This window comes from Helianthus annuus, chromosome 11, assembly GCF_002127325.2.
Source record: "Helianthus annuus cultivar XRQ/B chromosome 11, HanXRQr2.0-SUNRISE, whole genome shotgun sequence".
NCBI classification, from domain to species: domain Eukaryota; kingdom Viridiplantae; phylum Streptophyta; class Magnoliopsida; order Asterales; family Asteraceae; genus Helianthus; species Helianthus annuus.
The window spans coordinates 132517534-132589622 of NC_035443.2; the positions used below are offsets into that span (position 1 = coordinate 132517534).

The 72089-nt window shown below is 39.1% G+C and overlaps 3 protein-coding genes and 1 long non-coding RNA gene across 5 annotated transcripts; 3 read left to right on the plus strand and 1 right to left on the minus strand.

Annotated features, from left to right (window-relative positions):
- Window positions 1-2856: 2856 nt before the first annotated feature.
- Window positions 2857-4775, plus strand: LOC110890275 (stemmadenine O-acetyltransferase). Its single transcript, XM_022137875.2, has 3 exons — window positions 2857-3122; window positions 3223-3682; window positions 3769-4775. Exons 1-3 carry the CDS (start codon window positions 2929-2931, stop codon window positions 4681-4683), a joined length of 1569 nt encoding a protein of 522 aa, XP_021993567.1. The 5' UTR covers window positions 2857-2928; the 3' UTR covers window positions 4684-4775.
- Window positions 4776-27260: 22485 nt separating this feature from the next.
- On the plus strand, window positions 27261-27950 carry LOC110873911. Its single transcript, XM_022122941.1, has one exon. The coding sequence runs from the start codon at window positions 27261-27263 to the stop codon at window positions 27948-27950; it is 690 nt and encodes a 229-aa protein (XP_021978633.1).
- A 14954-nt stretch (window positions 27951-42904) lies between these two features.
- LOC118484286 (30S ribosomal protein S11, chloroplastic) lies at window positions 42905-43613 on the minus strand. Its single transcript, XM_035980295.1, has one exon. It carries the CDS (start codon window positions 43529-43531, stop codon window positions 43121-43123), a length of 411 nt encoding a protein of 136 aa, XP_035836188.1. The 5' UTR covers window positions 43532-43613; the 3' UTR covers window positions 42905-43120.
- Window positions 43614-60427: 16814 nt separating this feature from the next.
- Window positions 60428-62083, plus strand: LOC110870718. Of its 2 annotated transcripts, none has more exons than XR_004873187.1 (3): window positions 60428-61098; window positions 61180-61240; window positions 61829-62083. It is a non-coding gene; the product is annotated as an uncharacterized LOC110870718 (long non-coding RNA). The 2 variants fall into 2 exon arrangements; XR_004873188.1 differs by having other exon boundaries at window positions 60428-61008.
- Window positions 62084-72089: the final 10006 nt, after the last annotated feature.

The following is a 72089-nucleotide window of genomic DNA, read 5'->3' on the forward strand; positions in this document are numbered from 1 at the left end:
TATAATCACTTTGTGGGGAGCTACCCCATCTGTAAGCTCACTAAACTGTAGATACCGAAACTGTTGACGGAAAGTTGTTGTGCCCCGAGTCAATGTCTATCGTCATTGACCAAGATGCAAGGTCTACTAGTTCACGCCCGATCTCCCCCGGTCACGGTGTGAGGTTGTCAAACCTAATAGCGCTATCAACTAATAACCCGTTCGCCCCTGGCGATTAATCAGTACTGTAAGCAGGGACTTAAGGTGATAGAGTTTCGTTTAGCTTGGCTAGTTGTGATTTATAAATAATATCCAAACGTATCTCCCCCGGAGATAGTAAATACCCATTCGGATTTACCCCGGAAATAATAGTTCAAAAGTATTTTTCCCAAAGTTGGCAGTTTGTCCGTGTCCCTCCTTGGGACACATGCTTTTAGTGTGTGAACTCACCTTGGGTTGCTCGGCAGATTAGGTTACTTGTCAAACACGCTGGTCACCACGTCCTAACATGGTTACCAGTATAGGTCAGGTTTGGGTACAGAGAATGTCACGTATAATTTACACATATTCTAACACATAGCATGCATACATACAGTTACATGTTGAGTTATTGGGCCTGTCCTACTATTGGATCAGTCAACAGTATCAACTAACACATAGTTCAGTTAAACAGGCAGCCCAAGCAAATAACGTTATGACCCAATAACGAAAGTGGACAGCCCAGTCGAGACAAGGTGGTCTCGACTCGAGAACATGCGGTCTCGAGTCGCAACCAGGAGGTTTCGGCTTGTAATGGTTGGTCTCGAGTGGTGCAGGCATGACTCGTAACCCCGGAGATCTCGAGTCCCGTCTCGAGTTGTCACGATGTGGTCTCAAGTCGAGACCTTGATGGTCTCGAGTCCCTGAAGTCCGTTTTGAACAGGTCTCGAGTCGCAACCGTTGCGGTCTCGAGTTGCAGCTTCATGGTCTCGAGTCGCAACCGTTGGTCTCGAGTCGTTTACCTGCTGATTCTGATGCATCTGCCCGAATTGTACTATGCAACAGAATTCTGATTTCCTGAGGTTATGTACTATCCAATGATATCACACAAACATGTTTCCTTGTCTAAAACTTAACCAAAACATATCAAAACTAGCATTTTCAAATGTTTACAACAAATTCATACACATTCAACACATATTCATCATATGTTCATCATTTTAGGGTTTTCATAACTTGATTATTCAACCACACCTTCACTATGAACCACCGATTTATTCACGTAGACATAGAAGCGAAGCAATTCAATAACCTTCAACACATTCAAACATGCATTTCACAAGCAACAATCATGTAAGTTTTAAACACTATGACCTATACTTACAACATAAATCGGATGATCATAAACACTCTACCCTATCAATCATTCATTGTTCAACTATCAAGAGCTCACACATATCATCCATCATTTTAATCATTTAAAGCAAATAGCACTATTATACACATAAACATCTAGTGAAAGTCAAAGATGCTAACCGGTTGATGAAAGGGTACCGAGTCAAGAAAGGAGGTGAGAAAATGAGGTGTCCGAGTGATGATGACGAGCTTGACCGAGGCTCCTTGTTGTCGCCGATTGGATCCGAGAGGGAGAGAGAGAGATGAGCTTGCTTGTTGTGGTTTAAGTGAGAGAGAGTGAAGGAGTGTGTGTGTGGGAGAATGATGGAAGTGAGGGAGAGTTGGCTTGGACATGGATTTTATACCCGGTTTGGGTGGTGCACCCTACAAGGGTTTCGAGTGGGCTCAAAGGGGGTTTGCATCCCAACCGGCCCAACTGTTTCCTGTTCACTCGAGACCGGGTGGTCTCGAGTCGGGTTCGTTGGTCTCGGTTCACTATTATAACCGTGTGTATATATATATATATATATATATATATATATATATATATATATATATATATATATATATATATATTACATGCACATAGTTTAATACAAGGATCACATAGCACACCCATATAATTTACAAAATTTACAAATTTCCATTTAATAATATAAGTACACCAAGGGTTAATACAAGGAGGTTGCTCGGGAAAACCCGAAGGTGTCACAATTTTGACTGAGAATTAAAGTGCATTGAAGACGTTTAATGCAATTTAATTCCTCAATTTAATTCGTTTTTTCTGTTTCATCCAAACCTGCACTATGGAGGCCAACCTGCTGCAGAAGACACACCGAACAATTCACCAACATATGCAACTTCTTCTTTGCAGAATCTTTATCTTGTTTCTTCTTCCTTCGAGGTACACCTTCGGGTTTTAGTCAACTCCGTCAGTACAACTGCTTGGGCTATTGTATTCTGGAAATAAACGAGTCCTCTTGGGAGACTCGAAATATGTTTTAAGGGAACCGTGTCTAACACGATCCTCAGCCAAGGATTTCTTTCAATTTTGTAATTTGTTCTTGTTTTTCCTTTAATTTCAGTTGTAACAACATTGTAATTTACTGCTTTCCTTATTTTAGTATTGTAAATCAAGTTAATAAAAGATTTTTATTTACTCTATACCAACGGGTTTCCTACACCACTTTGTAGAAAACCACAATCATACGCTTGTGTCTGAATTCATTGAATACAATACAACTTGGCACATGTTCATGTTATTTTTTATATAGATATAAAAGCAGCTCATAATTACTGTATAGATCATGCTTTTGTCCACCCTGTTTAGTATTTTTATAAATACGACTTCGAGGACATGACGATGAAGTGGATGTGATTCGGGCGACCAAATCACCTCAACCGTATTTTTATATTTAAGTATAGGTGCATGAGTAATTTTATACCAGTACAATATATTCCATATCTTTGCTTTAAGTCTCTAACTTCAATTGTATATTGTAGAAATCCAATATAATCAACTTTGTATCCTATAAAATGGGAAGTGTATTGTGAAGCTGATCATCATCCAAGATAATGAAGTGGTTATTCGCAGCCCATAAAGCAACCTTACGTGTCCTTAATTCGCAGCGATTTCATCTTCATGGAGGTTCTTATCCTCGGTTTTTCTTCGACACTTTGAACCCCATCAAATCCTATCATCTACAGTGCTCATTCTTGTCATCAGGTCGATATTATAGCACCTCGGGAATTACTGAATCCGCATACAGGTTAGCAATGGCCACCTTGATCTTTTTGTGTTGTCTACATATTAACTTGATTCAAACATATAACTCATGCATAGGTTGTGGTTTATTACTATTTCTGCAGGTTGCGGGATGTTAACAAGATTGAAAAGGGTGCTAAGAATGTTGATCTTGAAATAATTTCAAGAGAAACCATCAAACCAACTTCTCCTACTCCAAATAATCTAAGAACCTTCAAACTATCCATTCTAGACCAATATATGTTCGACATATACACCCCTATGATCGTATTTTTTCCTAACACCGACAACACTAGTGTTAAGGATGTAGTAACCAAAAGATCAAAACATCTTAAGGAGACTTTAGCTAAGATTCTTACTCGATTCTACCCTTTTGCTGGAAAAGTTAAGGACAACTTGCAAATCGAGTGCAACGATGAAGGAATCTATTACATAGAGGCTAGAGTCAATCAGAAGCTCAACGATTTTATATGTCATCCGGATGATGAAAAAGTGAGAGAGTTGATACCTGAAAGCCCTTGCACCGTAGAATCCTCAATTGGAAATTATGTAATTGGTATTCAGGTAACTATTAATCATATCATTCTATCATAGCGCGTTATTGTATACTTATATATGTAGTTAACTAACATTCGCGTAATATTTGCTAGGTGAACTTTTTCCTTTGTGGTGGGATTGGGATTTCCACAACCTTGTCACACAAGATTTTTGATGGACAAACATATTACATGTTTATGAAAGCATGGGCTGCGGCTGCTAGAGGTTCCGTAGAAACAATTTCGCCAAGTTTTGTCGCTTCGGAGATGTTTCCTAACAATCCTTGTTTGGAATACTCAGCGCCTTCCAAGTTACTAGCAACCGAAAGGCTTTGTACGAAAAGATTTGTATTTGATTCAAAGGCTTTGGCATTGCTCAAGAACCAACCGGTTGTCAGCAAGAGCTCAATACATCCACCAACTCGCATGGAGGCCACAAGTGCTTTAGTATGGAAAAGTGTTGCAAAAGCAGCATCCCAAGTAAGACCATTTGGTCTAGAGTCACCTCATTTTTTGCTCACATCGGTTAACTTTCGAAAAAGGGCATCGCCCCCTTTGCCTAACGACACAATTGGAAACCTTCTTGATGGAGCTGTTGCGGTATGCTTCCCCGAGAGGCATCTGGAGTTACCAACCCTGATGGGTGATTTAAGAGAATCAGTAGCAAAAATCAACTCGCATCACATCGAGTCCATGAAAGGGGAAAAGGGACATGAGACATTCAAGGAGATATCGAGAATATCAAATCAGTTGATGGATGTGATAAGGGAAGGTGATTGCATTGTGGCTTCGAGCCTGTTGAATAGTGGAATTTATGACTTAAATTTTGGATGGGGAAAGCCGATATGGTTTTATGCTATGAATGCAGGACTTGCTAGGTTAGTGCATTTGAATGAAACACTAAAAGGTGATGGTGTTGAAGCTATAGTCACACTGAGTCCAAATGAAATGGAGATATTCGAGCATGATCCTGAGGTCCTGTCTTATGCTACTGTCAACCCAAGTCCTCTTCGTTTTCTAAACCACTGAATCATATTGATTTCAGTTTTAATAAGAACTAAATTCAATTTCTGTACTTCAAAAGTTTGTTTTATATTCAATAATATTTAGTTTTTATTTTATATCATTATTATATATACACATATCACATGATATAAGATTGCTAGATGCACTCTAAAAAGGATAACGTGAATATGTGAATTCCTCAATATAACCGTGAAAAGAAATACAAACATGAAGCAATTATTTTTCCATGAACAACAACTAGACGAACAAATAGGGAAAAGCGAATGCTTGTGATAAAAGCTTCGTATTATATATCAATTTATTTGTGAAACAAAAGAGTGCGTTTGGTTCGCAGGAATTCAATGGACTTTAAGAAACTTAAGAAACTGAAATCAAAATTCCACCTCTTGAAATGTTTGGTTCACATAATTTGTTGAAATTGCATCTCAATTCTAGTCTTTACGTGTTTGGTTGATAATATAATTGGAATTAGAATTAACATCAATTCATTCAAATTCCTTTAACTAAAGAAACTCAAAATCCTTCTTGTATGTAAAAGAATTAAAGTAAATTTATTGTAATCCTCAACCATTTTGACCCGTAACGTTTCTACCCGAACCATTTCGACGCGAACCATTTTGACCCGTACCATTTCCACCCGAACCGTTTCGATGTGAACCATTTCGATGCGAATCTTTTCGATGCGCACGTTTTCCACCCGAACCGTTACGATGCGAACTGTTTCGACCCGTACCGTTTCCACGCAAACCGTTTCGACGTGAATCCTTTCGACCCGTACCATTTCCACCCAAACCGTTTCGACCCAAACTGTTTCGACGCGAACCGTTTCGACCAATACCGTTTCCACCTGAACCGTTTCAGCACGAATCATTTGAACCGAACTGTGTAGACGCAAACCGATTCGACACACGCCGTTTCCACCCGTACCGTTTCGACCCCAACTGGGGGTGGTGGGTGCCGTGGTGATGAATTCCAATTCATTTGACTACCAGACACATCAAAAATGGAAAAATGGAATTAAGATTCCAATTCCAATTGAAATGTCTAAATTCCAAATCCAATTCCTTTAAATTCTAATTTCTATACAAATTCCAATCCAATTCCAAAACATTTTGCGAACCAAACACACCCTGAGATTTGATGGAGTTATCTGAAGGATGAAAAGATTATAATTTTTAGAGATAAAGTCTTCTCAGGGGATTAGTTGCAAATCGGTTGTGGGAGTCTATGGCCACTCGGAAACACAAGCGGGCATAAGAGCCCTGATTGTGGAATGAGCATGCATAAAATAAGGCAAAAGACTAGAAATGGTATTTTTAGGGAGTTCCTAAAATGCAATGATTAAGGGCATTCACATCATATCGAATGGGGACGGACTGTAAATTCGTTGACAATATGTCTACGCTGGTTTAAGTCCAGCTCGGCCCAACAATTTGTCAATTAACTATTGATGATAGAACACTCTTGTTCTTAATAAATACCTGATACGAGAGAATAAAAAGGAATCCAAAATTTCTGCTAGATCTCTTCTTATTTCCCTAGGATCATAGTTCAATAGGCAAGAGCACCGCCCTGTCAAGGCAGACCTTGCGGGTTCGAGCCCCGTCAGTCCCGACGGATCCAATAAGTACATCAATTCGCTTCCCCATTTTTTGTGAAGAAGGGACAAAGAGCATAATTGAATTCCGAAAGGGTTTCCCTTCTTTTTTTCAAGATTTTGTCTAAGAAAGAACAAACCATCATTTTCTACCATATAATTACACTAAAAACAACTACATTTTCTCTCTTTTTTCAATTAAATAATATCTTCTTATACCTTTATCATTACCTTTTGAGTAAAGTACAGTTTCAGTCCCCAAGGCTTACACCCAATCACAGGTTCAACCCTTATTTGAAAAAATTCAACAATCCAATCCTTGTGGTTGTCGATTGCTAGTAATCAACTCTATGGGGGCAAACGTCTATTAGTGGAACATTGGGATTTATGTTAAAAGACCTTAATGCCCCTTAGGGAGTGAAAGTGCAAGTCGAAATTTGGGGTCTTCTTTTATAAGCTCTGCAACTGAGAGATCCCACCATCATCCTCAATTTGAGTTCCCCTGAAATGGCTGACATTTCTTCGTGGAGTAAGAATACAATAGGTTGCTCTAATGTGTAACACCTCGGAAATTTGGTGTCAAATTATATGATTACACGTGTCCATTTATCTCTCAATTATGCCACTTTGTTGGACGATGGACTAACTATGTTAATTTATGGAAGAATGTTGTGGAGGGACCATTTATGTCAACATGCCAATTAAGTTGGCCTCTGAGTGGCCGCTTACAAACCGTATGGCATAAATTATATTGTCACTGGCAGTCGGTTGCGGACCATATGCCTTATGTGCTTACGGTCCGCAAGCCAATTCAAAACTATGTGCGCTAAGGTCCTTACGGACCATAAGACTTGATCCCTTACGGTCCATAAGGGACCTGCAGATGGTAGAATGTGTGCTGGCCAAGGCAGTCTGTCCTTTTGCCACATTTCTCATAATTTGCCACCATGTAGCAGCTCTTGACACATCAAAGGCACCTGGAGTCATCCTAGATCAGTTCATAACACCTGGAACAGCCCTATAATCCATATCCAACTGTAATAGCATTGCATTGTGACTTGAATCCTTGCTCATTTCTCATAATCTCCTCTCTACACTCTTGGAGTGGCTTCTGATCTATAGAGGCCCCGATACTGAGTTCTAACTTTCTTCTGGAATACAAGTAAGTATTCCTCCCTAGCTATTTCATTTTATAGGCTAAGTATTTAGCCGAAATTCAAGCGAATTGACTTTTGCTTTGCCTTTCGGTTAAGACCATGATGGTCCAGCCATTGTTCGAATCAAACATGGCTACTATAACACCCCAACCGATGGGGGAATCATCGGGGCGTGGCACTGGGCGAATCATATTGCTTAAGAGAATCCATAACAACTATTTAGTGACAATATTTAATGTGTTCATTATCCCATACTAATAAACAATATTTCAACAAACAGTCATACAGATTTTCTGTCTCTCAAACAATACAAATCCGACAACCTAGATTTTAGGTGAGTTTTCTAGACTTCCTAATCTTGATTCATGACAACCTGCGATTAACCTGCAACATACGTTAAAATAATGTCAATAGAAAAATGTATTGGCGAGTATACAGATTTGATATAGTAATAAAGTAGATAAAAGCATTGCGAATTTCCACATACATACACGAGATACACAACATACATACTACAAGACAAAAACTACCAGCTAAGTTCTGAGATGACTGCGAGTTGTGTTTGCGAAGGTGCGAGTTAGTCTTAACTAGACCCCGTCGGGTGTGAGTCGAACTATAGCACTATACTAGTTAAGGTGGAACGTCACGAGTAAGAGTCCTAGAACATATGTATCAAGCATCACGTGTAAATATGTACGTCACTCATTCGCATGTGATAATAGTTTAGAGTATGTACTGCATTTTGATAAGTGTGTTTTAGATATGAACGTATGTTACACCCCAAAGTGTGTTTTAAAGCATAAAAAAAGGTCAAGTATACTCACAGTGTGTGTTTAACAGCTTGAACACGGTTTGGTTGGATTGAAGGGAGTTTTAAAGCGTAAAAAGGGGGTCAAGTATACTCACAGTGTGTGATTAACAGCTTGAACACGGTCTGGTTGGATTGAAGGGAGCACCGGGTCAACCTGCGTACGGGAATAGTAGCTCAAGTTTTCCAAGTGCTGACACGGTCGAAATCAGAGTGTCGAGTGGGGTAAAAAGCGAGTTAAGTGTCCCACAGCCTATCCGGACGGACGAGTCTGGTCCATCCGGATGGGTGGGGTCCATCATGACGGGTGGGGTCCATCCGGACGGGTGGGCTCCATCTAGACGGATGGCCCATTCGGGCGGATGGTCGGTGGTTGTTTGTGAACCGTTAAAATTTTGAAGTCTTGATTGAAAACGTTTTAACTGTCGTGATAACAGGAATCAAACAACGTCAATCATCATGGTCAGTTCATCCGGACGAATGGACATCGTCCATTTGGATGGATGGGCTGAGCTAAAGTTTTGTAAAAGTTTTCTTGAACGATGGTTTTGTTTAACGGAGACGGACGTGTTGACGGATTCAAACAACGGAAAACACCAAGTCCAGCCCATTTGGATGGATGGGCTTTGTCCAATCGACCAGATGTTCTGTCCTTGACGAAGATTCATGTTCGGTCCGTTAGTCGGTCCATCTCTTTGATGGAAATCAGTTTTCGAGTCGGCTCTTGACTATGGGATGAATCGAGAGTCCGATTGAGTCCCGATTCCACCATTGTTTTATAAAAATCACAGAGAAGTTTCGTAAATAAGTTGAAAATGTGAAAATTCTTTAGATCTTGAACCAATCTCGGTTGAATGATGCTCCACAACAGTTTGCCTAGGCAAAACGAGTGGAAACCACCTTCGAGAGGTCTGAAATCAGTGATTTCGAGAAACAGTTAAGGTGTGTGTGTGATTGTGAGGAAGAGGACGAAGTAGAAGTGGGTTAGAGATGAATATCGGAAGAGAAAAGCTTACAAAATGGTCATGATCACAATCCAGAACCTTGAGAGCGCTTGAGAGTGTTTGGAGAAACAAGAGTGTTGAAATGAGACACAAGGCCTCTATTTATAGTTGAGAGCAAGGTCTGCGATTTCCGGATGGATGATGTTCAGATGGCGGGGTTCGGATGGCTGTGTCCGGATAGGCGAACTCCATCCGGACAGATGGTCATACTCCATCCGGGCGGATGGGCTCCATCCGAGCGGATGGCCCATTCGGGCGGCCTAGTGTATTTGTTGTTAGTTTCCAACTTGGTTCGCTTGACACGATTTGTTGTGTTAAGCATTGTGGGTACTTTAAGCGTTTTAGCGAGATAAGTAGCATCGTGTTATGCTGCGTTTCAGTGCGATAAATTGAGTTGCGCGTGCCAGCGTGTGCGCGTTTAAACAAGTTTTAATACTTAGATATTTATATCTATCTAATAATATAATATAATAGGTCATAGAATGAGTAACTGCGTTTCGAGTTTGCGTTGAGTTTGCGTTGTGATGAGCGAGAGCGAGTAGTTTAGATACTCACATGATGTCATCTGTAAGCGTTAGCGTTATAAGCGTATGCGTTGTGTTATGCGATATAGCGTGTGTAGTAAGCGATATAGCGCGAAAATATGCGATGTAGCGCAGTAAGCGATATAGTTTACATTATGCTCCGAATCTCTGGTGCTAGGCGTAACGAGAGTAACGAGCGCGAAAGTGCGAGTTGTTACAGCTACACGATCGTAAAAAGGTAGGTGTTAAACCCTCAAAAGGGCACCTCTTGGAAATCACGTTAAGTTGGTCAAATGGCGGGTCAAAGTTATGTTTAATAAAAAGTAAAAAACGCAGTTTTTGAAAACTTATCAAATGAACTTGTAAACGTTTTAACTCATTTTTTTGACACTATATCAGTTGGTAAATAATATTAGAACATGTCTAAACATGTTCAGCCCGTCATTTCCAGTTTATACCTCGGTTCGCAACCGAAAGTTAAGCAGTTTGACTTCTACTTTGACTTTCGATTCTGACCCGAATTAGTCAACTTAGCTACTGAATTAGAGTTGCATTATAATCATATTTATGTGTAGGATAATCCTCTGTGGTTATAATACATGATCATAATCAGTTGTCGAGTTTTTACACAAGTTCACATATTATGCCATATTTTACCGAAAATGCCCTTTTGGTGCATAACTTGATTTTAAACTATGATGAACATATAATTTGCATAACCTACTGACTTGGTAATATAATTATAATGTTTTGGCATAATGAACTTGTTTATGACTCATCTGAGCACCTGATACTGTCTATGCGCATACGGTTAGCTTATGTAACTTAGTTTACGTAAGTTAACCGACTTGGGTCAAACTCCTTCAATTTCCTTTATATTCCAGAATGTAATCATGTTTCCCCATATTATATAAGTCATAGTACTTATGAGGGTTTAAACTAAATTCTATCCGGTCACCGCTTAATCTAGTGTATCGTACTGTTTTCATTATGTATAAGTTAACCGGTCCAAGTCTATGACTTGAATAGGACCTGTTAACATTCTAATTGGTTATTATACCATTCATTCTAGACCAGGGCTTCTAGTAGATTGCAGCCGTGCTAAGTTATTTGTTATATCGGTTGTGCTTATATTTTTGTCTTGGATTGTAAGACTTTTAAGCCAGGTAAATACTCTTAACCTATTTTCCCTATACAGGCTTGGGATACGGTAAATTATTGCCGCTTGGTCGGGTATGGGATCATATGTCGGATTGTGACTAGAATGTCCGCATAACCCGTTTTAATATGTTATTCTTGATAACTTAAACATTGGGGGTTAATGCGACCGTGTCCTAGATATCATCGGCTCATTTAATTGCAAATGGCCACGACTTAAGCATGGGGTGTAGGCATACACCCGACATATGCTAATTGTTTTTGGTCAAAAATTTCTAAAGCAATTAAGTGATCAAATTTAGTTTGTGAGGTAGTGTGCTACAGAGATTCACAAAAATGTATTAAGTTGATTAATAAAGAAAACAGTTTCAGGATATAGTTTCAAGATATCAAACTATATCAATTATCAAATAATGAATAATAAATGTAAAGATTAATGCGGGATGTACGAGGAAAGCCCTTGATCTATCTAGATCGCCGGCACAAAACCTCGGGAGCTGACAACTGCCAGCTGCCTTTGTTCTTCTTCTTGATTGAAATATCGTGATACAGCTTCAGGATAATGCACGGATTAGCTCTAAGTGTTACAGTGATTGTGAGATATGAGTGAATGATTGTGAATGTAGCAAGTAATCAATGTGTTTACGAGATTACATGAGTTTTTCTAATGATCTGGCATCCCCTTATATAGTTTTTAAATTCTAACTGAATATCCTACAATTCTGGGATACAGAGAATATCCCCTTGTGACCGTTGTAGACCTCTTCATCCGCTATCAACGTTCACCTTTCAACCAACCACTATGAGCGAGTCTTCGGGTAGACCTACTCATTGTTAACGTTGGTCCCTTGCAACTAAAGTATACAAACAAACCATTAGTAACGAACAAGATACTTCTGCAGGATGTCACCAATATCCTGGTTCGGTATCCTGGTCGCAGATTAGAAACATAAAGTCAGGATATATTATCGGGATATAGGTTCAAAATTCCATCCATAACAATTGTCCCTGAAAATATAGCTGTTGGATATCCTGATTCCAACGGATATATTTTTAGTTGTTCGAAATTTCTAATGGGATAGAGATGTTGATGTGACTTGGTGCAACTTCCGACGCAATATTTTCTCATAATTAGCTAGTCATTTCCTTATATCTTCTCCCCAAATCCTTCTTTTATCTTATTGCATCAGAACTTCAGTTATTGTTCTCTCTTTCCTTCAAACCTTTTCCTCTGCATTTCGTCTTCTTCACCATTATTTCTCCATGGCCAAACACACACAATCTTGTACCGGCTATTCCACTCCAACATCGTTGCATAGAACCTGCTCAGAAATCTTGAGCAGGAGGTTTGTAGCTTCGATAATGCTGATATAGCTGATCTCCGATCCTCCAGCGCTTTCCTGGATGACGCCGTTATCCGACCGTACGATCAGAATCGACGAGTGGATGTGTCTTCAACTGAGTGGCTTTGTTTCTTGGCGTACCCTTTTTCCATAGGTCTTAGGTTCCCATTCCCAGAGTTTATCATGGAGTTCTTCCGTGTCACCGGTCTGAGCTTTTCCCAAACCATGCCCATGGTTTGGAGGATATTACTTATGCTTGACCGAATTAAAACCAACCACATCCCTGATCTTAGTATCGAGGATTTACCCATGGCCTACCGTTTGAGGTCCCATGGATCTAGTCGATTCTTGTTGTTTTCCACCTCCAACAGTCCTCTTATTCTCCGAGCTACTAAGAATGAGGATGAGCGGAAGTGCAAGTTCTTCTTTGTTAAGAGTGACTCCATCATCAATGGCGGTGATTTCCCGGAGGAGTGGTTGACCAAGGTTAGGATTTAGGGTTTTAGGAATATCCCCAAATATATCCTGCTTTGACATCCCGAACTTAAATCCTTGTTTTTTTGTGCAGCAGATTTCAGGAAACTAGCTCCCCGAGCTCCAGAGTCAGAGACACGGATTAAGGCTGTTAGGGCTGGATTTTTATTATACGTGATCCTTACACGTGATCCTAACCAGTGATCCTTGTTTCTTTGGCAGACAGTGATCCTCAGCAGGACTTCAGGATCAGGATCATGGACCATCAAAGGATCCTCATGCTAACAGTTGCCTTCGTTTAAAACAATGTTATTTTGCAGGAACATCTAGCAGGATACGCTCTTAGCATCATAATCAAGGGACGCGTCTTCACAATTATAGCATGAGCTTAATCAAAGATAGACGTTGCAAAGGATATGGAAACTTAGCTTGATTTATGGGCGGCAATTTAGGCTAGATTGTTTTTGTTTCTAAAGGGGTAATGAGCTGATTATTAGTCTTTTTACCTAAAATAGGTCACCTACACTTGTATAAATACCACTCTTCCTCATTTGGAAGAACACACGACAACACACAACACAATTCTCACACGCTTAGACACTCGAAACTATAGTGATCCTTGTACTCAGCTCATTATCATCTGAAGTTGTAATTATATTTTTCTTATATTGAAGTTGGTGATCGGTAGTTGCCATCACCCGAGGTTTTTTATGCCGGAGATCATACATTGATCAAGGGCTTTTTCCTCGTATAAATCATTGTGTCTTTGCATATTTCTCATAAAAGTGATCCTTTACTTTCATAATTTACCAAGCATCATACCCCGTTTACATAAAGTTTGGTTACATTATCCTTGTGTGATTTTTGACCAAAACAGTTTGGCGCCCACCGTGGGGCAATTGGTGCTTCATTCATAAGAAAACCTTTTGTTCGAAATCATTTCAAAGAATTACATGGCTTCATCATTGAAAAACATGTCCACCGCAATGTCTGCAATCACCTCGTCCCAGAACATTCTGCCACCACCACCGGCAGGATCCCAGAAGAATGCTGAGAAGAGACAAACTCCTACTAATTCTAAAACTCCATCTCCTTCTGCTATGAATTCTTATATTCCCAGTACTAGTGATGTATTTACTTTGATTTTGCAGATGAAGGATCGTATGCAGCGGCAGGATGAAACTAATGAAAGGATCCTCAGGGAAATTGGAGATCTCAAAAGACAGAAGAAAACGGCGGAGGATCATTCCCCACTGATGCCCAAGTCTTTGATCTTTGATACTCCAATGATTACTTCTCAGCCATCAGGAATTCCAGACGTGCAAATTATGGGAGAATCAAGGGGATTGCACCTCGGATCGACAGCAATGACTCAGGCATCAGGCTCACACTTTCAGCCGGCAGGATCCTATCCCCAGCATATAGGATCCTTCATGAATTCGGGAGCCTATCCGGGAGCACAGCAGTTTCAAGGATCCTACTTTATTCCAGGATCATCCCAGGGTCAAGGATCCTCCTTCGTTCCAGGATCATCCCAGGTTCAAGGATCCTCCTTCGTTCCAGGATCCTTCCAAATACCGGGATCCTTCCAGATGCCAGGATCCCTGAAAAGTTCGCAAACAGGAAGTCTAGATATCCATCAAGGGGACTTCATTCCAATGCAGACCATTGCTTCCACTGGTCCCTCCGTTATCCCTGAATCCCAGCAATATGGATTCACTAACTTGAACTCAATGGGAGGTAACACTTTAAATAATCATCTTACTACTAACCATGGATTCATGCAGGATACAGGTGTCAATCATGCTATGGCCAAGGAATTGCAGAAGCTAAAAGATATGATCTCAAGTGTTCCAGGGGTAGTCAAGCCTATCCCAGAGATTGCAGATGGAAGCCACAAGGTATCTCGCTTTGCACCACCAATTTGTGATGCAGAGGTACCCAAAAGGTTCCATATCCCTACTACGAAGCTGTATGATGGTACAACGGATCCAGAGGAGCACATAGCACAATACAGGGAGAGGATGGAGATCAATCCTATCCCAGAAAAGCTGAAGGAAGCATGCCTATGTAAAGGATTTGGATCCACTCTTACTGGATCAGCTCTTAAGTGGCTGCTAAGTCTTCCCCCTTACTCTATTACTTCATTTGCTAATTTAGTTAATTTATTCAATAACCAATTCTCTTGTAGTAGAAAATTTGAAATATTAACCAGTGATTTATATAGGGTAACTCAAAGTCATAATGAATCGTTAAGGGATTACATAACTAAATTTAGTAAAGAATCCTTGGACATTCCCAACTTGGATATGGCTACGGCTGTTGAAGCCTTCAAAATGGGACTGCTTAAGGATTCATTATTCTATGATGATCTTGTTATGACACCATGCAGGAACCTAGATGAAGTAAGAACTCGGGCACTCGGGTTCATCCGGCTAGAGGATGACAAGAGGATCCAGGAGAGACAAGTAGGATCCTCAAAACAGGAGAAGCAAGGATCCTCCTTCAAGAACAACAAATTCAAATCCTACCATAGAAATGAGAACCAGAATGTGCATGCTGTTGACCAAGAACAGGATGATGAAGATTATCCTCCAATCTCAGAATATTGTTTTTCCGTTGATCATCAAGAACTAATCCTTGCAATGCAGAATCTAGGTGAAAAAGCTAGGTGGCCCAGGAAGAATGATAAACCATCCGGGACTAAAGACAAGTCAAAATGGTGTGCATACCATGAGGATTTCGGGCATCTAACTGAAGAATGCATAGCTTTAAGAAAAGAGATTGGATATCTGTTAAGCAAGGGACACCTAAAAGAATTGTTGGGAAGAAAAAAGCAAAGGACTCAGGATCCTGAAAGGATCCCTGAAAAGGCTCCAGCACCTCCGGTAAATGCACAAGTGATCAACTTTATTTCCGGAGGATCAGACATCTGTGGTACATCCTTCTCGGCAGCTAAAAGGCATGCAAAGGAAGCTAAAATGGATAATGGAGAGAGACCTATTCGAACGTCAAGTGTCTCAGAAGGAAAAATGATAACGTTTGATGAGGATGATCGTGTTAACATCCAGGATCCTCACCATGATAGTTTAGTTATTACCCTCTTTATCTCTAACCATTTTGTCCGCAGGATCCTTATCGATGGAGGAAGCTCAGTCAACATTATCCAGCTTGATGTTCTGAAGAAAATGGGTATCCCAGAATCAGATATCACACCAAGATCTTCCGTGCTTGTAGGATTCAGTGGAGAAACGAAGAAAACTCTGGGGGACATCAAACTCCCAATCTACGTAGAAGGATTACATAATTATCAGAAATTTTGTGTTATTGACTGTTTATCTTGTTGCAATGTAATCGTTGGCAGACCTTGGATACACGATATGAAAGCAGTCCCATCCACCTACCATCAATGTGTGAAGCTCCCTAGCCCATGGGGAATAATCAAGATCGACAGTGATCAGCAGGAGGCTAAGGATTGTTATACCTCATCCATGAAACCAACCTCGAAGCCAAGGGAGCAATAGCAATTACAGTATCCTCCGAGGAATGTCTTGGAGGCAAAGGAACAAGATGTGGACGAAATCCTTTTGGATCCTAGTGATCCTGAATCAAAAATCTATATCGGATCAGGGATCCTTGGCAAGATGAAAGAAGACTTAATATCCTTCCTCAAAAGGAGAAAATCTACCTTTGCTTGGAAACATGAAGATATGACAGGTATATCTAAGGATATTATTACTCACAAACTTGGCATTGACAGATCTATCAAACCAATCCATCAAAAAAGGAGGAAGTTTGCACCGGAAAGGAATGCCATTATCCAAGAAGAAGTAGAGAGACTACTTCGAGCAGGTATGATCAGAGAGGTAAAATATCCAAAATGGTTAGCCAATGTGGTCGTTGTCCAAAAGAAAAACGGAAAGTGGAGGGTATGTGTCGATTTCACTGATTTAAATAAGGCATGTCCCAAGGATCCCTTCCCATTACCCCACATTGACTCCATGGTGGATGCAACAGCGGGGCATGAACTGTTAACCTTTATGGATGCATCATCTGGGTTCCAACAAATTCAGATGGAGCCATCTGACCAAGAGGATACAGCCTTTATGACCCCAACAGGTTTGTATTGTTATATTGCCATGCCTTTTGGATTAAGAAATGCAGGTGCAACATATCAAAGGCTGGTGAATATGATGTTCAAAGATCAAATTGGACAAACTATGGAAGTATACATAGATGATATGGTAGTCAAATCAAAGAAAGCTGAGGATCACCTAAGGGATTTGGAGGAAGCATTTGATATCCTTGATAATTATAACATGAAGCTTAATCCTTCAAAGTGCCACTTTGGTGTTAAGGCAGGTAAATTCCTAGGATATATGGTAACTCAGAGGGGCATTGAGGCAAGTCCGGAGCAAATTAAAGCACTAGTAAACATCAAGTCTCCTGCCAATGCTAAGGATGTGCAAAGGCTAACAGGCAGGATAGCAGCTCTGAACAGGTTCATATCAAAATCCTCAGAAAAATGTAAAGAATTTTACGATATCCTAAGGAAGAACAAGAAGTTTGAATGGACTGAGAAACATGAGAATGCTTTACAAGCCCTTAAAGAATATATGTCCTCAGCACCAGCATTATCAAAACCCGAAAAAGGAGATGTGTTATCCTTATATTTGGCGGTATCCTCAACCGCTGTAAGCGCTGTCCTTGTTAAGGATCATGAAGGTACACAATATCCTATCTACTATGTAAGTAAGAGTTTACTTGATGCTGAATCCAGGTACTCACACCTCAAAAAACTTATTCTTGCATTAATCATGGCATCAACTAAGTTAAGGCAATATTTTGAAACCCATACTATTGTTGTTAAAACTAACTTTCCAATTAAGAATGTCCTCAGGAAACCAGAGATGTCAGGAAGAATGGCTAAGTGGGCAGTAAAGCTTAGTGCCCATGATATAAGATATGAGCCAAGAACAGCCATTAAATCCCAAGCACTAGCTGACTTTGTGGCTGATTTCAGTAGTGATCTACAAAAAGAAGCAGAATTGGAAGTCCAACAGCTGGATGAGACCAAGGATCCCTGGATACTACACACTAATGGATCCTCAAACGTCAAGGGCACAGGGCTCGGGATACTACTAAAATCGCCACAGGGGGACATAATACCCCACTCCATAGCCTGTGAGTTCCAAGCAACTAACAATGAGGCTGAATATGAAGCCTTAATTGCTGGCTTGCAAATTGCTAAGGATATGGGGGTAAAATATCTTAAAGTATATGTAGACTCATTATTGATCACCAATCACTTTAATGGATCCTATGCTGTTAAAGGTGAAAAACTAACCAAATATTTAGAGATAGTCAAAGAATTGGCACTCTCTTTTGTTTCTTTCAGCTTAACACAGGTACCAAGGGAGGATAACACGGAAGCTGATGCATTGGCCAACTTAGGATCATCCTTAAAAATTCCAGAAGACATAAGTATCCCTATCATCCATATCCTGGCTCCTGCTATTGAAAATCAAGTGGCCATGGAAATAGAAGAGGATACTGCAGTAATCCCTAGTGAAGAAGCTCAATCTTATGCAGGATCATGGGTCTCACCAATCATGAAATACTTGCAACACGGAGAGATTCCGATGGGAGAAAATCCTAGAGCTTTCAGGATCAAGGTATCTCAATTTACAATCTTAAATAATGTGCTATATAAACGATCCCTTGCAGGACCATATTTAAGATGTATTGAGGATCCTGAAATTGAAGAAGGGTTGAGAGACTTCCATGAAGGAGATTGTGGAAACCACACTGGGGGCAGGGCATTATTCTCAAGGATCCTTAGAACAGGATACTACTGGCCAACCATGAAAAGGGATGTTGTAGAATATGCTAGGAAATGTGATCCTTGTCAAAGACACAGCAATATCCTTCATCAACCAGCTGAATTGCTACACCCCATACCATCCTCTTGGCCATTCATGAGATGGGGAATGGATATAGTTGGCAAGCTCCCTAAAGCACCTGGTGGAAAAGTATTTATGCTTGCCATGACTGACTACTTCTCTAAGTGGATAGAGGCTGAAGCTTTTGCTCAAGTCAGGGAAAAAGAAGTTATATCCTTTATCAAAAGAAACATTATAACTAGATTTGGCATTCCCTCTGAAATTGTATGTGATAATGGTTCCCAATTCATTGGAAGCAGAACTACTAACTTTTGTGACAGTTGGGGAATCAAGATGATAACATCAACACCAGTTCATCCACAGGCCAATGGCCAAGCAGAATCATCCAACAAGATCATCATAAACAATCTGAAGAAGAAGCTGGGATCCAAGAAAGGAAAATGGGCAGAGGAGTTACCTTATGTGCTATGGGCTGATAGAACAACTCCCAAGAATGCCACTGGTCAAACACCTTTCTCTTTAGTATTTGGGGCAGAAGCAGTGATCCCAACAGAGATGGTGATCCCAACTGCTAGAACAAGTGCTCGTGATCCTGAAGAGAATGCGACAATCCTGGCTCAGGATTTGGATACTATTGAGGAAATCAGGGATCTGGCTAGGATAAGGATGGCAAGCTACCAACAAAGAATGGCTGGTGCTTACAACAAAAATGTTAGGATAAGGAAGTTCCAAGTCGGAGATATGGTGTTGAGAAAAACATTCCAAAACACTATTAATCCTGCTGACGGAAAGTTAGCACCAAAGTGGGAAGGCCCTTACTTGATTGAGGCTGAAGCAGGAAAGGGGGCATACAGATTGCTAACCATGGAAGGAAACTTATTACCAAGAGCCTGGAATGCTGTTCACTTAAAGAGATACTTTATGTGAACGTGATCCTTCAAGCATGTGATCCTTACATTGAAGTATCCTCAAAGGATCCCGGTGATGCCAGTGATCCTTACTCTGGTAATGTCCTTATCTTAAAACTATTACATTTCCTTACTTTTTACCAAAGGATAAGGATCCTGTATCCTTCATCCTCTTCTCACGAACCATTTGAGTTATGATAGTTCAGGTATCTACAGCATATCGTCAAAGATCCTCAAAAGCAACGCAGATCCTTGGGTCCAACCCCAGTTATCCTTGGGATTATCCCCAGTTTCCGCCAGCAGCGCACGATGATCCTGATATAGTTCACGTCTTTGGGACCAGTACCCACTTCCGGGGCTGACAACCTCATCGTACTGGCTATACCCAGGATCCTACGTATAATGGTAGACGTACCATACATCCGTTCATAAGGTTTCTAACGTTTTCACGTTAGCTAAGGTTTTGACATTTTCATGTCACTAAGTTTGGATAGTCGCCAGTAAGGGCCATACTCCAGTTTACATACGATCCTTTGGGCTTGTCCCCAGTTATCCTTTGGGCTTGTCCCCAGTGATCCTTTGGGATCATCCCCAGTTATCCTTTGGGCTTGTCCCCAGTTACTAACTTATCTTTTATATTGGCTTAGTCCCAAGTTATATTCCATTTTTTCAGGTTTTCGAAGTTAAACAATTAAGGATCCTTAATCCTTATTGTCCATTAAAGTTTTACTTATGGTTATCCCGATTAAAGGTTAGGATCCTAACTTGGATCCTCAGGTATGATCCTTAACTATTTTTAATTTTATTATTCATTTGAATAACCTTTGGACCTTGACAACTGAACCTATGATCCTTAAAATAAACTACCTTGAAAATTTTCGATTATAGGATATTTGATCCAGGATCATATCCTAAATTTCTTAAACATAATTTGCTCAACTTTTCTTACTCAAACAAACATGTGTCAAAACAATTGAAAATAAAAAGGATAATAACACAAGATAACGAAAAAAGTTTAAGATTTTATTTATTAACGAAAGGATTAACCCTTCAAAAGTTGTCAAAATTGCCAACCCACATTTCTACCAGCAAAACGTGGCCCGTCCACATGGGTTGGCAAAGGGTGTCCATTGTCTATGCGGTCTTAGCAGGTGCAGGAAATTAAAGGAGGCAGGATCACAAAGGCTTCATCCCCCAAACAGAGGATCCCTCCACCTTTTGCGATCCTACCTATTGTTCAAACGTTCCAGGATCCTTAACCCTAAAAACTATTGTTCAAAGATTACAAACCATAATTGTCTCAAACCACAAACAAACCACTACCAAACTCAAAAAAAAATTGGGCTCCGGCCTAGTCTCGAAATATCCATCATCGCCCAATCCAGCAGCTCACACCTTTGCTGCTCCATCACCACCAGCTTCTCCACGCTGATCCTTGTCAGCATCACCGCCCTCCAGCATTGGGATCTCCTCTGCTTCGTCCTCATCCTCCAGCTCTGCCAATCTTGTCTTCCAACCCTCCACGTCCCATGAGCTCTTGTCAAAGGCAGGATCCTGAGCCTCCGCAGCCATTTGTAGTTGTATCTTGTACATAGCAGTTGCGGCAGAGACCTTGGCATCCTGGATGATCTCCTGCTTCTCGCCATCCATGTCAATTAGCCTTTGAGCAGCCTCATCCTTTGTAGCCCGGAGCTCCTTCTCAAGATCGGCTATCTTGAGATCCTTTAACACGCCCATTTGTTGGAGGTCGGCGATTTGGCTCTCCTGATCCTCGACGTGGCCAAGGTAGGTCTCAATCTCAGCAAGTTTCTGCAAAAGAGAAAAAAGGTAAGTTCAGGATCAGGTGATCCTCAAAAAAGCAGGATATACAGGCAGAATATACAAGCAGGATATTCGAGAAGGATAACCAACAGGGGCAATGATCCTTACCTCATTGACATAGTCAAGGAACTGTTGGCGGATCAGGGGAAATCCTTGGAGATCCTCAGAAGTCTTCCTCTTCTTCCCCTTACCTCTAACAGGTGCTTTAGGAGCCGAAGCAGAGGGACTGGCAACAGAAGCTTTCTTTCGTGAAGACTTGACGTTGGCAAGTTCATCAATCCCGAACTTGGATGCAGACTTGGCAGACTTAGCAGGTTTCCCAGCGCCTACACAACCAAAACAAGATAAGTTCCCTTACTAACTAAACAGTCTTACATATAACTTACTTTTTAATAAGGATACTTACTTGACATAGTGGCAGATGCGGAGGATACTTCTTGAGAATCTTGGACGGTGACTTGAAAACTTCTGATTTCAGGATCAAGATTCTTGAAAGCAAGGACCCTCTCTCTGGCAGCAGGGGTTAACTTGAGATGAGCAATGGAGACAGCTGCACAATAAACAAAAAACAAGACATTAGTGATCCTCATCATAAGAGATCAGTCTGATGGTGATCCTTCCAGGATCCTCTATCCTACCATGGGTGGCCCACTCCTTGGGCAGATCATTCCCATCAGGGAGGGAATCCCTTCTCACAAAGAAGAAACGACGCTTCCAGTTTGTGTCATTTTTGGTAACTTTCAAAACAGGGTGATCCTCCCCAGCTTTCCGTTTTAACAGATATCGGTAAGAACCAAACGTGGTAAGATCATAAAGTTCGGCCAGCTCTGCCATCCCCAAATCAATTCCCTCCTGCTCGATGATCCTCTCGAAGGTATACAAGACCCTCCAGATCATCGGCATAGCCTGGATATAAGATATGCCGGTTAAAGAGAAGAAGGATTGGGTGAAGGCTGGAAAAGGATACGAATATCCTATAGTGAACGGGGTTGCAGGAAAAGCCATCCAGACGTCTGAAACAAAGTCACTCAAAGCAGTGGGTGTGAAGGATTTGAAAACAGCATTCGCCGGAAAGCAATGACGAATCCTATCTACATGAGCATCGGTAAAGCAACATCTCTCCGTAGGAGAGTCCTTAATGATCCCTTGGCTTTTCAGGGGACTGCTCTTCTCGTGATCCTTATGGGGAGAGTTTCGGAGCAACATCCTCACAGCAGAATAAAAACAGGGGAGCAGAAAAACAGAGCAAGAGAAGGAAGAATGAAAAGAGAAGAAAAGAGAATACCTGATCGATCTTCGGTAGCGATTATAAAGGGAAGATATCTCGAATTTAAATGCAGAGTGATCCCAACCCTATCTCCTATTTATAATCATGATTTGCAGGGATTGTCACATCTATGACGTAATGATCGCAACGGCTAGTCCGGTTGTAACAGCTAGTTGTTCGGAGTTGCCCGTTGGAGATAAGATCAAAACAAAATACAACTCGTTAATTTAAAATAAACTCCTTATATTTTGGGGGCAATTGTTAGGGCTGGATTTTTATTATACGTGATCCTTACACGTGATCCTAACCAGTGATCCTTGTTTCTTTGGCAGACAGTGATCCTCAGCAGGACTTCAGGATCAGGATCATGGACCATCAAAGGATCCTCATGCTAACAGTTGCCTTCGTTTAAAACAATGTTATTTTGCAGGAACATCTAGCAGGATACGCTCTTAGCATCATAATCAAGGGACGCGTCTTCACAATTATAGCATGAGCTTAATCAAAGATAGACGTTGCAAAGGATATGGAAACTTAGCTTGATTTATGGGCGGCAATTTAGGCTAGATTGTTTTTGTTTCTAAAGGGGTAATGAGCTGATTATTAGTCTTTTTACCTAAAATAGGTCACCTACACTTGTATAAATACCACTCTTCCTCATTTGGAAGAACACACGACAACACACAACACAATTCTCACACGCTTAGACACTCGAAACTATAGTGATCCTTGTACTCAGCTCATTATCATCCGAAGTTGTAATTATATTTTTCTTATATTGAAGTTGGTGATCGGTAGTTGCCATCACCCGAGGTTTTTTATGCCGGAGATCATACATTGATCAAGGGCTTTTTCCTCGTATAAATCATTGTGTCTTTGCATATTTCTCATAAAAGTGATCCTTTACTTTCATAATTTTCCAAGCATCATACCCCGTTTACATAAAGTTTGGTTACATTATCCTTGTGTGATTTTTGACCAAAACAAAGGCCATTTTCAATTTGCCAAAGATCGAAAGAACCTTTCTGCTTAGCCATCCAAGTTCCAGCCAACATTCTTATTCCATCATGTTTGGTAAGGATATCTGCTTTGAATATTCCTGCATATGTTTGGTTAATCAGGATATTATTATATGATAAGATTGGAATTACTCTCTTTTATGTAGATTCCACCAAGGTCCCCGCCACTTTCGATCTTGAGGAGCTTGATAGCTTCTCCAAGCCTGTCTTGGTGAAAAAGGAGCCCTCTGTTGCCACCAGCTCTAAACCCTCTGCTGCTCCTAAGCCTTCCCCGCTGACAAGGTCTCGGGCCTCAAGATCCAAGAAGAGGAAGGGTTCTGACCCCCCTGCTACTGTTGCCGAAGCTTTTTCCTATGATGGTCTTGCCTTTATGGAATCCATAGGTCCCATGAGCACATTCCTCAACCAGGTAAATATCCATATCCCGTATCCCGTATCTTACACATGTATGCTGAACCTGTATCCTGGGTAGGTTATATTTGTTGATACCTGCATTTTCTTTTGTAGGGTTAGGACCTCCTGGTGCTTCTTCACAACAAGGCTTGTGAAGCGGTCAAAGTTCTAGAGGCCAAGTTGAAGAAAGCCGAGATCACCATTGAGGATTAGGTGAAGATCGTTACCGCCAAGACCCAGCACTACGAGGACAAGCTGAAGAAGGTGACTTTGGATGCTAAGGTCGAGTTAGCCACCGTCCAGGTTAACCACGAGTAGGAAATGGTCTCCTTCAGGGATGGCCTCAAAAAATCGGTAGTGGTTTCGCTCCTCCAGGCCGGGATCAAGATGACTTATAAAGCGAAAGAAGCGGAGTTTGAATGCCCATCCTGGACTGTGGATGCTTGGGAGGCCAAGCTGAAGGATCTGGGAGGCAGCCCCGTGGAGTATCCTGCGAAATCTGGGGCTGGCGAGTCCTCTAAGGCGGCTGAGGCAGCGGCGGAGGAAGGTGGTAAGACTCGTAAAGATGATGGAGCAGGTGCCGGTGGAGATGATGCCGTAGTTGGTGCTGCCCCGTGAGTGGGCAGCAAAGTGGGTAATGATGGATGTTATTGCTTAGGCAGTAGCCCACTTTTTTAATTCCGGGGGTTAATGTCTGTTGAACAATTTACTTTTTCTGCATGCTGAACAATTTACTTCTCCTGCGCTTTAGATTTTAGAACAATATAATGATTGGAGGTGGAGGGATCCTGGTGTTTCAGGACGAAGCCTTCAATCATTAATTTTAATATGCTTTTGAACAGCTTACACCATTGGTGGATGGGTTTAATTTGAAACGAAGCTAAAGGTGTAACATTTTGACTTGTTAATATGAATCTAATCTTTTGGCCTTATCCTTGTGTTATATGTTGTTTGCAAAAAGTTAGACTAAGTATCCTGGTCAGGATATTAGTGGCATCTATAATGCTTTCCATTTATGTTTTGAAAAAATGCTTTATAAAAATTCCGTAGGATACAAATTTTTATGGTTTATAAATCTCATTTTTTGGATAGGGCCTTTAAACTTAGAAAAAATAAGAATCCATACATGAGACGTTTAAGTAGAAAGTTTGTGATAAACTTTAGGATCTTCTGTAATGTCCCAAACAGGAAATATTGTCAGCATTTGTTACATTCAGCCCTAGCATATATGTCCCTTGTCTGCGCAGGATCAGCATGTTGCATCAGGATATATTTTGCTTATATGATCCTTCACTTGGTAATTGAGCTTTATAATTTTCTTCCATCAAGAGAAATATATTTGAACATAATTGTGTTTTAAGATACTCTTGGGATTATCCAAAATCTTGTGTTTCACTGGGGATAAACCCATTTTTCATGCGCTACAGGCGGGAGTGTATAAACTCCAAGACTTAGAAAGGTGAACACCTTTAAACCTAAGAGAATATGAAAATACCTTTCACATAAGAGAGGGTGATCAGTCCTCATATACCCTAAGAATCCAGGATATAGCCAATAATGATGCAATTGTCAGCCACTGTTACATGAACTGGTCCTGCCATCGTGAACTATATCCGGATAACGTACGCTCCAGGCGGAGTGTTTAAACATAATTCGAGAGAAATGTGAATACCTTTAAACCTTAGAAGGGATGTGACGGGTGGTCCGTAGGACAACCCTTAAGTGCTTTAAAACATTGAAAATCCCACGCTTAATTTGGTTAAATGGTGGAACATGGTAACTATTGTGTGTTCATAATTGCAGGTGATAAAAAGCATAAAAGAATGGATTTGCGATGCTTAGATAGGAGTTTGGAACTTGCAGAAAAGAAATGAAGCATGAAAGATTTCATAAGGAAACAAAGGAAACAACTCCAGCGATCACCATAGTCTACGGCTTTTGCCGTAGGTTACGGCACTTATTTTGTCCTTTTCAAAACCGTAGTCCAGTTCATCCATTCCGTAAGGAAATTCTGGGTGCCGTAGCCTACGGCTGGCGCCGGCGATGTCTTGACTGCCCCTTGACCCATTGACCGCCGTAAGCTACGGCCAGGGGCATAGCTTACGGCGCCGTATGATTCCAAGTTCGAAACTGCCCATTTAATGACCATTTTAAGGTGTCTTTTGGTTGTTAATCATTCAAGTCGGTTACTATGGTTCAAGGAGACGAATTTGGCTTATTCTTGGTGCTTGAGACTATTTCCAATCATTGGGTTTGTGTTTTGAATTGTTATGAACATTAAGACTTTTGTGATGATGATTGTCCAAGCCATATGCGGCTAAACTTATGGTGATCATCTTTAGTTGAAGGTTTGTCTGAGACATTTATGCTTTGATTTGTATTTCTAGAATAATAGACTAGCTCCTGAGGTTTGTTTATTATGGTGTGTGTTTACTTGTTTGTAAATTGTTGATTTATATGTTAATCTTAGTTGAAACCATACGTTCTTAGTGCCGTTGGCAATTGAGATATCATGGGTAGAATTAGGATTGGGTATTGATTAATTGGTCATCGGGTAACAACCTCGCGTTCTAGGAATCCGAGTACTTAGTTCCCTTTCATCACAACAAGTAATCACGCATGAACCATGTCTATGAGGTTCTTTCTAGTTGAATATTAGCATGAATGTCAAAACAAACCGGAAACTTAAGATGGTCATTTTCTCTAAATTGTTTAGAAAACCCACTCTAAATTTGCAATTAAATTAGTACTTTTAGTTTTAAAATCAAACAATCCAACTCTTGAATTTACTTTTCTTGCAATTAGTCTAAATTTTAGTAAACTTAGATATACACTTATATAACACACTTTCCACAAACTCCCTGTGTTCGATACCCACTTACCGCTAGCTAATTAGTTGTATTTGGTTTAAATTTGATTGAGACTTCGACCTCACGTCAAACTTTGGCGTCGTTGCCGGGGAGTAGTGCGCAACGTGTGTTATTTTTTATCTTTTTAAGTTTGTTATTTTTCTGGTTTACGTGGGTGTGTTAGTGTGCAGGTATTTACAGGTGCATGCGTACTAGGAGCTCTCACAAGCTATCATCATTGGCATTTGATCCGGAAATTGAACGAACTTTGAGAAGAAACAGAATTTTGCTACGTGAGAACAAAATCAGTGGTTCACCAACAACACCTACAATACTAGTTACACTGATCAGATACATGGATCAATCACAATTACCACCCACTACGGGTCAACCTACATCATCCTTTATACCTACATCATCCATGCCTTCACCAAATACTACCATTCCTACATCCACACCAGAAATCAAACCAACCAACACTACATTACCCGAGAATACTCAACCTGAATACTCTTTTAGCTATCATCCTACATCATCCGTTGTTCCAGCTTTCTCAACATTTTTTCCAACATCCGATCAACCCTCATCATCACAACAAATACCATCACCCAATTTATTCCAAACCAGTCCATCTATCATCCATTCCACTCCATTTCAACCACCTTTGCAACCGGGAGTACAATATCAACAACCACATTTTCAACACACTTCGGGTGCAAGACAAGATGGGTTTGATGATGGGTATGATGAAGAATTTGGGGGATATGATGAAGAAGGGTATATGTATGGAGGAGATGGGGAGAAAGGAGAGTACACTTATGTTCAAGGTAGAAATCAAGGGATGCAAGATGTTGGTAGAATTCCTCAACAACAAATCATACCGCAACAATTGCCACCACAAGGTCCACCGGTTCGAAGGCAAGTTCAACAACCATATGTGGGGCCGAGATTTCAGCCACCTTTACAACAATTTGGGCCCCCACGACTACAAGCTCAAAGGCCGATGGGTCCCGTACGCCCAAGAGTTCGATTGGGTGTACCGTGAAGACATATTCGAGAGCCCGTGAGAGGCATAGAAGCACATTTTAGACCGGTGATCACTCAAAATCCATCACCAATAGTTATTCCTCAAAATGATCAAGGAAGGACTTTTGAAGTTCGAATGAATTCGTTACAAAGTTTGCCAAAGTATAAGGGTCTAGCAACGGAGGAGCCTTATTTGCATTTGGAGGCATATGACTCTATTTGTAACACTATTGGTGGTCAAGGGTTTTCATCCGATGATGTTAAATTGGTGCTCTTTCAGTTTTCTTTAGAAGACGAGGCGAAAAAATGGTTTTACACCTTACCTTCGGCATCTATTTACACATGGGCGGAAATGCAACAAATTTTCTTGGAAGAATTCTTTACCGCCCAAAAGACGAATGATGCGAGGAGAAGCTTGAGAAGTTTCCAACAACAGTCGGGTGAAATGTTTCATGAGGCGTTTGAGAGGTTTAATACGATGATAAAGAACTTCCCTCATCATGGGATAGAGTTATGGGAGTTGTTGAATGCATTTCATGAGGGGTTATGTTCCGAAGATGCTCGTGATTTGATGTCTATCTCGAATGGTACTTTTGGTACAAATTATGAGCAAGATGATTGGATGTTTTTGGAACAAATGGCAGTCACATCAAAAAGGAAAGCTCAATTGTAAAGGAGAGCACGACCGGCCATTACTAGAACCCAAGTGCATGCCGCGGAAGATGCAAATGTACAAACAAGTAATCAAATCTATGATGTTTGTGCACTTTGCAACGAATTGGGGCACACGACTGAAAATTGCCAAGGAGTGGAGGGGCAATATGAGGAGGTGAATGCATTACAAGGGCATGGTGGGGGTGGTAGAAATTACAACATGAATTCAAATACTTACCACCCCGGGTTACGAAACCACCCAAATTTTCGATATGGGAATCCCTCAAACCAAGCTAACCCAAATTTTCAAGGAAGTCAAGGTAACTTTGTTTCACGCCAACCGTTCAATAATCAAGGTGGGTAACGAGGCGGGAACAACCAAGGGTTTCAAAGACAATATCAAACGGGTCAAGAGCATGGGGGGTCTTCAGGTGGAAATGAAGTGATGGAAATGTTGAAGGTGATGCAAATGGAGATGCAAAAGAGGAACCAAATGGATGATGATCACATTCAAAAGGATGAGATCCGTGACAAAGCAATTCAATCTTTGACCACCCAAATGGGTCCACTCGCAACCGAAGTGGCGGACTTGAAAAAAGGTAAAGGTCAACTACCAAGCGAGACACTGAGGTAAACCCTTCCCATAATTTATCTCGTGATAATAATATTAATATTAATCATGTGAGTGTTTTGAGAAGTGGGAAAGAGTATAAAACCAATCCTTCACCGGATTTGGTTGATGGGGTGGTCGAGGACATAACGGGTCAAGTGAGCGATGATGAAAACGAAACACCTAAAATTTCTTCTAAGAAACCCAATTTTGAAAAACCCGTAAATAATTAAGAAATAAAAGATAAAAATGAGGAAGGGGGATCTAGTCAAGTACGATTTCCCTCGGCTTTATTAGATCCGGGTAAAAAGAATTTTATTTCAAAACGGGGTCCTCAAAAAGAAGAATGTGGGAGGTGTTTAACCAAGTAAAAATCAATCTTCCATTACTTGAAGCAATCAAACCAGTACCCGCATATGCAAAATTTTTAAAAGAATTGTGTACCCAAAAGAAGCAACAAAATGTGCCTAAACGGGTTGATTTGACCGAGCGGGTAAGTGCGGTTTTGAAAGGGGATCTTCCTCCTAAGCTACAAGATCCGGGAACGCCCCTTATTAACATTCAAGTTGGAAATTTTCAAACAGCGAGGGCGTTACTTGATCTTGGAGCCGGAGTAAGTATTCTACCGAGGGGTTTATATGACCAATATGATTTGGGTCCTTTGAAACGGGTTGATACAACGGTGGTTTTAGCTGATTTTTCCCATATGCTTCCTCGGGGTATTGTGGGGGATGTTATAGTGAAAGTTGATGAATTTTATTATCCCGTTGATTTTCTTGTGTTAGACTACTCATCCGCGGACCCAATTCAACAACAAAATGTTATTTTGGGTCGGCCGTTTTGAACACCGCTCATGCCGTAATTGACTGTCGATATGGTACGGTCTACATGACATCTGGTAATAGAAAAATGAGATTGAATGTTTTTACTAACGGTGCTAATTCTTTTAGTGGTGATGAGTGTTTTCTAGCAGATATCATTGATGGATGCGACCCGCATAAGTATGAAAAAGATATTTTGGAACCGTGCGTTTGTGATTGTTCTTTGCAGGTTCATATGTGTGCATTGAGGATGGAATAAAAGGAGCAAGAGGCTCTAGCGGTTAAGGAAGGAAGACCGCCATGGACCCACAAAATTGAAAATTTGCCGGTGGAGATTGATTCAAGTACAAAGCCATCTTTAGAGTGTCCACCAAAAGTGGAGTTGAAAGAGCTACCAAAGCACTTGAAGTATGCGTTTTTGGGGGAGAATGACACTTTACCGGTGATCATTGCTTCTAACTTGGAGGTAGCGCAAGAAGAGGGTTTGTTGCGGGTGTTGAAGGCTCATAAGGCGGCCATTGAGTGGACGATAGCCGACTTGAAAGGTATTAGTCTATCCATTGTCATGCACAAAATTATTACAAATGAAGATGCAAAGCCTACCCGTGAAACACAAAGAAGGTTGAACCCGACTTTGAGAGAGGTGGTGAAGAAGGAAGTTATAAAGTGGTTGGATGCGGGGATTATTTATTCCATTTCGGACAGTGCGTGGGTAAGTCCGACTCAGGTAGTGCTTAAAAAGGCCGGCATCCAGGTAATTAAAGACGAACAAGGCGAGCAAATTGTTACTCGACCGGTCACTGGGTGGCGAGTTTGCATTTATTACAGAAAACTAAACGCCGCTACCTCTAAGGACCATTTCCCGTTACCCTTCATTGACCAAATTATTGAAAAACTTTCGGGTCAAAAATATTATTGTTTTTTGGACGGATACTCGGGATATAACCAAATTGCAATTCACCCGGATGACCATCACAAAACCACGTTTACATGTCCATATGGTACATTTGCTTTTCGGTGAATGCCATTTGGACTATGTAACGCCCCGACCACTTTTCAACGAGGTATAATGAGTATTTTTTCGAACATGGTCGGGGAATCTATTGAAGTGTTTATGGATGATTTTTCCATTTTTGACCCAAGTTTTGAGTCTTGTCTTGATGAATTAGAAAAAGTTTTAAAAAGATGTGTTGAGACAAATTTGGTGCTAAGTTGGGAAAAAAGTCACTTTATGGTTCAAGAGGTTACTGTGTTGGGTCATGTGATTTCGGACCAGGGGATGGAGGTAGACAAAGCAAAAATTCGGATAATTTCATCTCTACCTCCACCAAAGAATGTTAAGGGGGTGAGATCATTTTTGGGGCATGCGGTATTTTATAGAAGGTTTATTAAAGGTTTTAGTGTGATTACAAAACCTTTATGTAATTTGTTGTTGAAAGATGTCCCTTTTGATTTTCATAACAATGTTTTCAAGCGTTTAATGTTTTGAAGGAATAGCTGGTGAAAGCTCCTATCTTGCAACCACCGGATTGGTCGAAGCCGTTTGAAATTATGTTTGATGATAGCAACACAACCATTGGAGCGGTTTTGGGTCAAAGAGTCGACAAGAAGCCGGTGCTAATTTATTATACAAGTAAAACTTTGTCCGAGGCGCAACTGAATTACACCACAACCGAAAAAGAATTATTAGCGGTGGTGTATGGCTTGGATAAGTTTCGATCTTACATTTGGGGGAGCAAGGTGATTGTGTATTCGGACAATAGTGTGGTTCGATACTTGATGGAAAAGAAAGATGCAAAGCCCCGGTTGATTCGTTGGGTATAACAACCCTCGGTAAAACCGACACCCTCATAATATTTCTGACACCCCTAATATATCCTAAAAATATCCCAATATGTCTTTATATGCACCTCATATGTGAAAATCGAGCCCCAAAGTAGATTATAATATATATAGTAAATTAAAAACAATAAATAATAAGTTGAGGCGGGCCGCATGGGACCTCACCTCAACTTAACGCGGGCCGCATCAGGGTGTGAACTGGACTCCGCTGAAATCATAAGTTCATGCGGGCCGCGTATAGGATAGCCTAAGTTCATGCGGGCCGCGAGCGTCCTAAATGGTGGCGCAGCCCTGAGCTGACACGTGTCGAGAGCGTGTCGAACCTAGTGGTGACCGGGCCAAGCTATACGTTGACCGGAGATTGACGCGGGCCGCGTAAGGGTTAGCCTTACTTAACGCGGGCCGCGTGAAGACGCGATATCAGCCCTATAAATAGAAGGCAACGACCTTCAGTCCGTCTCGCTCAACTTCTTTCTTTCTTTCTTAATTTTCTGTAGTGGCGTTACTATACACGGGCATTATACCCCCTAAAATAGCGAGGTTCTGCTACGATGTAAGTATTATAACCCCTGGAGACGTATTAGATACGCTGCCCGATTGATCTAGGGTTCCGTAACGGCTGTCGTGGTTCTGCCCGACGTAGTCGTTGGAATGCCGTCTCGGGGAGGGTATTACTAATGTTAAAATGGGTTATTATACTAACACACGTGCATTTGTGTAAATTATAGATATTCACCAGGAAACCCTAAAGAATAACCTAAAACAGCAATGTGAGTAATCTCCTTTTTGCAAACTGTTTTTACAAAACCTTAAATACCTTTTCATGCGAATAACAGTTATTGAGTATTTGTAAGAATACAATTATGGTGGGTATGTTGGGGTTTTGTATACAAAATTGGTTACAACCTGGTTAAGGAGTAACATTTCCACAAGTCGGGTGTCGACAGTACCAACGGGTGATAATTGATATAACTTGGAAACAAATGTAATTGCGGGATCGCCCTCAATATTGTTCACTGTGAATTTTATTTAAACCTGATTAAACTGGGATTCACTCACCAGTATTTCCCACTGACAAAATGTTTTTAAAACGCGTTTCAGGTAACAAAATGTGAAAGCCAAATAGAAGCCAGCTGGACAGCACTGGAGACTTGGAAAAGTGGCAATAAAGTTACCTAAGAATAAAATGGATGTTTTTACTAAATAAATAGGATTTATTCCTATGAAACGTGTGTATTGAAAACTTGGGTTTTTACCCATATGTTTAATGTTATAAAACATGGTGGTTTACTCTGATTAAATATTTCCTTACTACGGTCCTGATGAAAATTTCCGCTGCTAAATTGGATAAATAAATGTGATACCACCGAAACTGGTTCACGGCCGCCCGTTCCCGGGAACTAGGGACCGGGGGTTGTGACAGAAGGTGGTATCAGAGCTATGCCACTGATTCAACCACAGAAGTGTTCTGCTGACATCAAAATTCAAAGTGTTAGGAAATAAATTATGGAAATACGTGTATAATTGTATTTCTTGCTATGTGTTATCTGACTATTTGTTAGTTTACAGTATGAGCGACCAAGGACCTTCTGACGCCTATCGTCAACTGTCTGGTTCGCCTAGGAGCGAAGGCACCTCCTCTTCCCAGCCTGCCCTCTCGGGGTATTCTGCTGACATAGAAGAAGGAATCTTTGTGTTTAAGGCTCAGTCTGAAGAGCCATTTCCTCAGAAAAAGAGGGGATGGTTCAGTAGGGGAGCACACGAGCGTAGGAAAAGAATGAAAAAGTTGCAGGAACAGCGAGTGTTAGCCGCAGCAAAAAGAGAAACTGATGCTTATAATCAGGACATGCTCAATAGGGGTATCGCTAATATCCATATTTTAGCAACCACTGCTGCTGACCCAAACCTGGAACAAATGCTAGCACCCCAACCACAAAATCCTGACCAACCCATGGAAGTAGAAAACCAGATAGAAGTACCTGATTACAACCCGGAGGAGATACCTAGGGTACCTGCACCAGATCCCCTAGACCCAAACAACTACGACCCCTGGTGGGACGATATTAGGGACTACGTGCAACAAAACCCAATACAGGAAAATGTGCCAATGCCCAACTTAGGAGCTTACCCAGGGTTAGATCCTCAAGATCCCTACAACATTAGTGATGCATATGTTAGGGAAATTTTAGAGAATCCATACCCGTACCAGGCCCCTATGCCTCCGTATCAGGGACTCGTACCCCAGTTTCCAAACCCAGTCCTAGAACCTGCACCCCCAATGAGTGCAGAAAATGTCCAAGAACCTAGGACTTTTGGGGAGGAAATTTTAGAAAGCAGTGAGAGAATGCGACAGGTGGGAGAACGCCTCGTATGGAAATACGATGAGCGTAATATGGATTTTTGGATGAATCCATATCAGTGAATGCGATGGCAGGAACGGTATTAATAATAATAGTAATAATAATAAACTAATATATGTGTGTATGTGTTAGAAAAAAAAAACTACGGATGCCTACTATTAGTATTGTAGCTTTACATTTCAGTCAGTATTGTAATTTAAATTTCAGTACTAGTGTGTAATGATGCATACTATATAAATAGAGTAAAAGTCGCAATGCTCGACGCTTTTGGTTAAAAGTGCGTGTCATGTGATTGGCTATATTCAAATATTAATTGTGATATTAATATTTGGTAATTGTTTAAAATTCAGATGGCTGACGAGGGAAATCAAGATAATCTGAATAACGATAACCAGAGTAACAATAACGTGGTTAATGAGAATCCAAACAACAATGGAAACCAAATGGATAATAGTGCCGTTCAACATATAGTGGCACAAGGAATTACAGATGCAATGCCATTTATTATTCAAACAGTTCAAGAAGCAAATAATAAAAGTAAGAATAGCAGTAAGCGACCAAGTGAACCGGAACACAGCGTGAACAATGGACCCGTATTTCAAGCGCCCATTCCCAAAAGAAGAAGAACCATGCCATATGGTTGTTCTTACAAAGAATTTTGGTCCTGTAAACTAATAGAATTCTCGGGCAATGAAGGACCCATTGCAGCCTTACGCTGGATAGAGAAAACTGAGGCTGTTCTAAAAATAAGCAAATGTGCTGAAGAAGATAAGATAATGTTTGCTTCAAATCTGTTTAAAAATGCAGCCTTAGAATGGTGGAACACTATCCTCCAGTCAAGAGGAAGTGATAGGATTTATAACATGGAATGGGAGGAATTTAAAAATATGGTAGAAAGGAAATTCTGCCCTCCCAATGAAAAGGAACAGATAGCAAATAAGTTTCTGAATCTTAGAATGACCGGGGTAGACAGTTAGGGTTACACTACCACATTCTTTGAATATGCTAGGATAGTACCTACCCTTGCATCACCTGAACCGGTATTAATCTCCCGTTATATCTGGGGATTAATTGGAGAAATTAGACATGTAGTCAAGGCAGCTAGACCTCAAACTATAGAAGAAGCTGTAGAACTAGCCAATACCTTGACAGATGAGTTAATCCGTACTAGAGAAGAAGACCAGAGGAGAAACCTAACCCAAAGGCTTACCCAAGAATTCCGTTCTGGGAATTCCAACCGTAGAAATATAGGTTCTACCTCTGCACCATACTGCAGGAACTGCAAGAAGAAACATTCTGGAAGATGCTCTACTTACTTCAATTACTGTAAGGCGCCAGGACACAAGGAAGAAAATTGCAGAAGAAAAGCCAGTAATGGAATGTGCTACAACTGTGGAGAAAAAGGTCATATTAAGACAAACTACCCAAAATTGACTCCAGCTGCAAACAACAAGAATACTAAGAATGCTAGAGCATTCGTTTTAACTGCAGATGAAGCCAGGATGATTCCAGACGTAATTGCTGGTACATTTTTAGTTAATGATATTTTTGCGAAAGTATTATTTGACTCTGGTGCAAACCAAAGTTTTATTAATACTTCATTTTGCAAACTCCTAAATCAATCATTAACTAAACTACCACAAGAATGTTTAGTAGAAACCGCAAATGGAGAAATCGTTAGAATTTCTAAAATCTTGCAGGGAGCAAGAATAGAAATTTTTAATCAAAAGTTTATTGCAAACCTTTACCCAATAAATCTGGCTGGATTTGATGTTGTGTTAGGTATGGATTGGTTAATAGCCAATAAAGCCAGTATTTTATGTGATAAAAAGGTAATTCAAGTAAAATCACCAAGAGGTGAAAAGATCACAATTAAAGGAGATAAGCCATCTAGATCCACTAAATTCATCTCTGTGATGAAAACTACAAGTTGTATAAGGAAAGGATCTATAGTGTATTTGATTTCTATAATCACTAAAACGAAAGGAAAAGAATTAAAAGACATTCCAGTAGTGTCCCAGTTTTCAGATGTCTTTCCAGAAGAATTGTCAGGACTACCGCCAGACAGGGAAGTTGAATTCAGAATTCACCTGTTACCAGTGACAGCACCGATTGCCAAAGCACCTTACCGTTTGGCACCCGCTGAAATGCAAGAACTGAAGCAACAGCTAGACGAATTGTTGGAGAAAGGATTCATACAGCCAAGCTCATCGCCATGGGGAGCACCGATTTTATTTGTCAAGAAGAAGGACGGATCAATGCGTATGTGCATTGACTACCGTGAATTGAACAAAGTCACGATTAAGAATCGGTATCCATTACCGAGAATCGATGATTTGTTTGATCAACTTCAAGGAGCTCGATTTTTCTCTAAAATCGATTTAAGATCAGGATATCATCAACTAAAGGTACAGGAAGAGGACATTCCTAAAACCGCATTCAGAACAAGGTATGGTCATTATGAATTTACTGTCATGCCATTTGGTTTAACCAATGCCCCAGCCGCATTTATGGACATGATGAACCGAATATGTAAGCCATATTTGGATAAATTCATAATTGTTTTCATAGATGATATTCTAATTTACTCTAAAAGTAAAGAGGAGCATGCAAAGCACTTGCACTTACTTTTAAGTTTATTGAGAAAGGAACAGCTTTATGCTAAATTTTCAAAGTGTGAGTTTTGGTTAAAACAAGTACAATTTCTCGGACATTTAGTTAACCATGAAGGAATTCATGTAGATCCAACAAAAATCGAGGCAATTACCAAATGGAAAACCCCAGAGTCACCAACTGAAGTTAGAAGTTTCTTAGGATTGGCCGGTTATTATAGAAGATTTATCCGAGATTTTTCTAAGATAGCCATTCCTTTAACCAAGTTAACCTGTAAATCTGTTAAGTTTGAATGGGGACCAAAACAAGAAGAAGCCTTTAGAATTCTTAAGCAAAGATTAACCCATACACCCATACTAGCGTTACCAGAAGGAACTGAAGACTTTGTAGTCTTTTGTGACGCTTCTAAGTTAGGTTATGGATGCGTATTAATGCAACGTCAAAAGGTTATAGCTTATGCCTCTAGACAGCTTAAGAGTCATGAAGAAAATTATTCAACCCATGATTTGGAATTAGGAGCCATAATTTTTGCCCTTAAGATTTGGAGACATTATCTTTATGGTAGTAAGTTTACCATATTCACAGATCATAAGAGTTTAAGATATGTCTTCGGGCAAAAAGAACTGAATATGAGGCAAAGACGATGGATGGAGTTACTTAGTGATTATGATTGTGATATCCAGTATCATGCAGGAAAAGCCAATGTAGTGGCTGATGCTTTAAGTCGAAAATGTCACGAAAAGCCAAAAAGGGTACGTTCTCTTAAATTAAATCTACAAGTAGATTTAAACAATCAGATTAGAAAAGCACAAGAATCAGTAATCAAGGAGGATACTGAAAAATTAAAAGGAATGATTAAGAAATTAAAAGGAGGTTCCATTAAAAGAGAATGTGGATACCTAAATTAGAAAATTTACGTCACCGTATATTAGAAGAAGCTCATAAGTCTAAATATACGATGCATCCAGGAAGTGGTAAAATGTACCAGGATTTAAGGAAAAATTTCTGGTGGATAGGAATGAAAAAGGATGTAGCAGCTTATGTTTCTAAATGTTTAACTTGCTCACAAGTTAAAGCTGAACATCAGAAACCCTCAGGTTTATTACAACAATTAGAATTGCCAGTCTGGAAATGGGAATTGATAACAATGGATTTTGTTACCAAATTACCCAAAACAAGGAAAGGTAATGATACAATCTGGGTGATTGTAGATAGACTAACCAAGTCAGCTCATTTCTTACCAATGAAGGAAACCTTTAGTATGGAACAATTAGCCAAATTACATGTAAATGAAATTGTTTCATTACATGGAATTCCTTTATCAATTGTTTCTGATAGGGATAGCCGTTTTACCTCTCATTTTTGGTCAAGTTTCCAAAAAGCAATGGGAACCAGGTTAAATCTAAGCACAGCTTATCATCCTCAAACGGACGGACAAAGCGAAATGACAATTCAGACAATGGAGGACATGCTTAGAGCTTGTGTAATTGATTTTGGAGGTAATTGGGACGAACAGTTACCTTTAATAGAATTTTCTTATAATAACAGTTATCACACAAGTATCAATGCTGCACCATTCGAAGCACTTTATGGACGAAAGTGCAGAACCCCAGTCTGTTGGGCAGAAATTGGGGAAAAACAATTATCTAGACCTGAGATAGTACAAGAAACAACTGACAAAATCATTCAAGTCAAGGAACGACTGAAAACAGCACGTGATCGACAAAAGAGCTATGCCGATAACAGACGCAAACCATTAGAATTTCAAGTAAGAGATAAAGTATTATTAAAAGTCTCTCCCTGGAAAGGAGTAGTAAGATTCATCAAAAGAGGAAAGCTTAGTCCCAGGTATATTGGACCTTTCAAAATTCTTAAAAGAATAGGACCTGTAGCCTATCAACTACAACTGCCAGAGGAAATGGCAGGAATACATGATGTATTTCATGTATCTAATCTCAAAAAGTGTTTAGCTGACCTCTCAAAGATATAGAGGTTAATGAACAACTCAAATTTGTAGAGAGACCTCTACAGATTGAAGATAGAAAAATTAAAAATCTCAAGCATAAGAGATTAGTTCTGGTCAAAGTAAAGTGGGACACCAAAAGAGGACCTGAATACACATGGGAACTTGAATCAGAAATGCAAAAGAAATATCCACACTTATTTCAGTAGATCTCGAGGATGAGCTCTAAAACAAGGTGGGGAGGATATAACAACCCTCGGTAAAACCGACACCCTCATAATATTTCTGACACCCTAATATATCCTAAAAATATCCCAATATGTCTTTATATGCACCCCATATGTGAAAACCGAGCCCCAAAGTAGATTATAATATATATAGTAAATTAAAAACAATAAATAATAAGTTGAGGCGGGCCGCATGGGACCTCACCTCAACTTAACGCGGGCCGCATCAGGGTGTGAACCGGACTCCGCTGAAATCATAAGTTCATGCGGGCCGCGTATAGGATAGCCTAAGTTCATGCGGGCCGCGAGCGTCCTAAATGGTGGCGCAGCCCTGAGCTGACACGTGTCGAGAGCGTGTCGAACATAGTGGTGACCGGGCCAAGCTATACGTTGACCGGAGATTGACGCGGGCCGCGTAAGGGTTAGCCTTACTTAACGCGGGCCGCGTGAAGACGCGATATCAGCCCTATAAATAGAAGGCAACGGCCTTCAGTCCGTCTCGCTCAACTTCTTTCTTTCTTTCTTTCTTAATTTTCTGTAGTGGCGTTACTATACCCGGGCATTATACCCCCTAAAATAGCGAGGTTCTGCTACGATGTAAGTATTATAACCCCTGAAGACGTATTAGATACGCTGCCCGATTGATCTAGGGTTCCGTAATGGCTGTCGTGGTTCTGCCCGACGTAGTCGTTGGAATGCCGTCTCGGGGAGGGTATTACTAATGTTAAAATGGGTTATTATACTAACACACATGCATTTTTGTAAATTATAGATATTCACCAGGAAACCCTAAAGAATAACCTAAAACAGCAATGTGAGTAATCTCCTTTTTGCAAACTGTTTTTACAAAACCTTAAATACCTTTTCATGCGAATAACAGTTATTGAGTATTTGTAAGAATACAATTATCGTGGGTATGTTGGGGTTTTGTATACAAAATTGGTTACAACCTGGTTAAGGAGTAACATTTCCACAAGTCGGGTGTCGACAGTACCAACGGGTGATAATTGAAATAACTTGGAAACAAATGTAATTGCGGGATCGCCCTCAATACTGTTCACTGTGAATTTTATTTAAACCTGATTAAACTGGGATTCACTCACCAGTATTTCCCACTGACAAAATGTTTTTAAAACGCGTTTCAGGTAACAAAATGTGAAAGCCAAATAGAAGCCAGCTGAACATCATTGGAGGCTTGGAAAAGTGGCAATAAAGTTACCTAAGAATAAAATGGATGTTTTTATTAAATAAATAGGATTTATTCCTATGAAACGTGTGTATTGAAAACTTGGGTTTTTACCCATATGTTTAATGTTATAAAACATGGTGGTTTACTCTGATTAAATATTTCCTAACTACGGTCCTGATGAAAATTTCCGCTGCTAAATTGGATAAATAAATGTGATACCACCGAAACTGGTTCACGGCCGCCCGTTCCCGGGAACTAGGGACCGGGGGTTGTGACATTGGGTGCTTTTGTTGCAAGAATTTGATCTAGAAATTAGGGACAAGAAAGGTTGTGAAAATGTTGTGGCGGATTATTTGTCCCGAATTCCGTTGGAAGGCATAGACGATCCGAGTGAAATTAATGAACGATTTCCCGATGACCAACTTTTATATGTTTCAACCGCACCTTGGTATGCTCATTATGTGAATTATTTGGCCAAGGGTGCAATCCCAAGTCATTGGACTAAGAAACGAAGGCAACAATTTTTGGTCCAAGTCAAGCAATACATATGGGATGAACCGGATCTCTTCAAGATTGGGCCCGATCAAGTGATAAGAAGATGTGTTCCCGAGACGGAGGTGCTAGAGATTTTAATCATGCGCATTCATCGGCATGTGGAGGTCATTTTAGTGGACACAAAACGGGTTATCGGGTGTTGACTTGTGGGTTTTATTGGCCTACAATCTTTAAAGATGCTTGTGAATTCGCCCGTAATTGTGTGAACTGTCAAAAGGTGGGAAGCATCTCAAAGCGGGATGAAATGCCTCTACAACCAATCTTGGTGGTTGAGGTGTTTGATGTGTGGGGAATAGATTTCATGGGTCCCTTCCCAAATTCGAACGGGTTTTTGTACATATTGGTTGCGTTGGACTATGTTTCGAAGTGGATTGAAGCAATCGCAACAAGGACCAATGATCATTCCGTGGTATGTAAGTTTGTTCAATCTAATATATTTGCTTGATTTGGGATCCCGCGGGTTATAATTAGTGATGGTGGTTCACATTTTAAAAACTTTAATTTTGAAAAATTGTTGAAAAGATATAATGTAAATCACCGAATCGCTACTCCTTACCACCCTCAAACTAATGGACAAGTTGAAGTGTCCAATAGACAAATTAAGGAGATTTTGATGAAAACAGTGAGGGTGGATAGGAAGGATTGGTTGGGTAAGTTGGATGATGCACTATGGGCATACCGAACGGCTTACAAAACGCCAATTGGTACAACTCCATATCGGATGGTTTATGGTAAAGGTTGCCATTTACCGATGGAGTTGGCTCATCGTGCACTTTGGGCAATAAAAACGGTAAACGCGGATTATGATGAAGCGAGTTGAATTAGAAAACTACAATTGAGTGAGATTAAAGAGATACGGGATGAGGCACATGAGTGTGCATCCGCATATAAAGACAAGCTAAAGAAGGTTCATGATGCGAAGATAAGAAAAAGGACCTTCTAAGTGGGTCAAAAAGTGTGGTTGTACAATTCACGATTGAAGTTGTTTGCGGGCAAATTGAAAAGTAAATGGATAGGTCCTTATGTCATCACGCGAGTGGGTCGATTTGGTGATGTTGATATCCAAGATGTTCAAACCAACAAGTAACAAACGGTAACCGGGCACTGGCTCAAACCGTACTTGGAAGGGAATGATATCAACAATCTCAAGCTCGACAAGGTGGGTCACATTTTACACCCATTGGATGACGAGGAAGTTTGAAAGAGGCCCAGGTTTGTTAGTGTAAATATGTAGTTTAGTTAGTTAAGTTAGCGTGTTTTTAAAATAATTACCATATCCGTTTAAACTTGTGTTCGAGACAAGTGTGGGGAAATTCGTACGAATTTTTCTAACATAGTGTTGAGGACAACACGGGTTTTTATTGGGGGGTAGGGTATATTTTCATGTTTTTGAAAAAAAAGTATAAAAACTATTAAAATTATAAATTTAGAAAACGAAAGAAAAACATAAAAACTTTTTGTTTGCAAAATAAAAAAAAATGGCCTAGGCAAGACACCCAGATGGAGTATCATAGGCTACGGCGATCAAAGGAACACAAAAAAAACCTTTACGCCACCTTGAAACTGCCTTGCGGCAGAAAACAAGTTCAAGTTTCACCGTAACCTCTTGCATCACTAACTTGAGGTATGTATTTTCTCATTATTTTTGTTGGTGCATTATGGATTGAAGGTTATTGATTGTTCTTATTCTTATACACACTTGCTTAAACATGTTTGATGATGTGATTGTTGTTATTTGTTAAGAATATGGGTATAGATGTAGATGATGTCTAACTTGAAAAATTTTGGAAAATTTTATACTGTAGAGACATCATGCCCAAATTTTATTTGAAAAGATAAATGTTTGGTGCTATATGCTGTGTATTATCGACGATTTCTACATAAGGCGGTAAGATGATATCTTGAGCAGTTACATATCCAGGGCCCCTGACACAAATAGACGCCTCACAAGTTCCATAGAGATTACTTCTCAATACGATTTCTTTCAAATTCATTAAAATTTCATGTACTGATTCTTGAATACCCATTATGGTAGCATATTCGTGTGAGATTTTCTCAGATTTTGCGCGTGTGATACATGTTCCTTCGATTTCTCCAAGCAAAGCTCTTCGCATCGCAATGCCTATTGTGTCTGCTTGACCTTTCATAAGCGGAGACAGAATAAAGCGCCCATACAAAAGACGCTTACTGTCTGCTGCTGATTCAACACACTTCCACTGTAGTGTCCGAGTAGATACTGTTATTTTCTCTCGAACCATAATAATATTATTTGATCTGATCATTGAATCATTTATTTCTCTTGTTTCTCTTGCTCTCTTGTTTCTCTTGCTATTGAAATATCTTCAATTTTGATTTCTACACACGTCTTTTTTTCGGGGGTCTACAGCCATTATGTGGCATAGGGGTTACATCCCGTACGAAAGTTAATAGTATACCACTTCTGCGAATAGCTCGTAATGCTGCGTCTCTTCCAAGACCGGGACCTTTAATCATGACTTCTGCTCGTTGCATACCTTGATCTACTACTGCACGAATAGCATTTGCCGCTGCGGTTTGAGCAGCAAACGGCGTCCCTCTTCTTGTACCTTGGAAGCCACAAGTACCGGCAGAGGACCAAGAAACCACTCGCCCTCGTACATCTGTAACAGTCACAATGGTATTATTGAAACTTGCTTGAATATGAATAACCCCCTTTGGTATTTTACGTATACTCTTACGCGAACTAATACGTCCACGTGAACCCTTTTTCGGTATAGCTTTTGCCATATTTTATCATCTCATAAATTTGAGTCAGAGATATATGGATATATCCATTTCATGTCAAAAAAGATCCCCCTTCTTATTTGTATACTACATGTATATCCATAGTGGCAAGAAAGTGTGGGGAGGTTGTGGAAATATGAACTTATGTGTGTTTTGTGGTGTTTTTGTGATGTGTGTAGGAGAGGGTAAAGACTAAAGGGAAAGCGGGAGAAGGTTCTTCGAGTCAACCTGAAGCGGAAGCACAACAAAAGAAGAGGAGATTGATTTGGGAGGGTGACCCGGACTCGGAAGAAGATGCTCCACCGACGTGCCCGAAACCGGATTGGACATCCGGGTCCATACTTGATCAACCTGTTGAGTGGCAAACCGATTTATTTCATGAGCAAATGAACAAGTTACAACAACGCAAGGAGGCGTTTATTTGCGAAAAGGAAATCCGAGAGGTTGACTTTGGGCCCTTCGGGATGACAGATAAATTCAAAGCTTTAGGTTGGGAGGCGGCTTTGAAATGTTATGATGGAGAGGTGAAGAATATGTACGATAGAGAGATACAAGAGTGGATGGCCACTCTCACATGTCCTCCGTTCAACACCCCGTCAAAGATGAAGCTTATAGGGACGGTTAACGGGGTAACAGTCGAAATGTCTTACGATTCTCTACGTCGAATTGCAAAATTTGATATCAAGCCGTTCAATCAATACATTTTCCCACGGCTAGAGGATTTATACTTCAACCCCCAAAACCATCCCAATGGCAAAATGTGCTCGACTACCTCTTTGTTCCAGGTACCACACATGGGAAATTATTGAGAAGAAATTTAAGGATCGAGGCAAAATTGATGTTGGTGTTGTGTACGTAGAATGTTATCCCAAGGCGGGATGACAAAGTGGAGGTTAGGTTCGCGGAGGTCCCGGTTCTCTATATGTTGATGCATGGGTCTCCACTTGTCCCATTTCGGTTTTTGGTGTTGAATAACATTTGGATTGGGCGAAATAGTGTAGAAAGGAAGATTGTTCCCTATTGTAGGTTAATCACTGCGTTGTTGAAGTTATATGGGCAATTGGAGCCGAAGACAAGGGGTCGTACAAGAGATTCAAACCATTTGACATTAAACACTTGGGACCGAGATGGGAGTATAAGGAGTCAGAGAGGTATCATAAATTGAAGAGTGATGGAAGAAGGTGGAGGGCATTGAAAGCGGATGCCCGTCCACTACGAGCGGGTGAGGCCGACGAGCCTGAGACTAGCGATGAGGAAGTGAGTAGTGATGACGATTATCGTGAGGATACATTTACAGTCGATGTTGAGATGGGGGGTGCCGGCCCAAGTGGTGGTGTTCATGGAGTGGGGACACAGTCGGGTTATATTGGGAGTGCATTTGATTATGCACAGCAGCCATATGATCCATATTGGGCTCATACAGGAAATATGGAACAAGTGATTGAACAAAGGCGACCTCCTACATTCGCCGATTGCTCCGAGCCAAATCAAATGTTGTTTGATCAACAAACATACATAGGGGCTAGTATGGAAAGGGCTCTTAAGCAGAGTTATGACAGATAGGAGCAATGGAATTGAGCCTATATGTATGCCCATCAAGAGGAAATGAATAATCGCTATTTCGATGATCGCAAGAGACGTATGCACGAAGCTTGGCATGCAGGCCAGCCGGTTATAGCAGACCCACCGATTGTGGATTACTCCACATTACCACCATACGATGGTAATGTTTCATATCCCACCCCACCATTACACCATTCACAGTGGGTGGATCCACATACGAGCATGGGTACTCAACAAGCAAGCCAAGAAGGTGATCAAGGCGGAAGTAGTAGCAGCGCGTTTGGATATGGAGAATTCTCGGAGATGATGACGTCTATCTTCGGACCTCTGCAGCCGAGATATTATTGACTAGGTCGTGTCACATCTCATCCTGTATATTTGTGTATATTATGATGTTTTATGTTTTTGGTTGGGTGGTGTTTATGTGTTTGATGTGTCTTATGGGATATGCTAGTTGGTGGTGTTTTTAGTTAAAATAAAAAAAACAACAAAAAGAAATTTGTGGTTTGAGAAAATAAGCAAAAGTCAATGTTCTTGTTGAAAGCGATCTTCCCTTCAAAACCATACATTGGGGACAATGTATCCCAAGTGTGGGGATGAGGGGAAAATTTTGAGGAATTTAAAAAATTGTTAAACCAAGCGAAAAATTGTTGAATTTTGAAAACTTGACATTGTTCCGCATGACACACCGACAACCCTTCTAGTCATTTCTTGGTGAGTTCTTGGGCCACACACATGATTATTAGAGATTATTTCTTTGGTTTGAGTGGCGGTGTGTGATTTATGTTAATAGAACTTGTGTATGAATGCTTGTCGAAGCCTAGGATTAGCATGCTTGTGGAAATGATAAGGGCTTTTAGGTAGCTTCGTCTGGATGTGTGAGAGTGTGGGAATCGGGGGTTGGACCTCATATGATATACATATGAGCTTGGTATTGTGAGGGGTGGGGTTTTGGTCTTTAGTAAGCCATGTTTGAGCCTAATGCCATTCGGTTGTGACCCGAGCCTATCTCTTACAAAATTTTACATATTGAGATAACCCGGTTTAGGAGCTTTAGTATGTAGTATTTGATGTTTATGTGTATATATTGTTTAGTTTGCTACTATTGTTTAAAAAAAGGGAAAACTGAGAAAAATACAAAAAGAAAGAAATAGTTGCAAGAGTAGTTGAAAGAAAAAAAAAGATATTTATGTTGTGTAAATAGTTGATGTTTGTTTTGGTTAGTAGTAGCAACAAAACCGGGTCGAATCAATGAGCTACTTGCATATTGATCTCACCATTTTCCTACCCTTACACATAGCCCCGCTACAACCCGTAAGTCCTTTTGATTCATAAGCATGTTAAGTATTTTATGGGCGGAGATTTGATTTCTATACAAGCTTATTGTCGCACAATCACACATTTGCATTGAGTGTTCTAGCACAATGTTGCTAGTATTCTTTGTCGCCGAGAGTTATTGCAAGAGGTGTGCCTTGTGGTGTGATGATAGGTTAGTAAAGGGACAACATATTTTAGCTTGGTTTACATTTTGATCGCTTGAAAGTTTGGAAATGATTTTTGAATAGGTTGCTTGGGACAAGCAACGGGTAAGTGTGGGGATGTGACGGGTGGTCCGTAAGACAACCCTTAAGTGCTTTAAAACATTGAAAATCCCATGTTTAATTTGGTTAAATGTTGGAACATGGTAACTACGGTGTGTTCATAAGTGCAGGTGATAAAAAGCATAAAAGAATGGATTTGCGATGCTTGGATAGGAGTTTGGAGCTTGCAGAAAAGAAATGGAGCATGAAAGATTTCATAAGGAAACAAAGGAAACAACTCCAGCGATCACCGTAGCCTACGGCTCTTGCCATAGGTTACGACACTTATTTTGTCCTTTTCACAGCCGCAGTCCACTTCATCCATGCCGTAAGGAATTCTGGGCGCCGTAGGTTACGGCGATGTATTGACTGCCCCTTGACCCATTGACCGTTGTAAGCTACGGCCAGGGGCATAGCTTACGGCGTCGTATGATTCCAAGTTCGTAACTGCCCATTTAATGACCATTTTAAGGTGTCTTTTGGTTGTTAATCATTCAAGTCGGTTACTATGGTTCAAGGAGACGAATTTGGCTTGTTCTTGGTGCTTGAGACTATTTCCAATCATTGGGTTTGTGTTTTGAATTGTTATGAACATTAAGACTTTTGTGATGATGATTGGTGATCATCTTTAGTTGAAGGTTTGTCTGAGACATTTATGCTTTGATTTGTATTTCTAGAATAATAGATTTGCTCCTATGGTTTGTTTATTATGGTGTGTGTTTACTTGTTCGTAAATTGTTGAGTTATATATTAATCTTAGTTGAAACCATACGTTCTTGGTGTTGTTGGCAATTGAGATATCATGGGTAGAATTAGGATTGGGTATTGATTAATTGGTCATCGGGTAACAACCTCGCGTTCTAGGAATCCGAGTACTTAGTTCCCTTTCATCACAACAAGTAATCACGCATGAACCATGTCTATGAGGTTCTTTCTAGTTGAATGTTAGCATGAATGTCAAAGCAAACCGGAAACTTAAGATGGTCATTTGTCTCTAAATTGTTTACAAAACCAACTCTAAATTCGCAATTAAATTAGTACTTTTAGTTTTAAAATCAAACAATCCAACTCTTGAATTTACTTTTCTTGCAATTAGTCTAAATTTTAGTAAACTTAGATATACATTTAGATAACATACTTTCCACAAACTTCGTGTGTTCGATACCCATTTACCGCTAGCTAATTGGTTGTATTTGGTTTAAATTTGATTGAGACTTCGACCTCACGTCAGGATGTAACACCCTTAAACATGAGAGAGGGGGCCAATCCTCTAGTCTTTCGATTTTATCCTGAGTAAATATCCTGGAGTATCATCCTGAAATGTATCCCTACAAAACATCTTCAAACTAGGGTGAGAGTGGGTGTTAGCTTGGCTAACACCCCTCCGATGCTTAAGTCAGTACATGGTTTCAAAAATTAAATAAACTTAAATAAGGTAGGGTTCATACCGTCCTGAGTTAGAATTTAAATTCCAAACTCACTTGTAATAAGCTTTGAGGTGTATGGCGTTCCAGGATATTGGTAGCATATCCCCCTACGTCGTCTTGAGCCTATGTGCTCCCTTTCCGGATTCTGATTCTATCTCATATTGTCCTTCCCAATTTGGGGCTAGTTTTCCATCGACAGGATTAGTTGTGTTCTGAAATGCCTTTCTTAATACCCAATCCCCAACTTGTAATCTTCTTGTCCTTATATTCTTGTTGTAAGACTCAGTCCATTTTCCTTTTTCAGCACCTAATCTCTTTTTCAGATTATTGACAATTATCTTGTTTAAGGATTTTACCTGCCCATTGGCTTGAGGATGCATCGGTGTTGATGTAATCATTTTTATGCCCCAACTGTTACAAAAGTTTGTAGTTCTCTTGCTGATGAATTGAGAGCCATTATCACAAATTATCTCGGCTGGTATCCCGAATCTTATCAGTATATTCCTTTTAATAAAAGATACCACTTCTTGATCACTGACTTGGACAAAAGCTTCTACTTCAACCCATTTAGAGAAGTAATCTGTCATTGCTAACATGAAAACTTTTCCTCTTGGAGCCTCGGGAAGCTTCCACTATATCCATCCCGCATTTCATAAAAGACCATGGGGATATAATACGATATAATGGTTCTGCAGGTTGATGTAGTATGTTGTTATGTCTCTGACATGCATCACATTTCTGGGTATATTCCATAGCATCCTTTCTCATAGTTGGCCAATAATATCTTGTTCTTAGTACTTTCGAAAATAAAGATATGCCCCTGGTATGGTTGCCGCAGTCTCCTTCATGTATATCCTGAGTACTTCTTTGCTTTCGGGATCCTCCAAGCACCTCAAGTATGGTCCTGCAAGAGATTTCTTATACAAGATATTATTTATTAAAGTAAAACGAGATACCTTCATTCTGAAAGCTCTAGGGTTTTCATCCTTTGGGATATCTCCTTCTTGTAGATACTTAACGATTGGAGTCATCCAGGATTTAGGATACTTCTTAGCTAGCCATCACCAGGGTCCTGGATACTCGATACTTGTTTATCCTGAGATTTGAAATGTTCCATCGTAGGGTGCAAGATATGAACTATTGGTATCCGAGTTCCTTCCAGTATCCTGATAGTAGATCCTAAGTTTGCTAAAGCATCTGCTTCAGCATTCTCTTCCCTTGGTACCTGTTCAAGTGAAAATATTTCGAAATATCCTGCAAATTTTTTAACAGTTTCAAGATATTCGGCTAATTTTTCGCCTTTTACTGCATAAGATCAATTGAAATTGTTAGTAATTAACAAGTAATCAACATATACATGTAAACATTTAATATTCATATCCTTGGCTACTTCTAATTCTGCTATTAAAGCTTCATACTCAACTTCATTATTCTTTGCGGTAAACTCACATCTAATGGCCTGGGGTAATATGTCCCCCTGGGTCAATTTTAGTAGAATTCCTAATACTACGCCTCTTAGATTTGACGCACCATCAGTATGTAGTGTCCAAAATTTTGAGCTCTCACCTAGTTGTTGTACTTCTAGATCAGCTTCTTCTTGTATATCGCTACTAAAATCAGCCACAATGTCTGCTAAGGCCTGAGACTTTATAACATTCCTAGGTTCATACACTAAATCATAGGCACTTAGTTTCACAGACTACTTTGTCATTCTACCAGACGTCTTGGGTTTTCTAAGCACATTTTTAATAGGATAGTTGGATTTAATATGTATCTTATGTGTTTCAATGTAGTGTCTAAGTTTAGTTGATGCCATAACTAAAGCTAATATTAATTTTTCTAGATGAGAGTACCTAGTCTCAGCATGTAATAAACTTTTACTAACATAATAGACATGATACTGTTGACCTCCATGATCTTTAACCAAGACTGCACTTACTGCATTTCCTGACACTGCAAGATATAGAGATAGGGGTTAACCATCTTCAGGCTTCATTAGTAAAGGTGCACTTGAGATATACTTCTTTAATGCTTGTAGAGCAGCTTCATGTCTTTCTCCCCATTTGAATTTCTTGTTCTTTTTCAGGATATCATAGAATTCTTTATATTTTTTAGAGGATCTTGATATGAATCTGTTTAATGCTGCTACCCTTCCAGTTAATCTTTAAACATCTTTCATATTGGATGGGGATTTGAGATCTAGTATAGCTCTGATCTGCTCCGGGCTTGCTTCTATTCCTCTTTTGGTTACCATATATCCCAAGAACTTTCATGCCCATGCTTCACATATTTTATCCTTTTTTAAAAGAAATAAAAGGTAGTCCTTTCACCTGATTTTTATTTGCTAATTAGTTTAGAGTTTTGAAATTTAAGTGGGCCAATCTTTTATTCCGCAACCAACTGTTACCTTTATTTTCTTTTGAAATTTAAGTAATAGATGGATTTCTTTATTCTTTTCCCACTTAAGTATATTTTATTATCACCTAAACCAATTAATAAACATTTTCTTGGTAAAAGTGTTACCTAGAAGCATTTGTCACAAAATTGCCTACAGCTGAGTAGATTGTATTTTAATCCTTCTACATAGGCTACCTTCTCAATGGTTAGTGATCCATAATTAATACTACCATAACCTAATGTTCTTCACTTTATCCCATTTCCGAAATTTACCAATTTACCCAGTTTTTGCTTAAAGTTACTGAGTAAGCTCCTATCCCCAGTCATGTGCTTGGAGCTTCCTGAATCGCAGTATCAGATTTGTTGCACATAATGGTCCTGAAATGGTAAGGTTAGAGAATTTTCGGTACCCAGACCTATTTGGGTACTTTTTATGATGAAAATTTGCTTAAAGTTTCTTCTTCAGATGAGTAATTTTCATAAGAATTTCTACTAAGTGCTGAGCCAGTAATAAATTGTTTGTCCTTTGAGAGATGTTGTTGAATTAGCTTTAGTATTTCAACACACATACAATCTATTTTGTCAGAATTTCTTGACAAATCTAGTTGTGATGGAAAGTTAGTAGACTTTTGAAATTTGGGATGAATTCTTTTTATATTTTCCAAAAATATTTGTTTTAATTCATTCCTCTTTTCTTTTGAACTGTGTATTCATGACAAGGAGAAGCTGTCAAAGCTTGCTGATTTGCAAGATTCGCCATCAGATTCTGATGTTATTTTGGCACCCAAACCTATTTGGGTACTTTTTATGATGAAAATTTGCTTAAAGTTTCTTCTTCAGATGAGTAATTTTCATAAGAATTTCTACTGAGTGCTGAGCAAGTAATAAATTGTTTGTCCTTTGAGAGATGTTATTGAATTAGCTTTAGTATTTCAACACACATACAATCTATTTTGTCAGAATTTCTTGACAAATCTAATTGTGATGGAAAGTTAGTAGACTTTTGAAATTTGGGATGAATTCTTTTTATATTTTCCAAAAATATTTGTTTTAATTCATTCCTCTTTTCTTTTGAACTGTGTATTGATGACAAGGAGAAGCTGTCAGAGCTTGCTGATTTGCAAGATTCACCATTAGATTCTGATGTTATTTTATGAGACTACGGGTCTGATGCTCTTACAAAGGTGGTGGGATTTCTGATATTTGTCTTTACATATCCTAATCTTTCACCTTTGTTTTTTGGTGTTGTTTCAATAAAGTTTATGAATTCTTTAGCTTGTTGAAAACCTTTGATGTTGATTTCATTGCCATGAATTTTTTTATATATATCCTTTCTTTCCTTTCATAAAACTCAATTTTGCTTCTTTTGTTAAATTTTCTTCAACCGGTAATTGGTTTTCAATTTTGACTTTATTTAGCATTTTTTGCAAATTGTCAAATTTCTTGTTTTCTTAAATTTGTTTTCCTAGTAAAAATTTAAAATCTGTCATAAGCTTATTTAATTGATGTTCTAAGTCTAGGCTGTTTGAGCTTACCTTGTGTTCAGAATTGTCAGATACTTCATCTGATTTTTTTGCCATTAGACAAAAGTTTGCCATTTCTTCTTCTTCCTCATCAGAAGAATCATCTGTTAGCTAGGAGTCAATTCCTACAATTAGGCTGACCTGCTATTGTCTTTTGGCTTCTTCAAGCTTTTTCTCATAATAAGCAACATCCTTCAGTTTTTGTTCTTACATTCTGATGCATAATGTCCCTTTTGCTTACACTTATAACACACTATTTCAGCTTTCCCTTTGTCTTTGTTTTACCTTCTATGCTCCCTTTATTACTTTTCTGGTACTTATTACTTCCTCATCTTAACCTTTGCTCAAATGTTGGTGAGCAAAGCAATTGCCTCAACAAATGCTGAAAAATCTAATGAAATATAAGAATTTTCTAGACTTTGGCATTGAGTGGTTTGTGGATCAGAATTGATTGTTCTATGTGCATTTGAGATGAGAGCTACAGGTCCTCTTCTTTGGGTTGAGTTTTCATAGATTTCTTATTCTCTTGGAACAAGAATACTATAGAGATCATGTATGCTCATGTTTCCAAGCTCTAGAGTGGATGCTAAAGTCATGGTTAGACTTCTCCATTCCCTTGGTAGAGCATCCAGAAATTTTACATTTCTCTCATCATTAGATTTCTCAACACCAAACTTTTTGTGATCATTTAATAGTTTAGCAAATCTATTATATTTTCAAAAGACTTTCATTTGGAAGTGTTTTGAATCTCTCATAGGAAGAGACACAATTTGTACGTTTGTTTATTTTCATTCTCTCTCCTCCTTCACAAAGATTTCCAACTGATCTCATATCTCTTTAGCGGATGCACATGCATCTACTTGAGAGAATATGTCATTTGAAAGTGCCATAATCAAAAGTGATTTGGCCCTTTCGTCGGCTTCCACCTTATCCTTATCTTACTTGCTCCAATATAATTCTTGTTTTGGAGTCAAGAAGACAGGTATTTCCGGTGTATGCCTAGTTGTTGGAACAACTGGGATTTCAACAGTGGGTGTGGGCCTCTCTCAATGGATTGAAACAGAGCTCGATCATGTCCATTTTGGAAGTTGATCATCCTAATTCTCCATTGGGGGTACTCCTCTCTAATCAAAGTCGGAGGCTTTGACATAGACCCAATATTGAAAGCATTGTTCCATGTTTGAAAGTTTGCCATATTTAGTTAAAAGAAAGCTAAAAATGAGCAATTGATCGTTTGAAAGAATTTATTCAATCTACTTTGATGCCAATTGTTGATCTCAGATAACAATGCTCTTTTAACTAAAATTCGCAAGTGATTTCAACAAGTATAAAAATAATGTGGGGAAATTGAGTTGATCATCAGATTTCTGATGACCAGAAGTTATCAGATTCTGGTGATAAACATCAGATTTATCATCAGACGTATCAGATTGGTCTTCTCTGATCGTCATTCTTCAGTTGTGATCTAATTCTGATATCTGTTGAAGATGTATCTACCTTCATGCTTTTGTCCTATTTATCTTGTATCTTCCTTTTGTTTGATCCTTTTGACTTTATCTTTAGCACATAATCAGATTGATCATATTTTTCTTCAATACTTACAAAATGTTTCCTAACACAGCCTGAGGATCCGCATGGATGTCACCTGTCCAGCATGGGAGAGGTGCAACATCATCCTGGCCATGTTGCTCAACAGCCCACGGGCCTATGCCCTTACTGCTCATATCTGGATCTATCCAGATATATTGCTGGAGTTTTGGCTCAATGCCAGGCTCATGCTTCACGAGGGGAGACTGACTGTCACACCCCCAAAATCCACCCGCGGAGTATCACCGCTTGGGAGCGTGACACGACCAGGATCAAGCCACCAATCATATTGAACATGTAAAGTAGTAATAGTTATCCATCAATACGAAAGGTGTTTATCAAAACCAACATAGTTAAGTATGGCGGAAGCATAATGTAAAACCCAAACATAAGTGTTATTGTATGAAAAGTAATAAGTGTTTATTCGCGAATCCAGACCCCACAACGACCTGCTCCTCCTTGTGCAAGCTCCTTTAGTACCTAAGGTCCTGCAAGGCATGCAGCAGAGAGTTAACAACTAGTTGAGCGAGTTCACAGAAAATAAGTTCGTAATAGTAATGAGTATGTTCATCTAGTTGGGGGCTTCCCATGCATGTATGTACTAATGGTGGGGGTTTCCCATGCTTATATATATATTACTAGTGGGGGATTCCCACGTTTATCTTTACTAATGGGGGCTTCCCAATATGGTACTTACTAGACTATTTGCAACCATGTGTTCTTCTTAAACCGAGAACAGGAATACGTACAAGGTCACGTAGGATTTACGTGAGTGCCCTTCCCCGAGGACAGTGGTACGCGTGGGGTTTACGTAGGATTTACGTAAGTGTCCTTCCGACCCAGAAGACAGTAGTGGGTATTAGGTTACGTAGGATTTACGTAAGTGTCCTCCCGACCCGGGAGACAATGGTAGATACTAGTATACGTAGGTTTTACGTAAGTGTCCTGACTATCCTGAGGACGATGGTCTATAGTCTAGTGATTGCGTAAGTACGAGTAATCATTCCATATCAAACATTCCAACCCAATTCCCAACCCGGGGATCCCATGCCTTGGCTGTGTGAACTCACCTTGGTTTGCTCGGCAGATACACAAAAAGGTTCGTTGAACTAAAGTGGTCAATCTCGTCCTAACAGGGTTACCACACAAGTCAGGTTTTGACTCAAGTAATGCACGTATGAATCACAGCAAACACGCATCGCACGTTAGCAGTCAAGAACATAACATAATCATACTTGTGCGTTCTAAAATCTAAGCCCAATTGTACCCGGCCCAATCAACATAAACAATCCAATATCCTTCTCGGCCCAATAAGATTAAACAGTCCAATAAAGATCAGATAACAATTTCCAAGTATTCGGCCCAAACAGTTGGGCTTGTAACAGTAAAAGTCCAATAGCAACCTAGTCAGTCTCGAGTCGAGACTATCGGTCTGGTGTCGAGATCTCGAGTCGCAACGAATGAGATCTCGAGTCGCAACAGAGCTGGTCTCGGTTTGTCATGGTCCAGTCGAGACTGTTTGGTCTCGAGTCGCAACTGGACCCGCAACCTCGGTCTCGGTTGGTGCTGCTGTGTGTGTCGGTGTGAGGTCTCGAGTCGCAACGGGACTCGCAATGTCGGTCTCGGGTTATCATGCTTAGGTCGAGATCACACGGTCTCGACTCGCAACCGTGTCGAGACTATCAAATTGTAACAGATTTCCTGATTTCATGCACATGATTTCCGTGATATCAGCTAACAAGTTTGGCAGTTTCACCAATCAGATCAATTAACAATCATTCACATTCATGCACATTCTTATCATCATCATCAAGAACAAATAATCACTATTACACAGAACATATGATCGGATCCTGTGCTTAACAAATACATAGACTATCATGCAACCTAAACCATATAAACCCTAATCGAAACATCGTACCAACCATGCATTCGGTTCTAGATCCTTATCATAAAATTCTGATTTATGTGAACATAATCTAACATATAATTATGGGCCGGTTATAACATGAACAACAACATAATCAATCAATCATGCAAACAATCATAAGCACCCTAACCGATTTCAAGCACATCAAGATTAACAACTTATAACACCTTTATTATGTAGAGCATGTATAATAATCACAACATCATGTATAAACAACCAACCATAAACACTAACCGGATTAGAGTGTGTAACGAGGGTTGATCCGATTACAAGGGGCTTCGAGAATTGGGAGGGTCGGCTGCCTTTGGTTCCGATCGAGAGAGAGAGTTTGTGTGTGCTTGATTGCTAAAGTTATGAAAACTAAACCCTAAGAGATGTGTGTATCATATACGTGTGGAAAAGGATGTGGGCCGAAACCCCACATGGGCCACCTAGTGGTCTCGAGTCGGACATGTGTGTGTGGGCCGAAGAATGTTTTATGAAAACAACTAAGTGTTCGGTCCAAGTAACTTATACACGTTCACATGAAATCACATAACACGTAACACGTATCATTTATTCACTCAATATAATTCACATAATCACAATGTTTTAAACAGTTACACGTAATATAAGAGACGGTAAAGTGCGAGTTGTCACATTATCCCCAACTTAGAAGAAATTTCGTCCCGAAATTTGGTACGCACTCACTGAGGAAGCTAGGTAGGTTATATCGTTCACTGGTTTTCCTGGGGTGTCACATCCTTCCCCCGTTGATCTGGAATTTCGTCCCGAAATTCCGCAGTAGGAGCTTCAGCCTCAGTAGTGGTTGCATTGGTTCCGAATAACTGGGGGTACTTTTCTGTCATCCTGTCTTCGCGTTCCCAGGTGTACTCTGGGCCATGTTTGGAGTTCCAACGAACTCGAACAAGAGGGATTCTCTTGTTTTTGAGGACCTTTACATCCCGGTCCGTGATTTCTACAGGTTCCTCGACGAACTGCAACCGCTCGTCGATAGTGAGCTCCTTAAAAGGAATTATGAGAGTCTCATCTGACAGGCACTTCTTCAGATTCGACACGTGAAATACATCGTGAACTGCACCGAGTTCAGCTGGTAGGTTTAGCTTGTAGGCCACCTTGCCTATTTTCTTAATGATCTCGAACGGTCCGACATACCGCGGATTTAGTTTGCCCCGTTTGCCAAAACGAACCACACCCTTCCAGGGTGAGACTTTAAGTAAAACCCGGTCCCCGACCTGAAATTCCAAAGGCTTTCTACGCTTGTCCGCGTAGGCTTTCTGACGGTCGCGTGCTGCCGTCGTGCGTTGTCGTATTTGTGCAATCTTTTCCGTGGCGTCCACTACAATCTCTGGACCCGTGAGCTGACTATCCCCCACCTCTGCCCAACAGAGAGGTGACCGGCATTTACGTCCGTACAATGCCTCAAATGGAGCGGCTTATATGCTGGTGTGATAACTATTATTGTACGAGAACTCCACCAAAGGGAGATGCTTTTCCCAGCCGTTGCCGAAATCAATAACGCATGCTCGAAGCATGTCTTCAAGAGTTTGGATCGTTCGCTCAGACTGCCCATCCGTCTGAGGATGATATGCTGTGCTCATGTCTAACCGTGAGCCGAAAGATTTGTGCATTGCTTGCCATAGTTCTGATGTGAATCGTGCATCCCGATCCGAAATGATGGAAGTGGGCACTCCGTGCCTCGAAACAACTTCTTTAAGATAGAGGTCTGCGAGAGTGGAGAACTTATCCGTTTCCTTTATAGCTAGGAAGTGTGCAGACTTGGTGAGTCGATCCACGATCACCCATATAGTATCATTCCCGCGCTGGGATCTGGGTAGGCCTGTAACGAAATCCATGGAAATTTCTTCCCATTTCCATTGCGGTATCGTAGGTTGCTGAAGTAGACCCGCTGGTTTCTGGTATTCGACCTTGACTCTCGCACAGGTCAAGCATTTGCTGACATAGGTAGCGATGTGGGCCTTCATGCTAGGCCACCAATAAGTAGTTCTGATGTCGTGGTACATTTTATCCGACCCTGGATGTACCGAGTAGCGGGACTTGTGAGCTTCGTCCATTACCAGCTCGCGTAGACCGCCATAATGTGGGACCCAAATACGCCCCGTTACATAGTAGGCGCCATCTTCCTTTTGTTCCATTCATTGCCTTGAGCCGCGTAAGGCTTCAGCTTTGACGTTTTCGGGCTTTAATGCTTCTATCTGAGCAGTTCGTATCTGTGCAGGAAGACTGGACTGAATAGTGAGCACCAACCGAGACCGAGGTTGCGGGTCCAGTTGCGACTCGAGACCAAACAGTCTCGACTGGACCATGACAAACCGAGACCAGCTCTGTTGCGACTCGAGATCTCATTCGTTGCGACTCGAGATCTCGACACCAGACCGATAGTCTCGACTCGAGACTGACTAGGTTGCTATTGGACTTTTACTGTTACAAGCCCAACTGTTTGGGCCGAATACTTGGAAATTGTTATCTGATCTTTATTGACCTGTTTAATCTTATTGGGCCGAGAAGGATATTGGATTGTTTATGTTGATTGGGCCGGGTACAATTGGGCTTAGATTTTAGAACGCACAAGTATGATTACGTTATGTATCGTATTAGTTTCCAACGCGGCCTCCCAGGCAGGTATGCGAAGATATTAGGGGATGTTCATCCCGAGTATTCTAGACTAGGTTTATCTGTATCGCGGCCTACCAGGCAGGTGTGCGAAGGTTTATCTGTATCCCCTAATATCTCCGCATACCTGCCTGGGAGGCCGCGTTGGAAACTAATACGATACATAACATAATCATACTTGTGCGTTCTAAAATCTAAGCCCAATTGTACCCGACCCAATCAACATAAACAATCAAATATCCTTCTCGGCCCAATAAGATTAAACAGTCCAATAAAGATCAGATAACAATTTCCAAGTATTCGGCCCAAACAGTTGGGCTTGTAACAGTAAAAGTCCAATAGCAACCTAGTCAGTCTCGAGTCGAGACTATCGGTCTGGTGTCGAGATCTCGAGTCGCAACGAATGAGATCTCGAGTCGCAACAGAGCTGGTCTCGGTTTGTCATGGTCCAGTCGAGACTGTTTGGTCTCGAGTCGCAACTGGACCCGCAACCTCGGTCTCGGTTGGTGCTGCTGTGTGTGTCGGTGTGAGGTCTCGAGTCGCAACGGGACTCGCAATGTCGGTCTCGGGTTATCATGCTTAGGTCGAGATCACACGGTCTCGACTCGCAACCGTGTCGAGACTATCAAATTGTAACAGATTTCCTGATTTCATGCACATGATTTCCGTGATATCAGCTAACAAGTTTGGCAGTTTCACCAATCAGATCAATTAACAATCATTCACATTCATGCACATTCTTATCATCATCATCAAGAACAAATAATCACTATTACATAGAACATATGATCGGATCCTGTGCTTAACAAATACATAGACTATCATGCAACCTAAACCATATAAACCCTAATCGAAACATCGTACCAACCATGCATTCGGTTCTAGATCCTTATCATAAAATTCTGATTTATGTGAACATAATCTAACATATAATTATGGGCCGGTTATAACATGAACAACAACATAATCAATCAATCATGCAAACAATCATAAGCACCCTAACCGATTTCAAGCACATCAAGATTAACAACTTATAACACCTTTATTATGTAGAGCATGTATAATAATCACAACATCATGTATAAACAACCAACCATAAACACTAACCGGATTAGAGTGTGTAACGAGGGTTGATCCGATTACAAGGGGCTTCGAGAATTGGGAGGGTCGGCTGCCTTTGGTTCCGATCGAGAGAGAGAGTTTGTGTGTGCTTGATTGCTAAAGTTATGAAAACTAAACCCTAAGAGATGTGTGTATCATATACGTGTGGAAAAGGATGTGGGCCGAAACCCCACATGGGCCACCTAGTGGTCTCGAGTCGGACATGTGTGTGTGGGCCGAAGAATGTTTTATGAAAACAACTAAGTGTTCGGTCCAAGTAACTTATACACGTTCACATGAAATCACATAACACGTAACACGTATCATTTATTCACTCAATATAATTCACATAATCACAATGTTTTAAACAGTTACACGTAATATAAGAGACGGTAAAGTGCGAGTTGTCACACTGACTACCATCGGTAATGGGTGATGGAGAGGCCTATTATCCTGAATGAGTACATCATTAGGGAGGTGCTACATCTCGATGATCATAACAATGTGCTAAGCTTCACCCACCAGGAGCTGAACAACACCCTCACCCAGATGGGATATCATGTAGATAGCCATGCTAGAGAAATTTCCAAGTCCGGATTTATCCAACCATGGCAGTTCCTTATCACCCAGCTCGGGATATGCTTCTCGAAGAAGCATGTAAACTTCAATGAGATCTCCTACAAGCTCATGGAACCTGTGCATGCAATGGTGCAAGATGTTCCATACAACTTCTCTCATTACCCAATGAGAGATTTTGTAAGCAACTTGTGGTCTAGCAGATCATTTTTTTTTTGGTGTATTGTCATTTCTTAATGAGGGTGATTGCACATCAGCTAGACTTCGGAGGAGTTCCAGTCTGGTATCTTGACCTGAGATGATATTTCAAGAAAACTTTCACAATACACCTGATGCTAACTGCCAACCATACGGGACTTGAAACTCATCTCTGGGCTTTAATTGAACTTATCTTTAATGTATATTAACTTTATTTTATTTTTTTGTCCTGTTTTATTTATTTTCCCAATTGTTTGTTTGTATATATATTCTATATATCTATACTCTATATAAAAGAAACCAATGTTTAGCCACGTGTCCTCCTCTCGTGATTTCTGGAATTTCTTTTCCCGCTCATTCTCCTCAGCCTCATTTAGGCCCGGCCCATTTATTAATTAAATAAACTTTCCTATCACCGTATACATCTCTAAAACCCTAACAGCATCACGCGGCAATGATTATGCTTATTCTCTTCTTGGTAAAGTTTGTTCTTCCGATTCATACTTTTCATTGTGTTAGTAAAGATTTTGTGTTGAATAACTCGATAAATTTTGTTCTTCCTGGTATTTTCAGAACTTCATGATTCCTTACACCCATAAAACTTCTCTCCCTTTAGTCTCACGGAGAATATCTTTCATCTTCATTAGGGTTCTTATTAATTGAATCAATGGGTAATCACATGGGAATAAAAGACTGAAATAATTACATCTATCGACATTTAGTTGGATGCTTAGGGTTAGTTTGGGGGTTTCTTGTGTTCATTCCTGCCTGATTTGGGGGGGTTCTTTGTAAAAATGTTTCCTTTATTTTGATGACTTAAAATATTATTGGTTTTTACCTCTCTTTGTTTGTTTGGATATCATATATACAGTTTGTTATTAGCTTATAGACAAAGACGGAGCTTTAAATTATCGAAGAGGTACTTGTGAGTATAGAGGCGAACCGAATCAATGAAGCTTACACTGTAAGTTTGCAACCATTCAATGTGAATTCTTGGTGATTTCAGGCACAGTGATGCGATTTGAATGACTTTCCTTTTACACTATCTATATATGTATATTTGTTTGTATTTTCTAATCAATTGCTCGGTTTAGAATCCTTTTGTTGAAAAATGACGCGATGTTTGGGATTACAGATTGAGAGAAATGAGATAATTAGGAGACGAGAGAAAGAACTACATTATCGAAGCTTATACGGTAAGTCTGTAGGCATTTTCTTTTAATTATTCATGACAAAGGATGTTTGGGATTACGAGTTGATTTTTTCAATAAACAATTAGAGGCACCCCTAATTAGTTAAGTTATTACTTGACGTGCATTAGTTCTAACGATTTGAAATGTAAACTCATTCAAATTTATAATGAACTTAGTAAACCAACTAATTTTATTCTGAAATTGCAACGTTTGCTTTTCTTCTTTTTGATATTTTTCAATAGTGAAAGTGCTGCCTTTAGTCCATTTAACAAGATTATATACACTTAAATTTGATTTTTCAATTGAAATTTGTCAATTTGATTCTCACAATCATAGTTTTTGCCTTACTTTTAGAATGTGTGGGAGAATGATGTCCTTTTTAAATTTTGTTGTGTCACTGATTCAGCAATCTCTGCTTCTTTTTAATATGATAACGTGGTTACAAGTTCTAAATCGGACTGAAACTTAAAACGTCAAAACTATTAACCAAACCAGATGGATCTTAACCGGCTGAATCGTCAAGACTTATTAAATCCCTTTTTTTTAAATGAGTTGCTAATTATTTGGCTTTAATGGATGGTATAACCGAAGCTGCACGAAAAGACATCAAAGGGTATATGCATTAGCCAACTCCATGACCTTATTTGATCAAGTAACAGAAATGTTCGAAGTCTTTTAATTAGATTGTGCAATATTTATGCCAATTTATTGATGAAATTGGTGTTTTGTGTGAACATTAAAAAGTCATGTAATGCTCTAACTTTAATAGCTCTACATGTGTGTCTATATTTTGTATATGTAAATACTAAATAGTTTGTCATTTGTGTTCTTGATTCTGATACAAGTGATTTTCTATTAGATTACAATCAAAGAAATACTCAGGAATCCGTTTTATATTGTTGTGAAGGCAAACCAACACCCATGACCATTAACATGAAATGCTCACTCACAAAGCTTATGTTAATGAACAAGTTCACTCCAAGATAAGAGTGGCGTTCTTTAAAGGGCAAGCTCAAGGAGGCCAGCATGTTGTACTTGGGATGTTTTGTTATCTTTTTGCTTTTTCTTCATGAGGTCATTTACCATATATGATTAATGTTTGTATGTGTGTTATCCGGTAATAATTGTTTAAAAATATATTCTTTTATTTTCCAATGGGACACGTTTGTAATTGGGTTATTAACTGTTGTCTTTTTTAATCGGATTGTAATTTGTACTCTTACAATATTAATACATATAAAATATTAATGACTATAATTTATGATTTTTTTTTCAATACCATCAATTTATTTTTATTATTTGACATGTTTTTATTTTTGCCATTCAAAGTTCAACCAAATAATATATATAATTATTTAGAAATCACTCATAAAAAAATAATTATCATCATTATTCTTACTTTTTATAATACTTGTAATAAATATCTTTTAAATTTGGTGGACTTAAAATTTAAGTTTTAAAGTAAAAAATAAGTTTATTTAGAAAATTCATAATAAAGTCTCCTAACATTTTCTTTTAATATACAGTATGGATTTGTTATACCCGTGTATCACACGGGAAGATAACCTAGTATATATATATATATATATATATATATATATATATATATATATATATATATATATATATATATATATATATATATATATATATATATATATATATATATATATATATGTATGTATGTATAGTGGAGAGTTCAAATGAGAAGAAAATTTTTGTAAGAAGAAAAAAGAAGAAATTTCAACCAATAAGAATGCTTTATTTTACTTCATTTAATATAAGTATTTAATGTTACTACAAGGGTACTTTGGTAAATCTACATGGGTAGTTAATTTGTAGTCTTCCTCTTTAATAGCTAGTACATTAAATTTTTTGTAACTTATCTTCAAAATATATATTTTTTCAAAAAAATAATATAAAATAATTTAAAGTGTATGATAAATTACGAGTTGTGTAGGACAAATTACGAGTTGTGTAGGATAAATTTCAACGTGTAGGATGAATTTCGAAATATGTAGGATAACTTTTGATGTGTGTAGGAAAAAAAAGTTAAGGTGGAGGATAATAGTATTTATGACTAATTAATTAGTCAAAAATGATAATAAATAAGATAAATGAAAAAACTATTTAATGTTTTACAAAATTACCCTTTGTTCTTTTTCTTCTCAATTAAATTTTCTTCTCAAATGAACATTCCCCTATATGTATATATATCTTTTCTTAAATCCTGCTCAAAAGAAAAAAGGGAAGGGGGGGGGGATAAGAAGGGTAAAAGTCAAAAGAAAGGGTAAAAAGGTTTTATGACAAAACAATTGAGCATTAAGATTATCAGATAGAATATAATTTAATACTTAAAAAAAGGGAAAATATTCTGATGAAATAAATGATCTTTTCTAACAAAAAACTGAACAATTGTTTAAAAATCTGGTAAAATCAGGAACAGTGGAACAAACTGCTAAAAACAAGAGAATACCATCAGATTTGTTCAAATCAAAATCTTGTTTGAAACATAAAGAACACTACTCATGTTATTTCTCTTTCTCTTTTCAAATTTTTCTTAAAACATCTTTTCAAGAAAGGACAAGAAGATCCACCAGACAAACAAACATATGTAACTACCATTTCTGATACTCTACTTATTCCCTCTCATATAAAAAAAACCTGCATTCAAGGGGGAAGAAGTTATTCTGATGAAATTCTGATCAAGAAAGAATGGACCGGACTGCAAGATCAGGATCAATCTAAAAACACCATTAACCTATCAGTTTGCATCATTGCCATTAAACAGAAAACAAAATAAGTGTGATACAATTTTGATTTGATTTTTCATTTGAGTTCTTTCCAATATCTTTATTTCAAATAAGAAAAGTAAGGTTTTCTAATCAAGATTTTAATCGTGTTGGTAGGTATGCCATTAACAAAACTTGTTTTGACCCAAACCAAAATGATTGCACCTTAGAATGACCCATTCTGACACAAACCTGTTTTAACCCGCTACCCCTCCCGATCAACCCGCCCGTTCTACCATGTCTGAATCTTATAATGTGCAGGGTTATGTTTCTTTTTTAGAAGGGTTTTTTACATATTTCCCCCTACTAAGATCCCTTATTACATATATACCCAACCTATAAAATCAATTACATATTTCCCCTTACTTATCAAATTACCCATTTACCCTTACTCTTTTTAATCCCTTTCTAAAAAATCAATCAGTACACCTTCCCTTCCCTTTCCCTTCTCTTCGACACACTTTTTGACGACAACTGGTTTGATATATGAAGGGTTGTTTTTAGGTATTCTTTAACAAAAAATAGGCTTGATTTAATTAATGGGTTTATGGACGATGATGTCACGACGCTTTATATTTTGATGCATGTTATGGATATTGGAGATTTAACTAATGGATTTATGCATTTGGTTGAATTTATCTTTTTTATATTAACTTGCAGAAATATAATTTCCTAATTATGAATATTGGAGATTTAATTAATGGATTTATGCATTGAGTTGAATTTATCTTTTTTATATTAACTTGCAGCAATATAATTTCCTAATTCCTTTAGCCTTTTACAGAAGATGAAAGAGTACACGAGTTTTGTTATTTAGAAAATCAAATTATATAAACAGGTGTTGTATGTTACCGTTAGTCGAGCAACTTTTAAAATTAATAGTCAATATAAATATTAATGAATGTGTGTGTGCATGTGTGACACTCACCAGTGGCAGTGGCTTTCCTGAAGGTAAATAAACCCTCTCCACGTTAGGATCCCATTCAACATGGTTGTCATCACGAACGCGAACACCCTTTAAATCCCTAAAGTTTGCACCCTGAAAAAATGGGAAATGAATAATGATGATAACTCGATAAGTTAACGTTGAAACAACGCAGTAAAGATGTAGCAAACCTTTTTCTTGGGAATTTGGCAGACGCGCTGGTAACCATCTTCGTTTAATTTGTATGGGCGATGATCATACAAAAGATGATCCGAAGAGTCTTCACCAACAAATCCAGACATATCTGAGTAATAATGAAAAAATAATATCAAATATCATCTATAGCTTAAAAGACGAATTGTTGTACCACAAAACTAACACTGGGCTCACCTTTCTTTTTGAGACTTATAAACTTCTGAAATTCGGTGCTTGTGGTTGAATATCAGCAAAGGTTTCATATATCAGCAAATTCAAACAAATATATATCAGCAAATTCAACCAAATATATATCTGCAAATTCCAACAAATTAAATGAAGTTAAACCGTAAGTGACATCAGATCCAAAGTTCGTACATCGATTACAAAAAACCCAGTTTCATCTCAAAAAATGACGGTAGTACAGTAGATCTGAGAAAAAATTCAGCAAAAAAATTACCTGGCTCGACGGTGATATGGTAGATCTAAGTCGACGGTATCTCCACCGCTCCATCTTCATCTATAACAAAAAAAACAAAACAACCTCTAAGTCGACGGTGGTATGATAGATCTAAGAAAACATTCAGCCAAAAAAAAGTACCTGGATCTTTTTTCCACAAGTCGACGGTATCTCCACCGCTCCATCTTCATCTATAACAAAACAACCTCTAAGTCGACGGTGGTACGATAGATCTAAGAAAACATTCAGCCAAAAAAAAGTACCTGGATACAGAGAAAGATGCAACCCTAAAATCCTAATCCATGTCGTCAAAAAAATGACCACAAAGAAAGCCTAGCCACCATTAGATCCGCCGACAATGAAAACTTGCCACACCATGAAATCTGAAACACTAATCAACCAGAACCAGAATCATCTAGTAGATCTGAAAGATCTGTTGATTACACCACTGCTGTTTACGGAGCTTCATCTTAAAATGAAGCAGATCTTGGGAGAGCGGCTGAGAATGATATCACCAGAGAGAGAGATGAGAGCGGCTGAGAATGAAGCAGCATTCTAGAAACCCTAGTGATATGTGTCCGCGTGTTGTGTTTGAGTGGAAGGGTAATATTGGAAAGTGAAGTGTATTTTTTATTTCTTGGGATTAAAAGGCTTGTACATAATGCTTTAAGGGTGTTTTAAGGGAATTGGCAAATTACCTTAAGTCGTCCCTTGGATATGTTTTATAATATAGTATAGATATAGCCATAATGCTTACTTATAGGTTTCGTACATACGTCTCTTCGTAATCTATTACTCTTCTTAGACATACACCTACTATCTAGCTTTAAACATACTTGCAACTAGCTTTGTCCTTTCATGCATGCCACATTCGATTAAATGCGAGTTTCAATCGCATAATTATCTAATTACGTATACGACACCCACATACGAGCACATTATCATTATACATCATTCAAGGCTCATACTTTTGCATGTACTTGTGTTTTATAGGTCTAACGTAACTTAAGAGCAACGGAAAACAGCTTACGGGGCTCCGGGACGAAACTGGAGTCAACCGGATGTGCGAAACACAAAACAATGGGCATGGCGTAGACGACGCCCTATCCCTGCATCCCCGACGCCCTATCCCTGCGTCCCCGACGCCCCTCAGATAGTTGCGTCGGCCAAATTTTTGCGTAAACAGCCTGATAACACGTTGGAGGATTATAGACTTTCCAGGCCGCGTCGGCGACGCCCCAAATGGTCGTCGGCGATGCCAAACCTGCATTCCCTCGCCAATTTACTTATTTCCAGCCATTTCAACCATTCGGACGAGTTCCCGGGCATTCCAGAACATAAATTATCAATATTTAAATCCCCTAAGTCTTTCTAACACGTTACATCACAGTGTTATGGACAACACCTTACATCATCACAAGATACGGTCTTGACCCGTTTGATTTATAACCAATGCATAAAACCAACTAAACCAACTTTACCCAATCGCTATCATACAACTTACCTTATTACCTTCATCGACTACACGTCCTTATATGGCATTCTAACAATCACCATACAATAATTCCCTTTTGATTTCTAAGGAGGGAGTCCGGGAATTACTTACCTTTACCCGTAAAAAAGTCGTCACCATTTCCACTTGTTTGCCATGTTGTCTTCCATTCTTTTAATCATTAGACTATACCTTGTGGTTATACATGCCATTCAAATAGATTGATAATAATCCACATACTTTTCTACTAGATTGTTGACTATATAGTCAACCCGTTCGACCCATTTAAGAAAATACTTGCATAATCCATTTTCATACATATAGACACTTTAAACACACCTTAACAATTCTAATCATTCATCCAAAACAACATATAGTGTTTAGGCAACGGGTATATGGACAATCATTCATGTTAAGTTCATCATACACATTCTTCTCATTGCTGCACTTTATGTACAGCAGCTGTTCTTGACCCATTTTCGCCTCTATACGTTCTGAACTAGCTCAATATGTTCACATGTAAAATGTAATACGCTCTGATAGCTTTCCAACCATATATCATATGCCTTAAACCGAGCTACGGTTGATTTTATACAAATTTTTCAAAACAGGTGCACAACAATAATTACTTCCAATTAGCTTTGTAAATCTTAGGAATTATGAACTAAAACTCGACTTTAAATCATCAATTCATGTTCTTAATTTATACTAAGCATCATAAACATGTTAGAGACCATATGATACAATAAACATGTTAAGACACTTACTACCACATTCACCTAGATTTCATTCATGTGCTAAAACAACTTCCAAATCAATACTATTACCACATCATACAAGCAAATCGAAACTTCTACATGAATCACTTTTAAAGCACACTTCTCATGTCATTTCACTGTCATGTACCATCATCATCACTTCCTATACATATTCATTCGTTGTTTACATCAAATCTCATCCGATAATCTCACCTATGCATTTCATCAAACACTTGGTGTGCATACCATCCACCAAGCATAGTGTACAAGTAACTCAAGCACATTCATACCATTTCTTATCAAGGTCATCACATTCAACATTTTCACATAATTTTCTTTCTAATTCAGGTTCATATAACATCAATCTACCATAGTCATCTTCACATATCAAAACTACAACTAATTTAACACACATTTCATCAACATTTCCATGGCATTGTTACATACAAATGGGTTTACATATAAACATCAAGCTAATCCAAAATTCTAGCATAATTCAAGTTTCATAAGGTGATTCTAACACATATTCATCCTAATTTCACTTAAATTCACGGATTAATCGAAACCCATTTCATCCAAGATCATACATTCATAAATTGGGTCTTACCTTGGCTCAAGATCAACTATAAATGTATGGATTATGCTTCATTCAATGGATTTCCAGCTTATAATCTTCTAATTTATGCAGAATTTTGAGTGAAATCGTTGAGTTAGGGTGAACCTTCTCTTCCCCTTCTAACCCACGACACACACACTTACTTGAACCAAAATTCTGCACTTATATTTTGTTATAAAATCTTCTTCTCATTTTAACACATTCCACCCTCATCTTTCATAACATGCCTTTTATCATCCACATTCTAAGTTAGTTAACTTTGTTATTCACAATAACTTACTTACCAAAATTTTATTAACTTTTCATATGGTAAAATTTACATTTACCATTTCTTTTATTAATGCATCAAATTAAAATATTATGTTATAACATATAAAATTTTGGGGTGTTACATGTCAGCACCAAACACTATCAACCTTAACATTCTAGCAGTCGAACACGATGTCACCTTAATCAAGGATACCGAATTTCTACCTATCAAAGAAAACAATCTCATGATGAATGTTCAACACTCATAATACGATCAAAGATGTCAACTTTTAGTTGAGTTCCTGTTGAACCAGGGGCGGAACCAGAGGGGGGTCAGGAGTGTCACACCCCAACCAATGGCGGAAACATCGGGATGAGACGAAGTGTGAAGATTGCAAGAGACTTCATAACGCTATTTGTGACAATATTTAATAAACCGATTTCATTTCATAAAGTAAATTGTCAACATTACAAGAAATTAAAATACATCAAGTTCAAAGAAGTACATAACAACATAAGCAAAATTGATACAACATATTAAACCTAAACGTCTATATGTGTATCTAGGCATCAACGCTACTTCTTTTCATAGCATCGTCATCATCAACCTGTAACATGTTTAAAATACAATTCAATGCAAAAGCAAAGGCGAGTATACAAGTTTAAGCATAAGTATAAGTATAAGTATAAAAGTTTAAAACGAATCCACATGGCAACTTAGTTTATACGAGATCAACCTAACGTGGCATGCAATATTTCTAGCCAACCTCTGTTTACGCAAGAAAGTTTAATTAATTCAACATGACCCAAGTTTAAGGGGGGCGGTGCGTTACTCCTATAGCGCTATACATGTCGAAGGGAGGCTCGTGAGAGCTAATGACTAAAACATATCACATAAGTATGGTCCACGTAAGCATCAAGTATCATAGCATAGTATTCATGTATAAGGATTGTTTTGTGCATTGCATAAAGAATAAGTTTAAGTGTAGTTTAATAGTAAAACATGTTACACCCCAAAAAGTGGTAAACATAAAAAGGGGGTTGCGAGTATACTCACAAATTTGCATATGCTTTCCGATTATCCAATGTGACGAAGTTGATGAGGTTAGGAGGTTGAATGTGTTTGTGTAGGGATTTAGGAAGTTAAAACACAAGAATATAGGTATTCGAAAGTAATCATCCTTTAACACCAAGTACTTGTTCTTGACACTATGAAACCTCAAGGGTTAATGTTTTCATGAGTAATATACTCATTAGAATCGTAACAAGTCTTATGTCTTAGATGATGTTATTCTAATATCTTGACGAATGAACACAAGTCCACCATCAAGGGTTCGAATAGTATATATATGTATAAGTATTATATGTATTATTTAGTCCACTAGTCACGCATGAGGTAGAAGATAAATCTTCATTTAGATACCTCTATTGTGTCATAGAATTCATGTAGGAGGTAGGAAGAACAAGCTTCCATTTTGGTACCTCTTATGGTTCACCACTACACTTGATGTAAAAACATACAAGGAGGGTCATGAACTAATATCAATACAAGAATAAGAAACAACTATACTAAGAGAAATCATCAAGTAATGTGGGGATTCTAAGTTGGATAACCCAAGTTGGTCCATAATCACACCTTCATCAAGCTTGAAGCTTGAACATGACTTGTGGGTTAAAACCCCTAAATAAAACAGAAAGTATTTGAGGATTAACCTCTTATTTTGTATGTCTCAGCCCCGTTTTTAAGCTTGACTAACCATAGAAGTGGTTATAAGCATAAGGACGTGGGTTTGAGTGAGTTAGACTCAAGTTTGAACAAGTTAAGTAAGATTTGATTCAAAACAAAACAAACAGTGAACTTTGGAGCCTTTTTGCCGGAGTTCCAGGGACTTATTTACTGTGAAAAAACCTATGGAATCGAAGCCAAGGTCAATCCAAGAACATAGGAAAAAGAATGGACTAAATCGGACAAGAAATGAAGAAGTTATACTCATTTTCGTGAAGGCTGAACAATCTGCTCGAACTTGTGATTTCAGCTGCGATTTGAGAGGTTTTTGAGTGTGTTTAAGGGTTGTAAAAGTGGAAAAGTGGCTGAGATTAGAGTGGTATTTATAAGGAAGGATTAGGGTTTAAGTTAGGTTGGGTATTTAATACAAGTAGTTGGGACTTTGGCATAAAAAAAGGACAAACCAAGCATACCCACATGGGCGGCCGTAAGGCTGATTGCCAGCTCTCAATCTTTCTTTTTTTTTTATTATTGTTTGAGTGACATAAGATGGCATGTTTTGGATTATAAAACATATACCTACCTAATTAAATTAATGTAGAAATGGTTAAGTGAAACAATAAAAAAACACATGAATACTGCTTGAAGCAGTTCTGATCGCAGGCTGCATACAGCAATCCTTTTTTTTTCTTTTGTTTTGAGAAGACACATGAGATTAGTGTGCTCATTATATTATATTAACAAATACTAACCTATTAAACACTATATTAAACACTATATGGTGGGAGTTTAAACAATTAAAAGGAGGTATTGATGCATGGATGGCAGCCTTTGATTTCTTTATTTCTTTATTATTATTTTTTTTTAATAATAACAAATCAACATTATACATCAACGTAAAAGTTGATGTCTACTTTATTATTAGAGAAAAATGCCCGGATAGTCCCTGTGGTTTCGCATTTTTTCACCTATAGTCCCCAACTTTCTAAAACTACCTGAATAGTCCCTAACTTTTCATTTTTTGTTCCCGGATAGTCCCTGGGTCTAACTTCAGTTTGTTTTCTCTGTTAAGTGGGTGTGAAATGACCAATTTACCCTTTCCTTTAAAAGTCCAAACCACAGGGACTATCCGGGCATTTTTCTGCTACTGCTTTCAGACTCATCTTCTGCACAAACCCTCTTCTCAACCGAATCAAGATCATATTTTTTCATTGAGTTAGGATTTAAAACTGGAACCCAGTTGAGATTTTGATCTGGGTGTGCAGAAAGATTGAAGAAAATAGTAGAAATTAGAGGGATTTCATTTGGGATTTTGCAAATGGTTATGTGATTGGGGGATTTTTTATAGTGAGTGCAATTAATGAGAGGGTGGTGATTGAATGTTGGCCATGGCATCTCACCTACAAAACGGAATTGTAAGTGTGCAGGTCAAAGCAGCAAGAATTAATATAAAACTAAACAATTGAAGTAAAGTCCATTTGCTATACCTTAACTGTTTATACTCATCCGGTAAATCCTCATCCAAATTTTGACCAAACAGACAAACGCTCTTCTTACCATCATATACATACATACACACCCTCTGTTCCCCTCCATCTTCACCGTACCTAAAAACGTCAAAAATGTTACACTGTCACAT

What these genes read in the sequence shown, in the direction of transcription:
- LOC110873911 (XM_022122941.1), top strand. Translation starts at nt 27,261, where the DNA reads ATGGATCAATCACAATTACCACCCACTACGGGTCAACCTACATCATCC.
- LOC118484286 (XM_035980295.1), bottom strand. Translation starts at nt 43,531, where the DNA reads ATGGCAAAAGCTATACCGAAAAAGGGTTCACGTGGACGTATTAGTTCG.
- LOC110890275 (XM_022137875.2), top strand. Translation starts at nt 2,929, where the DNA reads ATGAAGTGGTTATTCGCAGCCCATAAAGCAACCTTACGTGTCCTTAAT. An exon ending in ATTACTGAATCCGCATACAG is followed by an intron (nt 3,123 to 3,222) that starts GTTAGCAATGGC and finishes CTATTTCTGCAG; the next exon opens with GTTGCGGGATGTTAACAAGA. An exon ending in ATTATGTAATTGGTATTCAG is followed by an intron (nt 3,683 to 3,768) that starts GTAACTATTAAT and finishes AATATTTGCTAG; the next exon opens with GTGAACTTTTTCCTTTGTGG.